Below are 72,089 nucleotides of genomic sequence, written 5' to 3' on the forward strand. Positions count from 1 at the left end.
ATTTAGTTACTCAAAGTGAGCCTGAGTGATGGAAGGTATGTCAGTCCTTCAAACGGTGGGTTACAGATGTCAGAAGAGACTGGATTTGCATATTTTAAGTGGCTTCAATGCAGCAATTGTTCCTCTTGGACATGAAGTTCTAGTAAATATGGTTTGCATGTGGCATTTAGATTGCTTGGGTATTTAGGAGCTCTCAAACCAAATCAGCGTCAGGTGCCCATTTGACTTCAGAAATTTCATCTTCAATGATGTTCTTTATGAAAGGTTGACACTTCATATATAACTGGACAACTGCACCATCAGATATAATGCTCATTCAAATATTTGACTTGTTAAACATGATGAAGGGTGTCTTTGAAGCAACGCTGAAAAATCATATGCTGAAACTTGGCTTGTGATGGTCCAATTTCTCTAGTTATTGGTAACAATCCACTCTCTGAACCACAAGACACTGGGCCATGAGTAGGAGATACTAAAACTGAAGGAACCCTAAGCCCTCTGTTGAAATGGTAACTAAGGGGCGTGAACATCATGGACATAATGAGCCATAGTCACTTCGTAGTGCAGGTGCACGTTTAATAAAATTTAGAACTTTGGCAAGGTCTGATTATTCAGCTTTGCCATCACATTAGATGTTTTCCTAAACGTTTTCACATTATTTTCCCTAGATATTTCTGTTTGGCTCAGAATTTTTGCCATTTTCCAATTTCTTAGAGTTTGCTATCATTAGCAGATTGCTATAATTCTTTCTAAACTTTGTCCTGTAGGGACATAAGCACACATGCATGTAAACACATGCACACATGTAATTTTTCTTTTCATATAAGTGGGCTCATGCTTTACACATTGTTCTGCTGTTTTCTTTTCTTACTAACATATTTGACCTCTTTCCATTTCAAAGTGTGTGCATATATAAGATTCTCTGATAGATGCATAGTGTCATACTATAGGGACAGTGCATAACACAGCACAAGATCATTGTACATGCTCTTTAAAGATCCTTTTACTGCAATTTAGAAAACACATTTTGATCTGGCTTATGCTAAAATAGCAATATGTTAAAAGGTAACATTGGTGTCCCATGTAATCAAGAACAGGAGAAGAGAGCTGTGGTCTCAAGAGTGACCTGGATTCAAGGACTTGAGTAATACCACACTCCCGGCTTCTATTCATGCACCTTTAGAATTTTTCCTCCTGCAGAATGGCTCACCTTGACTATATAGTACACAGGGCAGAAAGTATATAAAATAATAGATCTCAAATATGTACATTATAATTCAGCTGCATAGAAATTGGTTTTTTAGTGTGTGCTTCCTCTAAATTCGCAAGGAAAGCTCTGGTTTTGAGCCATATAGGTCCATCTCTGGTCCAGCCAACTTTGGTGAAGAAAGGTAGCATCATCATGCAAAATGGCTGCTAGAATTCTCTTGCTATTTATAGATTAGAGCAAAGAATAGTTCCTAGGAAATAAAAGATGGACAAACAATTCTGTGAGAGATTAATGTAAACTGTTATTTTTTCAATTAACAACTGTTTGGCATTTGGGCCCAAATATTTTCTTATTACAATGGTTCTCCCTTATCTACAAGGTGTTCTAAGATCCCTGGTAGATGCCTGAAATCCTGGATAGTACTAAACCCTACATATAATATACTGTAATTTTTTTATACATACACACCTATGATAAAGTTTAAAATGTATAAAATAAGCATGATAAGAGATTAATAATAGTAACCAATATAGTGAGAACAACTATAGTAGAACAATTATAACAATATACTATGGTAGAACTTACATGAATGTGGTCTCTTTCTCTCAGAATAACTTATTGCAGTGTATTCAACTTTCTTCTTGTGATGATATGAGAAGAAAAATGCCTACTGAATGAGCTGATGTGATGTGAATGACATCGTATTAGGCTACTACTGGCCTTCTGACTCTACCTCAGAGGAGGATCATCTGCTTCTGGACCATGGTTGACCATAGTAGTAGTTGAAACCATGGGTAAGGAAGTCTTACTATATAAATAATGCTACTATAAATATTAAAAAAAGAAAAAAACTCTGTACATTTATGTAAATCAGTATTTAGGAAAATTTTCAAAAATTGAAATAATAAGTCAATGGAATGTATATTTTAAAATTTTATAGAGACAAAATTTAAACCAGTTTATATTCCAACCCATAGTGAGTGAGTATGAATGGAGCTGTTCCTCTGTAAATTCATCAATATTGAATATTATCAATTTTTTAAGTCTTTGCCTATATAACTGGTAGACATATCTTAGCAGAGGTAAACTATACATTGCTTTAATAAAAATTTATTAGCTCTTACACATTATCAAGTTTGTTTATTGCTGGGATGAACTAGGGTTTTTCCATATCAAAGTATTTAAAGGCAACCCCTCCAGCTACTCAGATGTCCTGTTATCAGATCCCATTAGAATCTGCCTACCCTTCCTAAGACCGAATTTCCAAGAAGATTATAAATCCTAGTTTAAACGCTTACACAATAACATACAATCAGTCCTTCTTTTTCTAGTCCTCCTGCCCCCAAATTTTATTTACTGTCTTATATTTGTTGGATATCTATTTTTCTCATTAAATTGTTTGTTCCTTTTAAAACATTGTATTTCGTCATTATAATTTTCATAAACCCAGTGTCTAGCCCATTATCAGTATATATTTGTTTGTAAACTGATTGCTTATAGTCCTCAGGCTAATGGACTCCCGAGAGATCTGGGTCTATAGCCTAGCCACCCTGCCTAGCTCTATGGCAGGATCGTAGATTTCCTATATACATAATCAGAGAGTTCAAATAGGTAATTACTAAAGCTTTTTATTTATTTTTTAAACTAAGATCTATGATAATACTTTGCTTTTCAAATTACAGATGAAAAGTTTCTGTATATATTACAAAATAGCAGAATGTAATAATATGTTGTCTAATTGTAAATTTCCATCAAAACAAATCTACAGAATTTAATTTGGATGTGGCATTACTTACAAAATGGAATGTTTTACTTAGTTGTCACCTCTCTGCAGTGTGTTAGCCCCATCTAGTGAATGATTAATGAATTTTCAAAAGCTAGTAGCATAGGAACATTTTTAAAGTTACTGCTGAATCATATGTCATCTTGTTTTCGGTCTTTGACCCTATGCTATTTCAGATCTAGCCAAGATTGAAAAGGAATTTATTGTGAGATTAGTTTGGGAAATGTTTAAATGCCTTTGTAGAACAGATTCATTTTAAGAGTGGAGCAAGATGAAGAGGTATAGTCTATTTCCTAAATCTCACCTTCTCAGTTTTTATTTTTACCAAATATATAAATGCACATAGTTTAAATAGCCATACTTTCCCCCTATTTTCTTCCCCTAACAGCAAGTACACTTACAAATTATACCTGATTATTTTAATAATTACCTTTGTGTCTTCTTTTTTTTTCTAAGTATTTTATTTTTTTATTGGAGAGTAAGGGAGAGAGCACACATGATCCAGTGCGAGGGGTGGGGCAGGGAGAAGCAGGCTCCTTCCTCCCAGGACAGGAGCCTGCCATGGGGTTGATCCCAGAACCCTGAGATCATGTCCTGAGCCACCAAGGTGCCCCTATCTCCTTCTTTTTTGAGGAGGAAGCATATATGTTGAGGCAGATAATATAATGGAGACATATAAACTTGGATAACTTTCCGTTGCTGCTCACTTTTTCTCCCAGGAGTTGTCTCACTTTATCATTTGCTTGGTTTTCTATATATTTGTCACTCATTTAGCCTCAAATTCCTTGCCCATTAAAAAATCAAGGCTATGGGCACATCAGGTACTCTGTTTATTCCATCTTCCTGAAAAAGTCTTTCCCAGAGGGTTCTGATCCACTCCAACCTGATCTGGTTTTTCCTCTTTGCCTGGGATAGGGCTGTTATCCTGGATCCCCTTCCCTCATTTTCCCGTAAAAACCCCTCCCCCCCCCCCCCCCCCCCCACCCCGTTGGATCTCTTGTTTTCTCTATCATGTTTCTTCTCTGCGGCTTACGAATATTTTGACGAGATCTATGCACGGAAACCTCCAGAGAAAGAGCGCATGGGGAAGAGAGGTCTGAGATTCTGTGTGGTGCGTAGAGCGAATTGTCTTTCAGCATTAATTCCAAACTTCTTTTAGGGGGCCTGCAGACCACACAGCTGAAAACTACATTTCCCAGCCTTCCTCACAACCCCTTCCTAGGGGTTTCCTGGAAGGGCGGCAGTTTCAAAGGTGTAGGTGAGGAATACGCCAAGCATTGCTGCAAAGCCCCGCCACGCACCAGAACGGCAGTCCCCTTTTATCCGCGATTTCGCTTTGCTGGGTTTCAGTTACCTGCCATCAACCTGGGTCCGCAAGCAGATGAGCCTCCTTCTATCGAATCATCAGAAGGTCGGTTGTAGCCTAATTTGACGTCACAATGCCTGCGTCGTTACCCTCCCTTCTACGTCACAATGCCTGCGTCATTACCCTCCCTTCTACGTCACAATGCCTGCGTCATTACCCTCACTTCGTCGCCTTGCTTGGCCGTTATACGATCTCACATCATCACCGGAAACGTGAGTACAATACAATAACATTCCGAGAGAGAGAGAGAGAGAGAGAGAGAGAGAGACACCATATTAACATAACTTTTATGACAGCGTATTGTTAGAATTGTTCTATTTTATTCTTAGTTATTGTTAGTCTAGGACTGTGCCCGATTTATAAATGAAATTTTATCTTAAGTATGTACGTGTAGGAAAAAATGCACTATACACAGGGTTGGGTAGTATCCGTGGTCTTGGAACATATCGCCCACAGACGACGCGGGACGACTGCACCTCTTGCTCAGAGGAGCTCCTGAGTGTGATGGCTTTGGGATACTAGAGGAGGAGGCAGTATCCCTTTGGTGGTGTGGTTTGGCAGCAAAGCTCTCCGTCAATTCTGAAAGCTAAACCTAAAGTCGGTTTTCTGTCAGCGAGTACCCTGCAATATTGCTTAAAACTGGATACTTTTTCCTGCACTAGACCTTGCATGATAAATATTTTATGTGCTAGCTTGGTTAGATAACGGAATTCTCACTTTGAAATAATCTTTACTTCAATTTCTAGTGTCTGTCATGAAATGTAAAGCCATCTTTAGTCCCTGGTCCAATGTAGGAGACTTTTTCTCCTCCTTTGGAAACTAAGGGGAAACATTCTTTGTTTCCTGTGTTCTGAAAATTCAACATGTGCCATAGTTTGTCTGTTTCCATCCATCATGCTGTGCTCTTAGTGGGTCCTTTCAATGTAGAAACTCGTGTCCTTATTTGCTGGAAAAATCTCTTAATGGCTTTGATGGTTATTTCCTTTCTACAGTTTCCTTTGTTCCTTTATTTTGGAACTGCTGTTTCTTCGTTATTGGACTTTTGTGGACTGGTTCTGTAGTTTTATCTCTTCTCTCTTATTTTCTGTCTTTTTAAATAGGAGCTACATTAAATTTTATCTTTTAACTTATGTAGTAAGCTTTAAAAGAATTTTGCTGTGTATTTCTATTTCAAGAGCACTCCTAAAAGATAAAAGTAGAACGACCCTACAATCCAGCAATTGCACTGCTAGGTATTTAACCAGAAGGTACAAAAATATTGATTCAAAGGGATACATGCACCTGATGTTTATAGCAGCATTATCAACAGTAGCCAAATTATGGAAAGAGCCCAAATGTCCATCAGCTATTGAATGTATAAAGAAGTTATGGATATATGTGTATATGTGTGTGTGTATGTATGTATATATGAAATGAAATGATATATACGTATTTGAAATCTTGCTATTTGCAACAATGTGTATGGAGCTAGAGTGTACTATGCTAAGTGAAATAAGTCAGAGAATGACAAATGCCATATGATTTCACTCATATGTGGAATTTTAAGAAATAAGATAGATGAACATATGGGGGAAAAAGAGAGAGGCAAACCATAAAATCGACTCTTTTTTTTTTTAAAAAGATTTATTTATTTATTTATTTATTTATCAGAGAGAGAGGGAGAGAGAGCAAGCACAGGCAGACAGAATGGCAGGCAGAGGCAGAGGGAGAAGCAGGCTCCCAGCCCAGCAAGGAGCCCGATGTAGGGACTTGATCCCAGGACGCTGGGATCATGACCTGAGCCGAAGGCAGCTGCTTAACCAACTGAGCCACCCAGGCATCCCCATAAAATCGACTCAACTCTAGAGAACAGACTAGGGGGCTGCTGGAGGAGAGGTGGGTAGAGGGATGGCTTAAATGGGTGATGGGTATTAAGGATGGCTTGTACTGTGATGAGCACTGGGTGTTATATGTAAGTGATGAATTAACAAATTTTACCCCTGAAACTAATATTACATTGTATGTTAACTAACTGAAATTTAAATAAAATCTTGAAACAGAAAGGAGCACTCCTTTTCAGTGATCTTAATGTTCCATTTTGATAATATACTGTTCTAATTTTGTTATATGTCTAGTATTATATTTTTCTTTTTTTAAAAAATGCATACTATCATATATATTTTTCATTTAAAAATATATATTATGCATACTATCATAGTTTATTTTCTTTACATTGCTTGTTTTTCATATTTATTTATTTATTTATTTATTTATTTATTTTGCCATCTGATTTGGCCTTGATCTTTTAGTAGAAGCTTTCTTGAACCTGATAATCTTTATTTGCTGGTCATAAATAACAGTGAGGAACTTAAAGAACTTAAAAGAATATGATTAGGTTTGTCTACTGTGAGCTTTACCATAGGATGACCTGGTAGAAGCTACTTATTTCCCTTTTGGGATACTGGAGAAATAAGTGGGTCAGAGTCCCAGTTTCTTATCTTGTATGCATTCTGAAGTATAGGGAGTCGAGAATAGGGTGCCTACCCTGCAAGATGGCATGCATTCTCCAATACACAGGAACTCTCTTTTACTATTGCAAAGAGTAAAACTAGTTTTTGTCACTGATAGGGAGGAGACATGGATATTTGACATTTTTTTTTTTTTTAAGATTTTATTTATTTGACAGAGAGAAAGAGACAGCCAGAGAGGGAACACAAGCACAGGGGTGAGAGAACAGGGAGCCCACTGTGGAGCTCAATCCCAGGATCCTGGGATGATATGACCTGAGCCAAAAAGTAGACGCTTAAGGACTGAGCCACTGAGGCACCCCAGATTTGACAGTTTCTTAAGCAGACTTTGAGTTAACTCTCTTTCTTTTTCTTTTTTTTGGGGGGGGGGGGGGGCAGAGGGAGAGGGAGAGAGAGAGAAAATCTTAAGCAGGCTCCATGTCCAGTGCAGAGCCCAACACAGGGTTCAGTCTCACAACTTTGAGATCATGACCCAAGCCCAAACCAAGAGTTGGATGCTTAACTAATAGAGCCAGCCAGGCGCCCTTGAGTTAATTCTCTTTATTAATCTCTTCGTTTCACCCCGGTTTCCAGAAGGTCTGGAGGCTGCCAGTTGCAGAGCACTTTGGTGATTCTGCATAGTAAATAGGCTCGCTTCTTGGAGCTCCTCATTGCCGTTTTAAGATTTTAGTTTCTCAAATGCATCCACTTCCAGAAGTTTGTTGCTGTTTTGACCCTTCTCTTGTTCTCTCCTACTTGTGGATTTGTTTTTAAAAATAATTTCCTTTTTTTAGGAATTTGGGAAAGAGGAAAAATCGATGTATGTCCTCAATATTCTGTGATCAATTTGCTTTTATTTATTTTGATATGATTCTTGAGATAATACATCATTTCATAGGTGAATGTAAATGAATACATATATGTGTGTGTGTCTGCATGTACATGCATATATATATTACATATGGGTATATATTTAGGTCATCAATTTTGATTTTGATGTCAGTAAACACAGAAAAAGGAGGTAGTTTGGAGACAAGTGTTTGTAATGCTGAGTAGTGATAATGAAGTGAAAATTAGGGAACAAAAAGAAATTTACCTACTCCCTATTTTAGCTACTGTCTTTTAGGGTTTTAGGCACTTTTGGAAGACATTTGTTGTTGTTTTTAATTGTCACAATGGTGGACTTTGGTAAATTACTCTCTTAAAGTATTAAGTACCAGACCTATAAAAATTTACCGGAATAATTTACCAAATAATAGTCATTTTGAAATATAATGTAGCTTCTTAGAAATGCAGCTAGACAACAGTATGAGTCTACTGCAAAGGAACTGTATTTAGGCAGGTAAAGTGGGGAAATGGTAATTATCTATTTAAGACTGGTAATAAAAGTATTTTATTTATGTATTTTTAATTATTTTATTTATTTATTTGACCAAGAGAGACACAGCGAGAGAGGGAACACAAGCAGGGGGAGAGGGAGAGGGAGAAGCAGGCTTCCTGCTGAGCAGGGACTTGATCCCAGGACACTGGGATCATGACCTGAGCCAAAGGCAGACATTTAATGACTGAGCCACCTAGGTGCCCCAATAGAAGTATTTTCATATTAAACATGTAAATAAGAGTCTTACAGATCTAGGAAAAAAGTAGAATTAGATAAGACAAATAATGTAGCTATAGTGAGGGAAAATATTACATTTTTTCATCCCTTTGTGTATTTAACAAGTATACACAGACACACTAACCATGAGAGATGTAGCAGTGAACTACACGCTTAACTTACTTTCTAGAGGCTCACAACAAGTAAGCAAAGACTTATACAGGAAATACAGAAGTGAAGAAGGTGCATCAGGGTGGCCAGGCAAGACCTCTCTGAGTCCCTAACTGTTTTTACTCAGAAATCTAAAAGGGATGTGACAGAGAGCCCTGTGAATTTGTGTTTGGGGGATTCTGAGAAAAAGACACTTTTGTTTGTAAACCAACTGAAACTAGCTTTAGCCAAACAAAACAAACAACAAAGAAAGAAAACAAACAAACAAACAAAAACAAAAAAACAACCTCAATCCTATCCAAAACTAGGAACTCTTAAGATTAAGGGTGACAAAGAAAAAGTCGATTGATGTCATTAGACCTCTCTGTCACCCCTCGAGTTTGCTATGCTATTTTCCTTTTTGGGCAGGCCATCTCCATGTGGCAATAGGATGGTCCCTAGCAGATCAGTATGTACATTGTTCTCACTAGTTGTAGTGATGCTAGAGAAAATAACATAACCCTCCTTGGACCTGATTTTATGCCAATACCCCAAAAGGATTCTGCTTGGACTTGCTTGGGTGCCGTGCCAATCTCTGGACCAGTCATGTTGCTCACAGGGTAATGGACTCTGATTTGTCAGCTTGGGTCACACACACATTCCTGTAATGTAGAAAGCTGGGGACTCATATGATTGACAGCTAAAATTAGTTAGAATTGGTAGAGAAGCAATTCTTTTTTTTTTTTTTAAAGATTTTTTTTTTTTTATTTGACAGACAGAGATCACAAGTAGGCAGAGTGGCAGGCAGAGAGTGAGAGAGAGGAGGAAGCAGGCTCCCCGCGGAGCAGAGAGCCCCATGTGGGGCTCAATCCCAGGACCCTGGGATCATGACCTGAGCCGAAGGCAGAGGCTTTAACCCACTGAGCCACTCAGGCACTCTGGTAGGGAAGCAATTCTTAAAAGTTCCCCAAATTAAGAGATGCAAAGAAGGCTTTTAAAAATCCTACAGATAATCACATTTAAATATGGAAACTTTGAAAGGGAATTATTGGTGGGATAGCGTTTGTTTTTATATTATACATGCTTTTTAAAAATTTGTCTTCTAGCAATTAAATAGGACTGAGTGTATTATCTTCTTAGGAAATGACTTCAGTCTAAGGGGCTATGTTAGGAAAGGATTATCCTCAGAAAAATAATACAATGGAAGATTACTAGGATCTGGTTCTGGTCTTAATTGGAAGGAAATTAGGCAAAGAGATGATTATAAGACTTTTACCATGTGAAGATTACCATACTGCTTTAAGATTTGTGACAGAGGCCCTAGGAAGGAATTGAAAATGCACTTGGCTAGAACATTGTCTCAGTCAGGATAGATTATGCTGCAGTAAGGGAAAAAAAAGCCCAATTATGATTGGCTGAGACTAGGAATACTTCTTCCTTTCTCAAGCTCCATGTTCATCATAGGTCAGCTGGTGGGCCCTCCTCCTGGCGGTCACTCAGAGACTTAGGCAGACAGAGTAGCTACCATCTTGAATTTTTTCATTCACTGTGGCAGAAATTAAGATAGCTGTAAATTGTTTCATAGACATAATTATATGCTCCAACCTGAGTGGCACAGATGTCACTTTTGCTTACAACTCAATGACCATACACAGTTATGGTCCCTTCCCCAAAGGGACTAAGAGGTGCAATCCTTTTATGCTGGAAGAAGACCAGGAAGATTTTGGTGGACATCATGAATGACTAACACAAGTATTTATGGTTCTTATTCATTGGAAACCATGTCAGAGGATTAGATAATTTCAGCAGAAAGAAAGAAAAGAAAGAAGAGGAAAACTTGACATCTAGTATAGTCACTGGACTAGAACAAAAATTTGTGAAAAAGCCTAAAGGCATCATAGCAAATAAGGCACATGAATGTCTGTGTTAAAACTTTTACCTAAGAAAAATTCTAAAAATGTTTTAGAAATTATTCAGATTGGATATTAGAAGTTACTTGTACTCAGATAAATTTATAAATGTAAAATTTGGAGAAAATTTAACTATACAAATAATTTGTGATAAATAGCTCCTGAATTCTGGACTGAATCTATTGTCTAGATATCAAAAAATATATAAAATACAATTTAGAATAAAATACTTAGAATATTCTTAAACTGAATAAATATTAATTAAATGGCAATCAATTTTTTTTTATTTCATTTGCTTATAAATTAAAATGGATGAGTTGAAACAGTGTCATTTATAAGAGACTTCTGCTGGTTTCTTTCTGTGGTATCTTTGATTTTCTACTAACATTCTATTCTTATCACTTCAGATCACTATTGCCACTGACTTCAGTAGGATTACAAACAACTGAGTGGCAGGCAATTTGCTCTATGGTATGTGGCTTTGTGGTAATTTGGGATAGAGCATATCTATGTGAACACCTTATATTTGCTGAGCACAACAGATCCAGGGCGCTTCTTGAGCTCACCTTTGCAAAACTCCATTGGTTAATATGCTGGGAGCTTACCACAAGCATGAAATACAGAAAGAGTGGACAAGGATAGATTATCAGGGGATCCAGCATTAGATCTGGGTGCTTGAGGCTTCACAATTATGGTTTTATTGTCTGTATGATCATTTAAGTAATTCAGTCTAAACTATGTATTGTAGGTATGTATTATAACTAAAATCCTCAATTGGAAGAATAATTAATTAACATTTGAAGCATCCTAAACAAAATTAATCTTCTGATGTTCATCACTTGGGACTTCTAAAACACAGGCTGCTCTTAGTATCTTTTGCTGATATTCCTCTTCCTGGCCTAAAAACTTTTAGAATGCTCCAGGACTCAGTACTTGAGGTAATCTCATTTAGTGCATAACTTAAAAATAACATCCACAGGGGCACCTGGGTGGCTCAGTGGATTAAAGCCCCTGCCTTTGGCTCAGGTCATGATCCTGGGGTCCTGGGATGGAGCCCCACATCAGGTTCTCTGCTCAGCAGGGAGCCTGCTTCCCTTCTTCTCCCTCTGCCTGCCTCTCTGTCTACTTGTGATCTCTGTCTGTCAAGTAAATAAATAAAATCCTTAAAAAAAAAATAACATCCACATTGCTGCCCTGTTGTCTCTATCAATATCAGGTTGTGTATTAAATGATCTCAATGGCTGTGTGCTAGCTCCATGTGGCTGTCAAATAACTATTCAAAAATTAACATATCTAAAACAAGATTTTAATCTCTTTCTCCATCCCTCAAAACAAAGAAGTCTATCTCATTATTTAGCCCATTCCCCAAGTGCTGGGTTATCTCTGATTCTTTTTCCTCACACTCCCCACTGAGGTCTATCAGTAGACCAGCTATCCACTGGTTTTGTTTTTTCCACTGAAACTGATGTTGAAATGATGATGATGATGATGATGATGATAAAATTGATGTTAGCATCTCTATTATTGCCAACTTTGGTGAAGCCACCATCATCTCTTATCTGACTTACTGCAATAGGTCTCCTCCGTAATAGCTTCCCTGATTCCACTCTTGGAGGCCTTGAGTCTTCATCCTCATAGCAGCCAGAGAGATAATGTCACTCCTCGGCTCAAAACTAACATATTTTCATGTCATGAGTCTTGCCCACATAGATTTTGTGTAAATTAAAAAAAAAAACAAAAAACCAGTTACATACAAAATAGCATTATATGCTTTACAAGGAACAATATACCTAACACATTACAGTTTGGAAGGGGATAGGAGTGAAAAGTGGGAATGAAAGAGGAGGTGAAAAAGAAATGGGGTCTTATGTGGACCCACTGGGAAACAATTGAAGGACTGAAGAAATAGAACTCAACTTTCTAAACTGGAGATTTGGAAGAAAAAAATCAGTAAATCAGCAGCAAATCAGTAAATCAGTTAATCAGTAAATGAAGTTGTATATGTTTTTGAGTGAATAGTCTGTGACATTTAATATTTTACTTGAACATACTACAGCCAAGAAGGCAACATATGAGCTTTGGCATTATAATTTTTTTTAACCTCTTGAAATCTAATTGTTTTCATTCAAACCAAATACCTCTTGGTGGAGTAAATCACTGCGAAGTATGTATTTGGAACTCTTTTCTTTGCTAGTAAAGCTTTTGGAATCTCAAATCTTAGATATGTGTCAGATTTGGAAGCTCATCCCTTTTCCTTTCTAGTTTGCTTAAATATGAAAACATTCTAAAGGTCAGTGTGAACTTTCATCAAATTAGAGTATACAGGTAGAATATTACATTGAAAAGTAAAATTAATTACATTTGAAAGCTTGGTCATAGCTTTTTGAAGGACTTGTAAGGCACAGAATGAAACACTGGATGTTACTATGTATAAATCCTGTTCAGCTAATTCAAGTGACATAAAGACAAAATGGTATTAGAGTACCATATATATAAATAATATAATGAGCTAAATTCTTAAATTTTGCAATAAAATGTATAAAAATTTTAGCCTATATACTTAGGGTAGGAAAATATGCATTTGAGGCATTTTAAAAATGGCTAAATATTATCATCACAAAGTACTATTAAGAAATCCAATCCATTTTGTTTCAGAGTAGATGTGAATGGAGCTGTTGGCTTCAAGGGGACATTAAATCCCTTTTCCTATCAGCAGTTTGGTATCTATTAAAGAGAAGTTTCTGTGTTTATAGGCACTCCCATGCCTCTCACCTTACGAGTGGAACTTTAATAAATAAAAGTTCATGAATTGAAGATGATTGCATTGACTCTTATATTTTTAAGAGAATTTTGACTCATGCACGTTTAGGCTCCTAGCTTGCTGGATGTGGCTTAGCTTAAGATGAACCTGATCTATGAGAATATTGTATTTCATTATAGGACAATCATAAGAAAAATTCAAAAGAGAAAATCACTTCTGGAAAGAAAACACTAGCTGTCACTTATTGAATACCTAGTGTGTGATAGCTGTGGTAGGTACTTTATAACAAATCCTTTAATGTTATCATCTTTTAATATTTATATTTATATCATTATTCTACAGAAGAAAAACTTATACCTTAGAGACTTTTAGTGAGTTTCTCAATTTCAAACAGAAGAAATAAGGTGAAGGTTGAACTCAGGTCTCTTTGGTGTCCCAGTAAATTACTAAATCATCTACACTTGGATATCTGGATGTTCTAATTTGCCTTTGTTGGATACATATGATTTTATTTTTGCATTAAAGTAACCACAGGATGAAAGTGAATACAAAGATCATTATCAGGACGTCAAATATTTTATTCATTTATTTTATTTTATTTTTTAAAAGATTTTATTTATTTGACAGAGAGAGATCGCAGGTAGGCAGAGAGACAGGCAGAGAGAGAGAGAGAGAGAGAGAGAGAGAAGCAGGCTCGCCGCTGACCAGAGAGTCTGATGCGGGGCTCAATCCAGGACCCTGAGATCATGACCTGAGCCACCCAGGTGCCCAGGGATGTCAAATACTTAAATAAAAGTGAAGAATTTAGCTTACCATTTGGATATTTTATCAGTATTACATATAAATATCCAGATATTTCCAAATACATTTTTAGTAGCACATGGACAAAAAATGAATAATAGACTGAATTTAGCATTTCTGTTCAGCTGTTTTTTAATCATGTTTTATAACCTAAAATATGCATTAATAAATAGTTTACTTGGATCTTAACTAAACTTATTGTGGTAATCATTTCACAATATGCACACATGTCAGATCATTATGTTGTGCACCTTAAATTTATGCAATGTTGTATGTCAATTATAGGTCAATAAAATGGGAAAAAATAGTTTTGATTCTTCACAACAAAGACTTAAATGTCTTCTTTTTCTGGACCTTGGTTGAGCAGCAGGTTACTTACATTAATCCATTTTCTGCTTTGAGCATGTGGGACCTGAAATGAGAGCAAGAGTCCAGTGTTTTAATTTTCCTGTTATATTCTGAAAGAAGGCTGTTAAGATTCAGATTTGTGGGTGAGTGCTCATGTGGTGGCTAACAGAAAAGAGTGTCCAGGTAACAACACTGGGTTGGGCACTGAGTGCTGTCCTGCTGTCACTTGCTTTTTCAGTCTTGGATCATAATGAACTGTATATGGGACTTTTTTTTTGCTCATTTGCACAATGACAGGCCTCATTTTTCATATATGTAAAAATTTAAGTATATCACAGTAAAATATAGATTCTTACAACAATCATAAGAGGTGATATAGATATTTTGCTAGCATAGGTATTTTAATCTACTGTGAGTAAAAATACCTATGCTAGGTATTTTTATAAATACCTATACTCAAATTCTAAAAATATGAAGTAACATTCCTTAACATAAGAAATATTTTAATAGCTTTTTAAGAATCAGGCCCAGAAAGATAACTTTTTATTCTTAAAGTTATGACCAAGTAAAAATTCTGGCAAACCTACCATAGAAAAAAGAGATAAGCACAGCTAAGAAAGAAATAAAAGATACTTTGAGGATGTGACATGAGGTTCTATGAAAATGAGCAAAAATCCAGAGGAATAATATATTAAAGTGTTTCTCGTATTGTCTCAGGACCACCTACATCAGATTCTTCTGGGGTTGTTGGAGGAAGAATGTGAGTCAAGCTGTTTATTCCTAGGTCCCACTTCAGAACCATTGAGTCAAGATCTCTGGGCGTGGGACTGAGGAATCTGCATTTTCACAAGACTTGGATATTATCCTATGGTCTCTAATGTTTGATTGTCAGTGCATTTGGCTTTGAATTTAATCCATCCCAATTCATTTCATATTTTAATTGCACACATTTAGAACATACAGTGAAAGAAGAAAGTTACTTTGTAAATACAGAAAAAAGTCACTCACTATCTTTTTCTTTTTTTTTTTTTAGAGAGGGAGAGCGAAAACACAAGCAGGGGTGGAGGTAAGGGGGATCGTGGCAGAGGGAAAGAGAGAATCTTAAGCAAATTCCATGCCCAGTGCAGAGCGAGACATGATATGGGGCTCCATCTCATGACCCTGAGATCATGACCTGAGCTGTAATCAAGAATTCCATACTCAACTGGCTAAGCCACCCAGGTGCCCATTAAAAAAAAAACAAAACTATCTTCTATAGTTGAATTGTAAAACTGTGTTTTGATTATAATGATATTGAAGTTTGGATACTGCTAGGACTCTTCATTCTTAAAAAAAGAATGAGGATCTTTTGTTTACCTTCTATGAAGCATTTTAATTTGATCTTGAAAGAGGTGATTACTTTATTGTTAGGTAAACGGAATTAGAATAACATCTCGGCTCTCCAACACTGATGTATTATGCATATATGTATTTCCCATGGAAAGAGGATGACTTTGGAGGCAGACAAAGGATTCAGAATCCTTCTTAGAGTCTTAGTTTTTTCTCCTGGAAAAATAGAACAATTAATACCAGCCTGAGGGGTTTGTAAATGTTAACCGAAATGGCATATGTAAAACTCCTAGCCTGCTGCCAACACACAGCAGACATTCTGTAATGAGAGCTACCCTTAGCCTATTATCCTTTGTATTCAGTGATGACATCATTGAAATAGCCTTATCCACAGAGAGCAGTTTTTTGTCTGCACAATGCACACAGGTGGGCCTTCTTGGATTTGTAGCTATAGTGACTGCCTGAGGATTCTGCTGCTATTTGCATCAGTTATTTGGTTTTCAATATTCCACAGATATTTAGTCTAACCTGTATATCACATGCCACTTTGTTATAAGTCTTTTCCCTACCTTGATTTCCCCATAATTCTATCCCATTCCCATTGTCAAATTGTCTGACATTATACATCAGAGCTGTATAAACCTTAGTCTCTTTTCTGCTAGAATCATCCACACCATTAAAAAAAATTATTAGGGTTATCTGATTCTATTTCTTCCTATTAGTCATTATTAAATGTTATGTCTAGGATTTCATTTTTACTGATCTTTACCTTGCTGCAATTATTAGTTGATTGGCTTAAAGGTGAATGTAATAGCAAAGCTTAGAAACAATGATATGTTTATAGTGTGCTGATGTCTCATACTCAATTTGTATACTGTAAAATCTCATTAATCAGAAATCAACATGTACTTATGTATATTACCATCCTAAGTCACAGACAAGGATCAAGAGAGTCTACATCTGTCCTTTTGCTCACTGCTCTTACTGAACTGAATCTCAAGTAAGGGCTAGAGCCATCCAACATTTAAATCTGGTTTTTCAACAACAAAGAATTAAGCAAAAAAAAAAAAAAAAAAGATTTTCAAATTTATCTTTGGTCAGTAAAGAATATGTAAAACTAAATGAATTATCTTGAATCATCTTTCACATACCCCTCTGTAATTTCATTAATAGTTTTAAGAAAATTTTCAATAAATTCTTCAATGATAGATTGAAAATCTAGTTGTGCATAGCTTAAAATGTTATTCATATAAAATATCAGTCTTTAGTATATATCTGTTATTATTACCAACCATCTATCTTTCTGAAAGATTCTGGGATTAGTTCATAAAAAATCAGTTCTCACATGAAAGAATGTGATTCAGTTGTTTAACAAAAGCTGAAGTGATCCTGACTCAGGATTTGTCCTAACAATCACAGCATTTCTGAAATGTTCTAATTAGATGTTGGTCTGTATAAATCCATTTAAAGTAAGTTCATACAACTGTTATTTTTATTCTCTTTGGAGATGCAAAGGGTTTTAATTGGAGTGCCAATTTTCTGCATCCTTAGCTTCCTTAGAATTGTAGCTTTGTTGTTAAAATGTGTCTCATTGATAAAAGACTCTGGAGTTTGTGGGGGGAAAAAAGCCTGTTCTATTGTTTGGAAACATTAACAGATATTTTCCAATTTAAAGAAATTGACTTTTTGAGCCTAATTCAGGCAAAATATAAGAATTTCAAAGTAGAATCCAATTATCTTTAACTGGTACACTTTGTTGAAAAGCTATTAAATCGGAAAATTTTGTGCTTTTTAGAAAGCATAGTTAAATTTTCTGTTGACAAGAAATGCAAAATAAAAATAATTAAAAAATGAAAACCTTGACAGAGTAATCATATTTTCTTCACAACTGAAGTTTTATGTACACACAAAACTTGGGTCTGTTCCTTACCTCATCATTTATAATATCTTAACAGTCTGTGAATTTTTTATTACCAAATGCAATCGCATTAATACAAAATTCTGCCACTAGGTGGCTCCATATAGCTTTTAAAAAAGCAGTCTTCTATGAAAATCTGTTTCGGGATATTTCTTTTTTCTTACTCCATCTCCTGTATTTTTTGCCTGTGTATTACAGCCTGTGTAGCTTAGTTGCAAACGATTAGCTGTATGAAATTAGAACCTATGTTCAACGTGCTGTCAACTCCTGTGTCTAGTCAACAAATAATGAAAGGTGACAGATGACAATTCAATAGGACTGTGATTTTTGGCTGGATGCCATTTTTCAATGCTTGGATTCTTAGCAAAATTATTTCTGACTTTATTTTTCACATCAGAACTCCATTTGAGCACCAAGTCTTATTTCCTGTAGTTAGAGAAATCCTAAAAAATTCATGGAAAGAAAGATGGCTTTCTTTTTAAGTCCCTCAGAAATTCCTGATCTGGGAGGAAAGGGGTGATGGCAGAAAATATACCCTAGATTAGGAGTTGGAGCACCAGTAATCTCGTTTGGGTTTGGCAGGTGATCAATGCAATTATTCCCCCCTAAATCTCAGCTTCTTCATCCACAAAATGAAGGGGTTAGAGTAGACGATATTTGGAATCTCTTCTAGTTTTAAATATTTTAAGATGTGTGATATGTGCAAAGGGATTCCTTAAGCAGAACTGTTCATATACACATAGATATGATTCACTTTCATATATTATACATCCCCGAGGAAAGGGAGCTGTCAAAGTTTCTCTAGCCCCAGTGCCCAAAACAGTGCCTGGCACATAGAAGAAATGCAACATACATATTTAAGGAGTAAATAAACTTGGGACTTGAAGATGGAGATCATAGGGCAATGTTGGCTCTCCAACGTCCTACTCCATCTTTCTCTCTTTTTGACTGAACCTCCAGTTTCTATTTTTAGAGTTTCAGGTGCTCAGCAATGAAGGCAAGTCATCTCATAATGCCTGTGTTCTTTCTGGAAAAGAAGCGAAAGTTTCTAAGCTTTTTCTATTTACCAAGTTTGTTGTTTAGATTAAAATCGATATGGTAGATGCTTTAGAAGGCAAAACCCATCTGCAGCAATAGACTTAAAGTCCTGGGGCATGGCAGTAACAAACTCTGAATAGAGGACCTTGCTTAAGCTGGGCAGCTCTGAAGCTGCTGGGCCCAGTGTGAAGCAGAGGTCTAGAAACATGGTCCTGAGTAAAAATGGGGTGTTGAAAAAAAAATGGGGTGTTGAGAGCGGCTTGAAGATGGGTGGAGAAGTGAAAGAATACTTTATGAATTTTAATGAAACAGTCAAATAGGGCATGGATAAATGCAAAACGCTCAGCATGTCACAGAAAAAGATAGTGTTAATATACCACATTTGTGAAGAATATAAGAATCTTGACAGCAGGCATTTATGACTAAATCTAGCCAAATATCTAATTCTGAAACTATCTGAAGGGGACTTCTTGATAACAGCAAAATCATTAGGAATCTGCAGACTCATAGTATGAGAAAAGAATAATGGACCATTCACAATAGAATTGTCTTGAAAATATATAGAAGGAATTAAAACCTATATAATGCAGTTGTTGTAAGTATTGTCTGGTTATGATCATCTCTGAGTTATTAACTATCTAGAAATGGAAATATTTATATGACATTGTAACCTTCTAGTTGATCTCTTTCTGGGCTCTTCTGTGTCCTGCTATGCTGTAGGGAGTTGGAATGGCTTTATCCTTCTTGATTTTTGTTAGGAAGAGGAAAAATCTCAGCTGGCCTCAATTCCCCATTGTGCAGATGCTTAGGAGTCTATAGCTTTTGCTGGAAAACTATTGAAATACCCCTGCTGACTACAGCAACCCTAAGAGGATTCACCATTGAATATTGCTTCCTGGAATATAGGTCACCATGGAAGTACAATAAAAGTTATTAAAATTTTTGCTAATTTTTTAATGGCAAAAAAATTCACACTTTGACAGAATTTTGGGAATTTTGCTTGGATGCTCTCAATATAAAGCATCTGAAATTTTAACACTCAAGTTTCTTCTTTTGATATTTCTTCTTGGCTTATGCCATTTTTGTATGTGTTATGACTAAAGTGTTTTGCTCTGGTTGGAAAGGGTAGAACAGAAGACACCCCCCTTCTTAATGATGAGGAATAAATATTGTTGGCCTATTTGTGAAAATGATGTTAATCTGCAGCAAAATGGAAAATATATGTACTACATAATGGTAATATAAATTATAGAGTATGAAATCTTATCTGTGATGATAGAAATAGGTAAATGTTGAATATGTCACAAGAATAGGAATCAGATGATATGGACAAATAAAATTTTTTTTTTTTTTTTTTTTGATTTTGACTGACTTTCTACTCGGACTTCTGTTGTTTCAATATTATTCTGATGATAAATATTTAAAGCCATATTCTCATCTTAAGTTTTATTGGAGCATAACAGGTGCATTAATTGATGAACGCTCCCTTATTCTCATACTATAACCCTGATCAGGGATTAAGGGTTTTTCCTATTTTCACTTTTTTTCCAAAGAGAAAAAACTTTAATCTGGCACAAGGGAAACAGCTTTTAGAGTAGACAAGTAGTGAAGCATTGGGGTAGATGAATCTCTGATCATCTTACATGATTCAGCCTGGTTCAGCCACGCAGGGAATCTTACTGGGGATCTCTCTCTCTCTTTTTTTTTCTGTTTGTTTCTCAGTCTCCCATTCATGTACATTCTCACTCATACACCAAACACACACCTTGGGAACCCAACCAGAGTGGCAGTGGCTATGAGAGTCCTTAGTCAAGGATTTGTGGATTTGAGATCCCAGCCATCTTTTACTATTACCATCCTATGGAAATGGAATCTACTTTTGCAAAATATGTTCATCATTTTAATCACTTTGTACATTATAGAACTCCCATTAATAGTGATACTTTTGACTGCAAATGAAGCTGTATTTACTATGATTATATAGCTACATTTACTTGATTATATAAAAATGTCACACATTTTACTATAAGAACTATTAGACTATTTGATTTTTATCTTAAAAAGGTTATTAACAAAGTAGCATAATGTGGAAGAAAAGCCAGTGGACTGGGAGGTGGAAAGACTGATTCTAGTCCAGTCATTGTTATAACCAGCATGACCACTTTCTCTTTAATGATGCAAGTTCTGTCATGGTCTAGTTGATCTCTAGATAGGGTGATCATACATTCTCTTTTGCTTGAGACGGTCCAGGTTTACACCTGTTATCTCAATGTAATTATTAATAGCACCCTTTCACTCTCAAAAGTGTCCTGGTTTGGATGATAAATTATATGGTTACTTTATCTCTAAAGATCTTTTCAACTTGTATATTCTTTGATGTTGCTGAGAGATGAGATGTGGAATCAATTGTCTGAGAGAAGTCATTGAAATTCTGGTCCTTTCCTTTGAGCAGTGGTGAGAGATGAAGGCATTGAGTTTGATATGGCCTGGATCGTGAAGGTCTGATATTCAAAGACTTTTAATTTTATCCTGAAGCCTATGGGGAAACATTTTAATCAGGCAAGTAACTGAGATTCACTTTGGTTACGTTTTAGAGAGTGGATTTTAAGATACTGTTACTGGAGACAGAAATCTTGCTAAGAGATTATTACAATAATTCAGATAAGAGATGATGGAGATCTTAGCTAAGGTTATGACACAAAGGAGATATTCAGGTGTTAACATCTATAGGATAGAGTGAATTTGGAGATTATAGGAGATGCTAGAGTCTAGGATAGGATCTCTCCTGATCTCATCAACTTCTTAAATGATTGAGTGGCTAGTGATAGCATTCATGGAAAGGAAGACCATCAGCTTTGGAGATCTACACTGAAGATACAATGGGCTCAATCCTAGATATGTGGAGTTTATCATATTTGTGAGACATGCAAATCTCAATATCCAGTAGAGATTTACATATAGAAAAATAATATGAAAATATTGCCTTCTGGTCTGGTGATGTGGATTTGGGAGTGATTAACACATTCAAAGATCTGGAAGAGAATCTAGGATAATATAGAGTGAGACAAAATTGAACCAAATAAAGAAACTTGGGGGCTCCTAGCATTGAAGGGAAGAGCAAATAAGGAAAAACACCTGAAATGGGAGACTGGTAAGGAGCTACTACCGAAGGAGAAAGATATCTGTGAGAGCGATGTCATATAACCACAGAAGTACTTAAATATTCCTTTTTTAGAGCATGGCATTATGCTTCAATTTAGTGGTGCTCACATTTTTTGGTCTCAGGATTCTTCACATTAAAAATTTTTGAGCATGCAAAGAATTTGCAGGTTATAGTTATTGATATTTATTATAAAAGAAATAATATTGAGAAAGTTTAAAACACTTGTTAATTCATCTTACTGTAATAGGTTGAGTCAATGTTAACAGTTATGTGACTTTTGTGAAAATGATACTTTTAAATAAATTCTGGTGAGTTGAGTGATATACTTTTATACAAATCTGTTTAATGTGCAGCTTAATAGAAGGCAGCTGAATTCTCATATCTAGTTTTGCATTTGTTCTATTGCAATATATTGTTTGGGTTCAGGTGTATGAAGAAAATCTGGCTACATATACATATTTAGTTGGAAAAAAGTGGAATATTTTCATAGCCTTTTAAGATAATTGTCAATATTGTTCTTTGATATCACACCAGAAATTGACTAGTTGTAACTTCTTGAAGGTTAGTTAGAGTGGAGAATCTAAAATCATAATGACAAACTTTTTTTGTTCTACATTACATTAAAATTCTTTGGTATATCTTGAGCTTTAAATGAATATTTAATTGATGCATGATTTTGTATCATCTCTTGTTGGCCATTTGGGAAATATTAGAAATATTAGCTCACTGAGTTATGTAGATCTTCCAAATGCTGACAGATTTCATTATATAATATTAAAATTTACATTTATCAATATCACTGCAGTTCTCATCAGAAAAGTATTTACGTATTGGGAAACTGTCAAGCTTATGGTGGCAGATACAAGTTTTCCAATATTCTAAATTTCTCTCAGAAGCTAAAATTTTATCATTGGCAAAATGTACTGTCAGTTGTTTTCATTGAAGAGATAGATGCACTACATTTGTTTCAACAAAAATACTCAAATCTGAATAACCATGGTTTACTTGTCAGTAGTTCTTTCAAGTAAAAATTGTGTTCCATGAATGAAGCAGCTAATTCAGAAGCTTAACAGTGCAATCGCATAAGCTCTTTCCTTCAGTATCCTGCTGAATTGCTTCGTTACACTTTGTTTTGTCACAAATATTAAAAACACATGTATTTGAGAGTTGAGATTTAATACCATTAATATTTTTTTACTGCTTTGTCAAACATACTATTTAGTGAAATTACTTTATTTTTTATGAACTTTGAGCATGTTGTAGTGAAGAACTGTGGTGGTTTGGGCTTCTGCCTTGATTGGTGATAATGTGCCAGCAGTTTTATCACCATTCATTTTACACAGTCAGTACAAATGTCAACATAGCAGCAAGAGCCAATAACATATTTGTGTTATTGTGAAAAAAGTTTTTGAATTTGCAGATGAACAGAAGGGGTTTTGGGACCCCAGGGATACACAGACCACATACTGAGAACCCCGGGTTTAACTAAATTTTGAGAAGTCTGTACCATCAAATGTTGCAGAAAAGTTAAAAAAAAAAAAAAAAGGCAAAACGGCCCAAGTACAACTAAAAGGTCTCCATTAGATTTTGCAACAAGGAGCTCAGGGGTAATCCTGTTTAAAAAAAATTCTGCAGTTTATGTTTTTCAGACTAATGCATCTTCATTAAGTATCTACCTATGTGAAGTGATGTAAAGGAAAAATATACTCTCTCCCACTTCAATGAATGTATTTTGTTCACCTCAAATAGAATTTGAGGAAGGGATTCATTATGGTTGTCATCAAACCTGGAAGAGCGTATCAAATTTCTATGACTAGGAACTAAATGTCTTTTCCTCTTTTGAATTCTAGATATAGCATGTAAAACAATTAGGCATGCCAATTATAGCAACCTGGGGTAAAGAGCAAATCCAAAGAGAGTTCTAGTCAGAAACCCCATACCCACTGGCTACAATGTACAGATGTCAAATGAATAGTTTAGTATTTTAAGAGCTTACTTTAAAAGGATATAAGGTTACTGTAGGACATACAGACCTTTTATAGAGGTAGTACACATATGAGGGGCAGCCAGTGTTAAGAAAGTGATGTTTATTGAACATCTTCTCTAAGCCTTTGTCTAAGTCAGATACTTATTAAGAGATGTTTTGTTGTTCTCAGGTCAGCATGTCTAGTTTTCAGAAAGCATTAGTGAATCCTATAATATTTCATCTAATCTGCACTGGTTGTATTTGGATAAGCACATCTGTATTTATCTTGCCCTCTAGTATGTGTCTGATTTACTTCTAAGTCTTATTTGGCTTCAGATTGGATATGGTGTTTTTTGTTTTTTTTCATTATGGAATATTTCCCATCAGTGTTGAATAAATATGCTTAGGGTTATATAACATCAAAATTCAATAATCCTTAGCAGCATAAACCATCTGTGAGCCTTTATCATATCTAAAAATAACCCTGTTTGCCTTTACCATGTCCAACAACAAAATTGTCATCTCAGTGTTTACATTAAACTTTTGCTTTTAGGTTCACTCTCAATTTTATTTCTTTTCCATGATTCACTGTTTCCTTGAGGTCTAATAGTTATATAATCTAAGATCACTTTCTTACATGGGACATCATAACACTGATTTCTTTTTTCAAATCCCACTTCTGACTTTTTAAATCAGGCCGACATGATTTTGAACCATGTCTATATTTCCTTTGCACATTTTCCATCCATTTACCTTATAGCTATGTCTTCTTTTATGTTTTGTATTTCAATGAGCCCATGGTCCTTTTACTTGCTCTTTTCAGGGTAGCTTACCTTTCTATGGCTAAATTTGTATCTTCAGACTGATAGCACAGCATATACTAACAAATACTTAGCATAACCTGGTGTAGAGGAACGAATTCAGTACAAAGAGAAAGTGGTTGGTATTTCAGGCAGTTTGGGTGGAGTGAAATAAAGCACAAAGACAAAAAAGGGTGGGACAGATACCAAGATTGGGAATTCATTTATGACCAAAACTAGTAAAATTATTCTAAAAGGGTTTTTTTAAAGGTTTTATTTATTTATGAGAAAGAAAAAGAGAGAGTGAGCACAACAAGGGGAGGGGAAGAAGCAGACTTCCTACTGAGCGGGGGCGTGACATGGGGTTCCATGTGGGACTTGATCTCAGGACCCTGGGATCATGACCTGAGCCAAAGGCAGATGCTGAGCCACCCAGGCACCACCAAAAAGGATCCTTTAACCCAGTTTTTCCTGTTTTTCCCCATTTGCTTATGAAATATTTACAGATAGTTATAGGGCATTTGGATCTTCAATAAAGTAGACACATAAATTTAAATAACACATTTTGATTATTTGATTATTTTACTGAAAAATGAACCCCACATATACATGCACCAGATAATTTTTTCTCAAAATATCTATCTGCCTTTCTGGAGTATATAGGAACCAGAAATGAAATGTTATGATATGAAATAGGTGGGAAAACATTAGCTATATAAAATTGCAGCAGAAAATATTTGAGAAATCAATGACGTTTATAAGCTGTGTATGATCTTGAGGGGAGTTTGCTTTATTAAGGATGAAAGGAAAATAAGGGTATTCAGCATTGTTCAGGCTCTAATTAATACCCTATTGGGAACCCTGTTAGGTCCTACAACATTCAAATATTGTACACTGTAGGACCTTAGAAGTAGTCAGTAAAAGTAATTGTAGGAAACACTTTTCAGAATAAAGGATTGCTTGATGTTAAAATAATTTCTGTAAAAGACAAGAATTAAGATAGCTAGCTTTCTATTTTGAACCATTGATGAACAGTGGTGGGTAGAAATAAAAATTTTAAATAGTGTATCTGTAGGTTTCTAATTTTTACATTTGTGGCTGTAACATTAAGTACATGAAAAGGAAACTATGACCACATGCAGTAGCCATTTGTTACAAAAGAAAATGAGAAAAAATATTTTGTATCAGGCTGCTCTTGAAAACTCCTGCTATTATAAACTTTCACTTTAAAATAAGGGACTGATTTTTAAAAATTGTAACACTTTATATTTGTAATACTTATAAAGCATTAAGACACATCAAAATGCCAGTCACCACAGATTTTCAGCTTTATCGAGACACTATTTTTATTGTGATTCAACTTATGAATCATGATACTGACCAGAGAATGTTTTAGGTGAATAATCTTGAATATTTCATTATAAAAGGAAAATGTTTTCTGTAACAAAAGAACTATATTTCCTTACTAATGTGGAAATCTTCATGAGTGATTATAGATTTGGGGCTAATAGCATTAGATAAGAACCATCAAAATTGAATTTAGCACTTCTTCATTTCATGTCCATCAAGCCTGTGCAATGTTAAAGGTAAAAAAGTTCTATAATCATTGCTCAGATGACTTAGTGTGCGGAAGAATGTTATCTAAGTAACAATAGATTGCTGAATACTTATTATGTGCTATTATGCTATATATATATGTAGACAAAATCCTGCCAGGGAGGTATTATTATCTACATTTTACATGTAAGAAAATTGAGACCCAAAGAATGTCACTATTTTGTCCACGTTAACCCAGGTAGTACCAGATAAAGCTAAGATTCATATCTAGTCCAGTCTGAATTTCATAGCTATGATTTTTATCCCCAAACCCCATACTGCCTTTCGAGGTTTACCCTGTAATCTAAAACTACTAGTATTTACAATTAAGTCTATTAAACTCTTCCGACTATATTCACAATTGGTTAAGATGTCTTTGCTTTGGAATTTAATCAATCACAAAAGGTACTCTTAATATTGGATGAGCAAGTAAAGAGGGTTATTACTTTAGCCATTATTGCCCAGAAACAACAGAGAACAACTAGATTGTAAATTTCTTAAGAATTAACAGACTGTCCTGCCTAGTATACATTTAAACAACTATTTGATACTGTGTGTGTATGTTTATGTGTCTATATATAACTAAAATGTCAAAGATTTTGTTTTATTGCTTTGCTGGTACGAAGATGAACTTAGGTATAGGTCAGAATTATATTATGGTTCCTAAGTAGGAAGCAATTATTCAGAATATACTTGGACTAACTATTGACTAACTGCATCCATAAAGAATCACATTGGGCAGGGAGTCTGAAGGGTAACTGGTGGTGGAAGGGACTTGTACTTCCTGGAGAGGGCACAATCACCCAAGTATTATGTACAGGTTCCTACTTTCCAATTTATCTTTTCTTCCTCTCTTAATTGTTGCATAACTTTCATTAGTGGTGAAGTAGAGAAATCCTGATTGAGGCAGTGTGCTACACTAACTTACAAAATGTCTGTTGAATCACTTCTTTTGGAAAATGTAGGAAAGATGATTTCTGAAATGGAGAAACAAGCTCTTACAAGGCTGATTAGAATATGTACTATGGAACTATGGGGTCAGACATGGGGAGATGTTCTTTCTGTCCTTTTTAAAACTCTGCTTTTCTGTGATGAAAAGTACAGTGGATTTGAAAAGTGAATGAAAATTCTAATTTTTCCTCACTTCAAGGTTTATTTTATTCAGTTTTGTCTTGTAGAGTTAGAGGGCAATGTGCCTGCTGTTTCGGGCCTCATTTTCAACAGAGAAGTGAATCCTTACATCATAATGAAAAGAACCACAAATTTTATGATATTTTACAAAGATCAGATATCAGCATAATCATGATAATACCAAAATTAATCAAGATTGTGATAACTGAGACAAAACAAAGAATGGAACTTCAATATCTAATAAGAATGGTGAGGGGCTTTTTAAAATAATAAACTATTTAACAAATGTCTGTGAAAGGACACCTTCACTCTTCTACTCTCTGACTTGAATGATGGTATCATTATTAACTTCTTCATTTGTTTCTAATATCAAATCAGTCATTAAGTTTTGCTGAATATTCATAACGTTTTCTTTCTTTTCCAACTATGTACTGAGGTTTAAAACAACACCGATTTATTATCTTCCAGTTATGGAGGTCAGAAGTCTGAATGAAACAGGTCTTCCCGGGTTAAGATAAAGAAGTCAGTAGCACTTCCAGAAGTCAGTACATTCCTTCCGAAAGCTCTAGAGGAGTCCATTTCCTGGCTTCTAGAGGTTGTCAGCTTTGACTCATGGCTCATTCCTCTCTCTCAGAGCCACCACCTAGGCTATTTGAAACTTTTTCTTGACCCTATACTCTTGCCTCCTTTCTCTTTAAAAAAAAAAAAAAAAAAAAAAAAAAACAACCTGTGGGCCCACCCAAATTATCCCGAAGAGTGTCCTATCTCAAGATACTTAATGTGATCACAGCTACAAAGTTCTTTTTGCCATATTTTAACACTTTTATAGGGTATGGATATCATTTAGGGCCTTTATTCTTCCTATCATTGTCCACTATCTAATCCAATGATTCACATTTTTACCACCAGCAAAATGTATTCTGTTCTAGTATTACTATATGTCTTAACTTATTACAGCATCAGCTCAAAGTTCAACATCCTGTCTAAATTCTAAATTTTACCAGCTAGAAAGTCTCAGATTGCATCTTCTAAAACATCTGAATCAGGTAGAGAGGTCCGCTTAAGATGGTTTAAGTATTCTCTAAGAAAATATGCTGTTTTTCCCTCCACACTCTCATCAATAGTTACTAACAGTCACATTTCTACTAAGAGTCTGTTCAAAGCAATCTAGGCTTTTTATTATTTATTTATTTTACTTGTTTTTAAAGATTTATTTATTTGAGGGAGAGAGCATGTGCATGAGTGTGGGGAGGGGCAGAGGGAGAGGCAGAGAGAATTCCAAGCTGACTGTGCACTTGTATGTGGAGCCTGATGTGGTGCTGGATCCCGGAATCCTGAGAGTCCACCGCCCAACCAACTGAGTCACCCAGGTTCCCCCTAGTCTAGGCGTTAAAGATTATGCTCCTCAGAATACCTCCAGCCTCTTCCCATTGCTCAGCTGCAAAGGCAGTCACATTGTAGGTATTTGTTGCAACAGCACTCCATTTCCAGGTACCAACATCAGTATGCATTTCCTAGTGTTGTCATAACAAATTGCCACTAACTTGGTGGACTCAAACAATACATCCTTATTATCTTACATCAGCACTACAACTTTACATCGAATTTTATTACTTCATTATTAAAATTTTAAAAATTATTTATTTCAGACAGAGAGAGCACGCATGCGCATGAGACCTGCTGCCTCTCGGAACAATTTGTTACTTAAACTGTAACCCCTGGAGGATTTTACTAGTTAGCAAGCACATTTAGATATGGCCTTAAGAAATACATATACTGGCAACAGGTCTTCGGGGAGAAGGACGATGTACGACCCTGAAGCTGGGCAGCTGGGGATGCCCGGCCTGCCCAGGGCGGAACGCCACCTGCTTCAGGGTCGCGGAGCACCGGGGAACACTGGATCAGCTCAGGGTGGAAGGAAAACCGCTTGCTTCCCTTATCCGTTATCGCTCCTTTCTCTTCCCAGAAGTGCTGGTTGTTAGATGAGTCCTTTGAATGTGCTTGTTTAACTATAAACTTTATCCTCCTTCTTGCTTATCTGCAAGACGGGATTAACGTTTGACCTTCATCAATCCTTCTATTGGCTATTGTTTTCTATCTAATAAGAGTGAGACTGTGGAGTTGCTGGTGGCAGCAGTCCTTTTCGACTGTTGTCCCCTGCTCCCAGTCTGATGCAGCTGACTTGTTTGTGCCTAATTCTTCTCTCATCACTGACTGGAAGTGGCACACGAGTAAGCATAGGGGAGGGGCAGAGAGAGAAGCAGGGTTCCAGATGAGCTGAGAGCCTCTATATGGGGATCCTCTATATGGGATCCCAGGACCCTGAGATCATATCCTGAGCCAAAGGCAGCAGCTTAACCCACTGAGCCACCCAGGCGCCCCATTCCCTCTGCATTTTAAAAATACCTCCAATACCACTAGCAGCAGAACAACAGCAGTAATAATAAAAACTGTTAATACTTAGTGCTTAAAATGTGCCAGACACTTTTCTAAGTGTATTATAAAGATTATCTAAGTTGTTCTTTATAATGGTCTTATATGGTAGATAATGTTCATACAGCACTTTATAGTTAAAGGGATTAAGGCAAAGAGAGATTATGTGTCCAAGTAATTTACTTGGTAGATGAACATCTAGGTCTCTGCAAAGCAATTGTTTTCAGTGTTCAGCTTTCAGTGTTCAAAATAACTCAAATATTATTATTGTTTCCTTTTAAAATGAAATCTATATTAAGCTATATTATTGGCCAAATGTTTATTATTGTATTCATTTCTAGTCATAATAATTGCTATTGTCTAAACAACCTTAATATTTACTTCCATGTTTTTGTATTTCTTACTTTGAAAGATATTCTTTCAGCTTTCTTTACCTTCAGTGTGCATTTTAACCTCCCTCTTTTTTGCATGACCTGTTCTAACAAACTATTAAGTCCCATAGTGATTAATACCTGTACTATTTACTTGGCCAATAACCATGCCTATTATGTTATGTCTTTTTTGATATAGCAAAGGCTTATTTCTCCTTTGTATTATCATGTAAATTTTATGTCTATTATTTTTCCAAGTACATTATAAATGTATTAAAGATTAACAGAGTATTCTGCCTAATAAGCATTAAGTGAGTATTTGGAGCTGGGGTGTAGGTGCGTGTGTGTGTGTGTGTGTGTGTGTGTGTATAAAAATCCAAAGACCTTGTTTTAGGAAAACAATTAAAAAATATGGCATTGTAGTTTTATAGTACTTAGTAATCTGTATATTCACTTACTGTGATCTGTTTTTTATAGATGTCACATATCGAATTGTTATAAGAATGTTGTAAATTGAAGTTGGCTGTTGCCATCCCTAGCATTATTTTCTCCATCACAGAACTGTTCTGATTATTTCTTTCATAATAGCACACAGTTCAGTCAAGCTCATAGGGTATCAACAGAAAAAAAATATCTTTTGACAATAGAGAAAATAATTTAAATTAATCTTCCATAGAACATAACATGGAATTTCATTCAATGCCCTTTAGAGCAGTGATTCTCTAATCACGGCCATGACCTTTCATTAAATGTTTTCTGCATTCACCAATAGCTGACATAATTCCATCAATGTCTGAAGGTGATTTAAGAAAGAAAATAAATTGCATATGTAAAGCCCATAAGTTGATAAATGTTAGCCTCCAAAGCAAGGGCTTGAACTTTTGTTCTTTACCTTTTATGAAAGAACAAACAGCTCAGAGTAAATTTCTTCAACTCAAAAAAACATTTAGTGGGTGCTTAATATATGGAAGACACTTATATGTGCCAGAAGACCTAAATACATAAAAGCTTTTTTCAAAGACCTTACTTTTATAGGGAAAAATAAGTGTTTACTTAACTATTTAAAACATGTTGTACATGTACACTATATCGATACAAATAAGAAAGTATTGATGTCTCAGCAGGAAAGTGGAAGGGAAAGAAAATTGGGTCATTGAAATGAGCATTTTGAAGTGTGATTTCCAGAGTTGTATGCAAGGCAAGGTAACACTGTTACTACCTTTGAGTTGAAGACACAGAGGGAAGAAATGATCATTGGGACTCAGAGGCGTTTTTTAACTTAATTTAAGAGGAGATTTTTGATTAATAAAATCAAAATCAGCAAAGGAGTTGGGGAAATAAATACTCTGACTTCTCTTCCTCTTTCCCTCTGTTCTGTCATTATTCCATGTGGGCTGATACCAGCTGGAATCCAGAGATAAAAGTGTCTAACTGCATAGCTCAGGTACATTGGCTCAAAGGAGAAGGAAGGAGAGGCGGTTTGGAGGAGCATATGCAAGATATTCAGCAAAAATTCAATAGAAAACCATAAAGGAACAAATGATTACTTGCTGATAGATGATAGGAGAAAACTCTACTAAACTGACATTAACACTGAAACTTGAGAGATGAACAGTATCATAACTGGAAGAAAAGGAAGTTACAGAATTTCATGCGAAAGTAATTACATAAGGAGAGACGTTAGAGCATACAAATTAAAGCATGGAGTATTTGGGGATTCTGAGTGTTGTGTACTATCAAATTTCAAATGTTTGTGTAAGTAACGGGATAAAAGTCTGACAGTCCAATGTGTTGTTACTTTAGGAAAGATAACACACACATTAATAACTTCAGTTCTTATGATCTTAAGGGTCTTTTCATTGATGTAAATAAGTGTTTATTTTTTTGTAAGTAATTAAGGTGAAGCAATGTTTAGATCACTTTTGTAGATTTATTTTATTCAACTCTCTTATTTTTTTTTTAAACAGTTTTTAAGTTCTCCTTAGGGCAGTCTTTTTTCATCTGTTTTTCTGCTTCACCCCCAAATCTATCTTGTTCTGGAGAATGCTGCAGGTAAAGGAAGGATGTTGGGAAGATTTCATGTAGAAAGGGATAAGACAAAAGGGATAGTGGGGATAGGGAAGGAAAAGAAAGAGGGTAGAGAAGGGGAAAGATGTAGAACAGGAGGAAGTGGAAAAGATGCCTCTGTTTTAGAGTAAAAAAATCAGGACTTCCGAGTAAGATAAATTTTTGGATCAAATCAGGAATTACCATTTGCCAGTTAAATTCCTGGAGGAATTTTCATTATAAAAATGGAAAGAAGGATAAGCAAAATCCAAGATACTATGTAAAGGAAAGTTTGTAACATGTGATAGATTTGAGCATATGAAAGTTACTTGATAGTTTTGAGGATATGAAAGTTACTTGCTAGCTTCTCTTCTTTTTTTTTTTTTTCTTTTCCTTTTTTTTTCCCCCAGCACATGGAATTAGTAATTATGAATTTAGCTTTGACCTTGCTACTGATCTGTTTTGAAACACACTGTAACATCCATGTCAATTACAAAACCTATAAAGACACCCAACATTTACAATTTAATCCAGGCTCCTTTTAATATAAAGATGTGGGAAATGAAACCCCAGTATCAGAATCAATAATCATTTGAAATAATAACCCCTAAGCTATCAGCAAGTAGTAATACTGCTGATTTAATGATAAAAATTAAATTCAAAGAAAATAGAGGTTATTATTAAAAGTACACTGTCCTATCTGAATTAAAATAGCAAAAAGAAAATTATCATTCTTCACTTTAGGAGCAGAAAGAAAAAGAAAAACTTGTGAAAGAATGATTTAAAAAGTAACAAATATTGGGTTGCTATAATAAAGACTGTTAGGGGATTGTTTGAGCATAAACAGCTCAGATCAGCAGAGACTATTTTAACACACTTAGGATCATGATCCTGGAGTTAAAAAGAAGAAAGAAAGAAAGAAAAGGCAGGGGAGAATGATTGGGTTTTGTAAAATACTTTGCACTGAAATTTACCTTCTGAAATCATAAACAATGATGAGCACACATCAGTGGGTAGATCCCTTGAGGACTCCTTAGGTGATGCATAGTTGCTTGGGAAACTGCCTTCTAAGGGCATACAGGAGAAAGCATTGTGGGCCTGTGTCCTCTCTCTTTCTTTTGAGCAGTTAGCTGAATTGTAAATAGGAAGTGTTCAGTGTGTTTTCATGATCTGTCTTTTTTGCAGTTTGCCTGACTCACCTAAGACTGATTTTCTAAAGAAAAAGTATCATTACATAAGATAATCATTACCTTTATTTTCCTAGCTAACAACAGATTTTATTCAGTAAACATTTTATAATGTAGTATTCAAAACATTAGTTAAAAATGTTTTGTGTTTTTTTTGTTTGTTTGTTTTGTAGATGAAGTGGCTCAAATTTGATGTTAATTCCATTTGGCTAGAAGCTGCACAATGCAGTGTTACTTTAAAAAATGGCTCATTATTAATTTTTGCTGTTGAATATAAAAGTACATGAATGTTTATAGTAGTTGTATTTTGCATGAATAGTGTTTTAAATATACTATCAAAAAATTTTTTTTATTTTGTATAATAGATCATTTCTACAAGTGTCCTAAATACAGTCTTCCCTTTTGAGAATTTATAGTCTTGCATTAATTAAAAATGTGGGCTCTCTGCTTTATTATTTTTTCTTTATTCAAGAAATGAACTTAAGATATTTATATCTTATGACATTTAAATAATCATTGAGAAAGTATCTTGGACCTAAAAATTACCTCCACTATATTTTCCATGACTTTATGTTGGACCTGTCCCTTCTTTTGGAGAGTGTCACAAAATACCAATTCTGCTGTCTGTGGGATCCATCTCCTGAAACAGTTTGCAGGGAGACACGATTTTAACTCTGTTTTATTGCTTTGGATTTTTAACAACATGTTTCAAATTTATGTTTTGTGTCATTTGTAGCACCTTAAACTTACTTAGTCATTTATACTTTGGGAGAATGCACTGAATACAATTTGATTTCTCAACTGCCTTTATTCTAACAAAAAGATAAAAAATATACAGTCTGTAGAGAAGGTCAGTATTGCTATTCCATGGGAAGTGTTGTTATTCTGGTCAAAGTTTTATTTTAGAAATTAAATGCTACTTTAAGCTTCACAGCTCACTGGATCTTTCTGTGAACAAAAGAGGACAATTATAAGCTGTTATTAAGGCGATGTGAGTGTCTGCATCAATACAACTTTTTAAGAATAAGTGACACAGGTCAAAGACCCTGGTGGCAAATGGATGTTAGTGGTATTGACTTCATGGTTAGTACTGTCCTAGATATGACTTGAAAGGAGTAACCCAGATGTAATAGACTATAACAAATTCTCAAGTCTCACAGATACCTCATTCCATAATTTGTGTCTGTCAACCCTGATGGTCCTTGATGTTTCTTTCATAAGGACTCTCTGATATCAATGTAGCAGATAAGCCTTTGGAGAATTAGAGTATTAGGATGTAAGCTATTCAAGACCTGGGAAGATGTGCTTGGAAGATAAAACACTTCAATTTCACAAGAATCAGAAGCTGGAACTCATAAACAGAAAGAGAACAGGTACAGATCAAGTCTAAATGAATAAATACCCAGGTAAAGAGGAAATAAGGGAAAACACAATGAGGAGGGCTGCTCTTCTTAGCAGTTTGCTGTAAAGTTTCTGAAAACTTCATATTTAATGAAGCATTTTACATTCAGTGTAATTATTTAAATTGTAATAATTATATATGGGCTTTATATTGAAAATTCAAGATGGTTCATTCCTGAAGAATGAAAAAACATATGTATGCATACTTTTGAAGACCTAAATTGAAATAGTGCCCACTTTATAAAATTCCCTACTTTAGCATTATTCTTATTCTTGATATCTCTTTATTTTCCAAAATACTTTTCAGATCCTTTTTCTGTTCTTTTTCTTCAGCTCATTCCTTGCATTTTGAGATTTTCCAAAATTTAAACTAATGCAATATCTTATTTAAAGTGGGCTATTTGTTATGAATTAATTCAGAAATACTTAAAAGCATAATGAGTAATAAAATAAGCAGGATTCACCACCATCTCCAAAATATTTTCAATATTTTGATATTTTTTAATGTGTTATGTAATATACGTTATAGTATGTGTATATAATTTTTTTTTTTAAGAGAGAGTGTGTGCACGGGTCCCTGCATGCACATGTAAGGGAGGGGCAGGAGGAGAGGGAGAGAATCTTTTCTTTGTTTTTTTTTTTTAAGATTTATTTGTTTATTTATTTGAGAGAGAGTACACGACCAGGAAAGAGGGAGGGGCTGAGGGAGAGGGGAAGCAGAATCCCTGCTGAGCAGGGAGCTCTGTGCAGGGCTGCATCTCAGGACACCAAGATCATGACCGGAGCCTAAGGCAGAGCTTAACCCACTGAGCCACCCAGGTGCCCCAGGAGAGAGAAAATCTTAAGCAGGCTCTGCACTGAGCACTGAGCCCCACCTCAGTCTCGATTTCATGGTCCTAAGGTCATGGCCTGAGCTGAAATCAAGATCTTGACGTCATTACCAGAGCTGAAATAAAAAGTCAGACTTCAGCTGACTGAGCCACCCAGGCTCCCCATTCATTGAATCATTTCGGAGTACATTATAAAAATGGTGATATTCATCCCTAAATAGTTTTGACAATTCTCAGCATAAAGTGATTCTCTTATATAGTCATAACCATTATGGTATAAAATTAAAAATGGTTTTCTAAAGTCATCTACTAAATACTCCATAGCCAAATTTCCCCCATAGTCCCACAAATGTATTTTATTTGGGGGGCGTCAGGATCCAATCAAACATTATGCCTTTCATTTGAGTATTATTACTCTTAAATAACTTTTAATCTTCCTATTTTTCCCATAAAAATGTCTTTTGGAGAGAGCAGGTCAGTTGTATGTTAGAATGTTCCCCATTCCAAATTTGTCTGATTTGTCTTCTGATGATGTCATTTAATTTATTCTACTTTGTCTTTCAGTATTATTGATCCTGTGTAATCTCTTAATTTTTTGCTTATCTTTACTATTTCTATGTTAAACTATTTTCCACAATGAAGACAAAATTTTCTTTAAGAAACATAGACCTCATTATGCCCTTTTTCCTTATGATAGCGTAATATCCAAACTCCTTAGAATCATTTCATAACTCTTCTTCATATCTGACTTTTATGTTTTCCTCCATGGACAACTTTCCTTTTCCATCTACAGCTCCCTAGAGGAGGCTCACCCACACCAAGAAGTCGTGTTAGGTCAAACAAGGATATGGGATAGAAATAACTATTTTAAACTAAAAACTGCATTTTATTTTATTTATTTTTTAAAGCTTTATTTATTTTTTTATTATGTTTAATTCACCAACATATAGTACATCATTAGTTTTGACGTGGTGTTAGTGATTCATTAGTTGTGTGTAACACCCAGTGCTCATCACCACACAGGCCCTCCTTAATACCCATCACCAAGTTACCCTATCCCCCTACCCTCTCCCTCCTGTAGCTCTCAGTCTGGTTCCCAGAGTCCTGAGTTCCTCATGATTTGTCTCCCTCTCTCATTTCTTCCCATTCAGTTTTCCCTTCCTTCCCTGGTGGTCCTCCATGCTATTCCTTATGTTCCACAAATAAGTGAAACCATATGATGATTTCTTCCTCTGCTTGACTTATTTCACTAAGCATAATTCCCTCTGGATCCAACAATGTTGATGCAAATGGTGGGTTTTCATCTTTTCTGATGGCTGAGTAATATTCCATTGCATATATGATCCCCATCTTCATTATCCATTCATCAGTCAAAGGGCATCTTGGCTCCTTCCACAGTTTATATATTGTGGACACTGCCACAATAAACATTAGAGTGCATGTGCCCCTTCTCAGTACATCTGTATCATACACAAAGATAAACTCAAAATGGATAAAATACCTAAATGTGAGACAGGAATCCATCAAAATCCTCGAGGAGAACATAAGCAATAACCTCTTCGACACTGGCCAGAGCGACCTCTTTCAAGACATGTCTCTAAAGACAAGGGAAACAAAAGCAAAAATGAACTTTTGGGACTTCATCAAGATCAAAAGCTTTTGCTCAGCAAAGGAAACAGTCAACAAAACAAAGAGGCAACCCACAGAATGGGAGAAGATATTTGCAAATGACATTACAAATAAAGGGCTAGTATCCAAATCTATAAAAACTTCTCAAATTCAACACCCAAAAAAACAAATAATCCAGTCAGTAAATGGGCAAAAGACATGAAAGACATTTCTCCAAAGAAGACATACTACAAATGGCTAATAGACACATGAAAAAATATTCAACATCGCTAGCCATCAGGGAAAAACAAATCAAAACCACAGTGAGATACCACCTCACACCAGTCAGAGTGGCTACAATTAACAAGACAGGAAACAAGTATTGATAGGTTGTGGAGAAAGGGGAGAACCCTTTTACATTGTTGGTGGGAATGCAAACTGGTACAGCCACTCTGGAAAACAGTATGGCAGTTCCTCAGGATGTTAAAAATAGAGCTGCTCTAAGCTTCCTGGATTGATCTAGGAAACTGCTCCTCCCAGGGCCTGCCCAAGATTCTCTTTTCTGTAAGATTCTCATTTCTAAGGTAGACTGACCTGTTCCTTGATGAGACTTGCTGTATTTCTTTGTTGGTTTATCTTACAGTGTATTCACTATTCATGGAAAACACTTGTTTCCAGTTCAGTCTTTGTATGTTAGGATGATAATAAGAGTAGCAACTTCACCAAGCTTGTTCCTGCTCTAAGGCCTTAAAAAGCCATTTAATATGCCTGTAATGAAAACAGGGCTGATCATGATGATAATGTTGGTGACCTTGAAACCTAACATTAAGATAGGATTTGCTATATTTAGGTACTAGTCAAAAGTCCTTTTTATAAATTAGGTTATTTAATAATCCTAACTCTCTGAAATAGGTATTTTTATTATGTTCTTTTTGTAGAGGAGGAAATTGATGAACAATGACATTAAATAGCTTATGTATAGTCACAGCTAGTATATGCTAGGAATAGTTCTCAAACATGAAAAATCTAGATATAGTATTTCTTTCCCTTTCACTATGGTTTCCCATAACTTCAGATATTCACTTTGCTGACTTTTTACCATTCAGAGCTCAGCTAAAACATCACCGACTCAGAGGGGCTTCCCATATCAACCAGTCTAAATTTTTCTGGCTGAGTACCATTCCCACTTGCATCACTGTTAATTCCATTACCTTGTTTTCTTTAAAAAAATTTTTTTAGCACTCATCATTATTTAAATTTATTTATCTATCTATTCATTCCCTGGCCCTGGGTTATAAACTCCTTGAGCAGAGAAAAATTCTCAGTCTCCTTTAGTACCCAGTTCTGGTTCTACAGCAATGACCAGCACATTAAAGTTATTAATAATTGTTCAAGAACTTATATAATTGAATAAATAATTGTTATAGTTGTAGGATTAATGGATTTTTGTGAATATTGCATACCATAAAACATTTCAGAACTATGGGATTTAGAATTAGTCCAGACTAGGTTTGAGTTTTGGCACTATCAGTGTCCAGATGTATGATCTTATACTAACTATTGAAATTTCGTAAGCTTGTTTAACGCTTTAGAATACAAATAGTAATGCCTACATTATACAGTTGATTTGAGGCTTAAATTTAATTATATTTGTAAACTTCAGTATCTCTTACATATCATTCTAATGTTTGCTTTACATGTTATGAAGAGAGTGATCTATTTGGAGTGGAAAGAGGTTAGAGCATGAAAGAATATCTAAAAAATGAGGCAGAATTAGATTGATAACAACAAAAGGAAATTTAGTACCAAACTAAGTTAGAACCAGAATTAGATGTTTACTGCATAACCACACTCTACCAATATTTGTTAGTTTCTAAAGGGCTGTTAAAGTACACCCCTTTATTCTCTTCTTGGGTTTAGTCCAATAAAGAGATACAGACTGGTGTCAGAAAGATGGTGATTACGAGTGGAGGACATGACTGAGATGGTGGTCCCAATGTTTTCCTTATGTTTCAGCTCATTGGAAATCCTATCCTGCCAGTCTGTGCCGCAGAAGTTGCTTTGCTGTGGCAGAGCCTGCTGTGGAAAATTATCATGTGAATGAGGAGACACTGTGTGCCTTCTCTAGCCTAGCAGATTTTCTAGAGAGGGAGAAAGGACCAAGTCCTGTTCCTTTTCTTTTTTTTTTAAAGATTTTATTTATTTATTTGACAGAGAGAGATCACAAGCAGGCAGAGAGGCAGGCAGAGAGAGAGGAGGAAGCAGGCTCCCTGCTGAGCAGAGAGCCCGATGCGGGGCTCGATCCCAGGACCTGGGATCATGACCTGAGCCGAAGGCAGCGGCTTAACCCACTGAGCCACCCAGGCGCCCAGTCCTGTTCCTTTTCTTAAGCTCAGGATCCCATAGATCATGTCTTCATTTAGAAGAAGGCTTGAGGTGGGAGAGGGAGAGCATAGTCTTTCCAATTCAGTATTTCCAAGTGGTAGGTAGCAATTATTTGCTGTCTTCAATATTCACGTTTTAGTTAAGTGAACTAAAAATGGTTCGTTATAAAGTGTTTAGCTGGGCTTATTCTGAACTAAGTGACTTGTTGTCTTTACAAAATATTTAAAATAAGTGAATCTGATGAGGTTTTTTTTGGTTTGTTTGTTTGTTTGTTTTTTTAGAATTTTATTTATCTAAATAAATAAAAGAGAGATCACAAGTAGGCAGAGAGGCAGGCAGAGAAAGGGAGGGAAGCAGGTTCACTGCTGAGCAGAGAGCTCGATTCAGGGCTCAATCTCAGGACCCTGAGATCATGACCTGAGCCGAAGGCAGAGGCTTAACCCACTGAGCCACCCCAGGCACCCCTGATGAGTTACTTTTAAGAAGAGAGATGTATGTGATCAAGATGAATCTCCAGTCACTATTCCATGCAGTCAGACTGGTGGATAGAGCAGTGTCCCTTACAGAAAGCTGCCTGGACAAATCTGCTCATGGGCACTTCATGTATCGCACATTTTGGAGACCAAAATGGCTGCTGAAGTAGACCAATAATGCCTGTTGAATAAATATATATTCTCAGCACAAGGAAATGGAATGACATAACTCCGTGAGATGTGCATTTTCATCATTAACAGAAAACTCACTTTTATAAACATCTCTGGAAACTTTTTTGAATTTCAACTGTTTTGAATTTTGTACTAACAGATAAGTACATTCTGCTTAAAAGCATTTTCAGCACTTTTATTGCCTTGTCATTAGAGTAAATGTGAATGGTGTGCAGTATTGTCAGCGGCCATTTACATGGAATGTTGAAGTAGTCCCTTGTCTCTTTGACTAATTAGACATGAGTTGTTAGCTCTTTTTATTATTTTTGAAACTGCTCACATTAGTATAGTAGATTTTGCATAATTTATCCAGTGCTACACATTTGAAAACTCTCTCTACTAGCCAACATATCACTCACTGCCAATTTGTTACCAGTCCATTATCATCTTAAGTTGAATTATCTTACGGAATGATCCATTTGTTTGAATAATGAATCTTTCAATGAAAAAAGATCTTTTTCATGTTTTAATTATTAATATTTATATTAAAACATATTAAATTTTAACAGATTAAAAATAAACATTATTAAAAATGTACACATTATTGGTTTTGTAAACTTGCCTCATTATTTTAAAAGCAAATTTTCTCAGAGGCTCCTACTTTTGAAGCCACCTTTTCCAAAGAATATTCCAAAGACTCAAACTATTTATTATTTCTGTTTAGTACAATTAAAGTGTATCAACATAAGATTGCAGTAGCATAATTTGCATAATGGCAGTCTTTGTTTTGCACAGTGCCATGTTGACTGACACCCTTACTTATTGGAATCATCTCTCACTTTATACAGATCCTTGATAACTGAGCTCTGCAAAGCAAGGACACAGATCCAATATGCCTCCAATACAGCAATATGTTTCAGTTAGCACTGTGCTTTGCAAAACAAAGACTGACTATAATTTTATAAGTGCAGTTATCTTCTTTAAGTCAGTAACTTGGGCACAATCAAATGTGTGCTATCATAAATCATTACAGTGTACTTTTTCATTGATGAATTCTCAAATTAGGTAAAATCTTAGATACATGCCTCTAATATTTATAGTGAATAGTTTATATGCTTTCACTAACCTTGTTTTCTGAAAGTGAAAAATGTAATCAGCACTGGCATAGTGTTATTACCTCATGTTATGATGGTCACCCTGGATTTCGAAGAGTATTTGACACTGGGGATCTTTGGTTTTTCCACTTACATGTTTCTTCTCTACAGGCCTTAAATTTGTCTTAAAAACAACTGTAGAATCTTTATCACCTCTGGTCCATTCATATTTTTTTAAAAAGTGTATCCTAATTTCAGAGGGATAAAAGAAAAAAAATTGAAGTTAAACTTAAAAATAAATCAATTATATATAAAGATAGTTTTAAATTAAATATTCTTATAATTTTAAATGTGTAACTCAACTATTTTAATTTTTACACATTGTGAATTTAATTGGTCCCATGCATTTCTCATGTTTTTACATTAGTTTTTATGTTTTAGATTTTGATAATTTCATGACTTTCTACCTTAGCCACAATTTGTTGTTAATCTGTTAACAATCTGCTCTTGCCATGAGAAAAACATTGCCAGGCTAGCCTTCTGGTCAAAGAAGCTTGGGCAGACCCGAACCCATCCAACAGCAAAAAGCTAAGCCCAGACAGACCTGTGTCTTGAAGCAAGTCCCCCATTTAAACTCAATCTAGATTAGCCACTCTTCAGACAAGCTTTTTGTTTTGCACTAGTATTGACAAGTACATTGTCAAAAGTATTTTTGGGAGTACTTTTTGCTTATGTTTAAGAATTACCACAATATTTATTTCTTAAACACAGCTGCTATATGAAGTGCTCCTTCAGTGTCTGAAAAGATAATGTCCTACAATTGCTACTCACTATGCTTAACCAAGAAAAATAAGCAGTGATATTGGAAAAACAAAACAGAACAACCCCCAAACCTTGATAAAGTAGAGAAGCAAATATAGTAGACTTCAAATAACTTTATAGTCTCATACACATTTGAAAACTCTGATTACCAACCATTCTAAGAGATAGGTCTATCATAATCTTAGGTTTAATTATTTTATGTAACAATTCAACAACTGATATAGTTCTTGAGCCCATGCTAGATATTCAGTGAATGAATTGAACTGACTTGATTCCTTTGTGTGAGCTAAACGTATTTGAGCTATTTTATTTCCAGAAAAAGGTAACTACATGAATGTGTAGGGGGGGCAACAATTTGCCACCCCAAATGTGTCCCTTTGGCATGTATATTATTTTAGGTTGCTTACTATTATTATTTAAAGATTTATTTATTTTAGAGAGAGAGAGTGTGAGAGAGAGACTGAGAGCAGGGAGGGGGCAGAAGGAGAGTGGAAGGGAGAATCCTAAGCAGACTCCCCACTGAGTGCAGAGCTGGCACAGCGCACCATCTCTCAGGCTTCATCTCATGTCCCTGAGATCATGACCTTAGCTGAAATGAAGAGTTGGGCACAACCAACTGAGCCATCCAGTTGCCCCTAGGCTGATTACTTTTAAGAAAGAGAAGACTCAAAAAGTTTTTCTGTTTTGCCTCCCTTCACTAACTAACTAAAGGAATTTAATAGAGGATGTGTTCCTGGAAGGGAGATTTCAGCACAGATAACTATAGTATAATATGAAGTAGGCAAGGTAGAAAGGGAGGAATCTAGCAAGACCTGTTCAAAGTCTTCTGTTTCATTATTTCTTCATGGCCCAGCAAGTATTTGTTTACCAAACATATACTCTTCTTTTTTTTTTTTTTTTTAAGATTTCATTTATTTGAGAGAGAGTGAGTGAGTGAGAGCATGAGAGGGGAGAGGGTCAGAGGAAGAAGCAGACTCCCCACTGAGCAGGGAACCCAATGTGGGACTCTATCCTGGAACTCCAGGATTTTGACCTGAGTCGAAGGCAGTTGCTTAACCAACTGAGCCACCCAGGCACCCCATACTCTTTTTGCTCTTCCTGTGAATTGTCTTCCTTCTAGCTAGTCTAGAATAGCACATATATCTCATTTTTCCTCACTGTCTTTGGAATCTTTTATGTTTATGTGGATTCTCTTATGTATATAATTAAGTTTGATTCTCTCCTGTTAATCTGTGCCATGTCAATTTAATTTTTAGACCAGCCAGAAGAACCTTAAAGGATAGAGTAAAATTTTTCCTCTCCAAGAAATACAAAACAATACAGTGGTGCTATTCCCAGATTTGAGATGAGTCTAATCAAATGGCACTTAGTTGTGCAAGAACAAAGGGTTATGTTCTCTGTCCATGGTTAATTGTTTCTTAGGACCTCTTTATTTTATTTATTTGTTTTTAAAATTTTGTTTGTTTTTCGGAGAGAAAGAGAGTGAGACTGCACAAACAGAGGGAGCAGCAGGCAGAGAGTGAAGCAGGCAGAGGGAGAAGCAGGGTTTCCGCTGAGCAGGGAGCCTGATGCAGGACTGCAGGACTTATCCCAGGACCCTGGGATCATGACCTGCGCTGAAGGCAGATGCTTAACTGACTGAGCCACCCAGACATCCCTCTTAGGGCCTCTTTAATAGAAAATACAGAAAGTCATATTCTCTGCTATTTTGAATTTATGTTTCGTATTACTTGTAGAATAATATCCCATGAAACAAAAATCTGCAATTGTCATTCCTTTGCTTAAAAGTCCATAGTGCCTTTATAGGCAATGATCTACAATGTAAGTCCCATTATTTAGCATGATGTGTAGAAGTATATTTTCAATCCATTTGTAATGTTTACTTGTTTTTCTACCCATCCAACCTAAATTCCTACTGTACAGAATAACTTCATGCTTAATTATATGCTATTTTCTCTGTCTGAAATGCCATTTTCTGTTTTATACACCAGGAAAATGTCTACTTATTTTTCAAAGCTCAACACAAATATTACCTTCTTAGGGATATTGACACTCCTGTCCCTTATGCAGAGATAGTCCCTCTTTTGTCTGTGTACCCGTAACAGTCCGTGCATGTTTCTATTATATCACTTCTTGTACTATGTTTCTGTTTTTTTGTAATCTCCACTAGAATTTATCTATTACTCAAAGATAATATTTTATTCTTTGTACATTTTTGGAGAATGACCAGAGTTCAGTATAAAATAATTATTTTGTAATAAACTTTGCAAAATTAAACAAGGTAAGTAAATCACATTGAGATTAGTAATTACCAAAAGACACTACTACTGTCTTTTAACTTTATAGCTATCGTGGTTTTATACAGTTGTCATTTAAAAAGATGCTGTTAAGAGTCTCAATATTTGGTGTTATGTTTTCATAGGCTCATCTACATAATCAGTCAAAATAATAGGTTCTTACTCCCCAAGGGGTTTTTGTTGAGTAATTATTAAGAATAATTCAAATAAATATTTCATTATATTACTAATACTTACTACAAACAACATAATGAATAGTGAAAAATAGAATGATTAAGAACCCCCAAAATAGCCCTGCTGAAATTTTTTTTGCATTTCATTGGTCTATGGTTTTAGTTCAAGCCTGGCACATAGAGGCTGCGCATATATTTATTAAATTCTGAATTTTTGTTTCAAACAAAATATTTAGTTTTCCTTATTATCATCACTTTAAGTATTTTTTAATTTATTATTACCAAAGTAATAAAATTTGTTACTGCAAAATGGAAAACACAAATAAAAAAAAATGGAGACTTGAAATTGCTCATCATTGCTCTATCCAAGGTAAACACACAACATTTATCATGTGTCTGTCTTTATTGATCACTATCTATTAAGCTATATTTTGGCAAAAATGAGATCTTACTATACATATGTTGAAATATTATTATTTTTTGATCATGAACATATTTCTGTATATTACATATAGTTCTATAGTCTTGCTACCGAAAGTATGACTATGGACCAACAGCATGGGCATCACCTGGTTTCTTCTTAGAAATACAGTGTCTCAGGCACCTCCCCGGTCCTTCTGAGTCAAAAATCTGCATTTCAGTAAAATCCTTGAGTGATTAAATGCAAATTAAAAATAGAAAAACCTTATGGACATTGGGGAGGGTATGTGCTATGGTGAGTGCTGTGAAGTGTGTAAACCTGGTGATTCACAGATCTGTACCCCTGGGGATAAAAATATATGTTTATAAAAAATAAAAAATTAAAAAAAAATAGAAAAACCTTACAATACAGGATCATTTTTAATTGCCACTGAGGGTGAGCAGAAGAGACCACCACAGAATATGCCATTTCGGTGTATTAATTATTTTGAATTAAAGTTAATTAAGAAAGAGCCAGTGCAAGAAGGACACTCTGGCCCCCTTGTATTCCCCTGAAAGCTGGAAATAAACTTTCCCTGTAAAAGTTAACCTCCCTCTACCAGGTGGAAGAGACATCCTTATTATCAGAGATAGGGCAGGTAGAGCTGAGAAGTCTATTTTTTTTTTAATTTTTTATAAACATATATTTTTATCTCCAGGGGTACAGGTCTGTGAATCACCAGGTTTACACACTTCACAGCACTCACCAAAGCACATACCCTCCCCAATGTCCATAATCCCACCCCCTTCTCCCAAACCCCCTCCCCCCAGCAACCCTCAGTTCGTTTTGTGAGATTAAGTCATGTATCTTGTTTCATTGATTCTGAGAAGTCTATTTAAACAAACTTTGTTTCCTCTTCACTACAAGTTTACTACCTCAAGCCCCAACAATTGTCTTGTCAGTTCTTTAAAAATTTATTGTTTCTTTATTTAAAAGGTATAAAAGTTGCCTGCTTTTAATCCCCATATCTCTGCAGTTCCCATATATACAAGATTAACATTTTTCCTCCTGTTAATCTGTTTTATGTCAATTTGATTATTAGAACAGCCAAAGAAACTAGAAGTGAAGAAAAGGAAATTTTTCCTTCTCTAACCACATGGTATTCATTTTGGTTATATCATAATGTATTTAACTACTCTCCTGATTGCTTTTCTTCACTGCTTGAAGTAAATAATATTTTCTTTTTTTATGTAATCCCATTGGGTGATCATCACATAATTTTTCTGTTCCTCTAATTCCTTATTTATAGAGAATTATTTTCCTATTTTTTTTGGATTATCATATGTAATTCTAAGAAAAACCATGTGTATATATACACCAAATTTTAGAGAAACTACAAGAAACTTGTGTAACTAGAGCCTAGGTAGAATGATAGTATAGTTAAGATGGGATAGTATGATTAAAAAAGAGGTCATGTCCAGGTTTGAGTCATTATTCTCATTATGTTAGGGAGTTGTTGAGTGGTTTTAAGCAGATTTGAATTTTAAAATTTAAAATATGAATTTTAAAATGATTAACCAGGCTTTAGTGTAGTTATGTAAATTTTAAAAGAGAGATTTGGTAACTTGGATAGGGTGATGACAATGGAAATGAAGATGAAGGACAGATAGTTGACAATTAAAATCAAGGTTTGGGCCTGGTTGGGATTTGGGGCTGAAATGGAGGTGTCATGGATGGCTCCTAGATTTATGGCTTGAGAGACTGTATGGATCATGGTACAAACTAGTAAATATTAACAATGTATTAATTTTCAATATGGAAAAAAAAGTGTTGATGAATTCACTTTATGTCATGTTGAAGTTAAAGTTCCTCGAGATGGCCAAAAGAAACTTTTCATTTTCAGTTCTTCCACTGAAATTTGAGTATTTAATAAATGTTATTATCTTTATAGTTTTTTCTTTTTTGACTTTCTTATTCTACCATCTGGTTTACTTAGAATTTGTTAAGTACTCTTATTAAAACCTTGAAATATGCTGCTAAGAATTTTCATGCCTTCCAAGCTATTATTTTATTTTTTTTTAGGATTTTATTTATTTATTTGACAGACAGAAATCACAAGTAGGCAGAGAGGCAGGCTGAGAGAGAGGGGGAGGCAGGCTCCCTGCCAAGCAGAGAGCCCAATGCAGGACTGGATCCCAGGACCCTGGGATCATGACCTGAGCCGAAGGCAGAGACTTTAACCCACTGAGCTGCCCAGGCACCCACTATTGTTATTCTTGATTAAATCTTAGTATGAATGTCTAAGTGTTTTGGTATCCTGAAGATAAAACCTTAATGGCACTTGTGTTCACTCATACAGTCTATTTAGTTGGGTCTCTGATAATAACCATTTTCCCCTCTCATCAAGGACCTTGATATTTTCTTTTAGTCACTGACTGAAACTCTGTTTCAACTCAAATAATGCGCTGGGATATATAGTGCTCCCAACTAATCAAACTGTAATTATTACTTCTGTCCTGAAACTCTCCATTCTACCTATCAGATCAGAAAGTGGTCGGAGCTTAAAGATCAATAGTATCCAGAGTTAATTGTGCTGTATTCTGGCTGTTGGGACTTTAGGTGAGGCTTGCTTTCACAAAAAATAGATGATGATAGTCCCTCTAGTCTGAGCTCACCAAGCAAGACCGCATGCTTCAGGGTGAAGTCCCCAAAATTATTACTTATTATTTAAAAACAAAAGAATATCAAAAGGGACTCTTTCTAAATTTAGTAGAGTGCTCAGTACATAGTGTGTTCTCAATGGAACTGAATGATTGAAGTCAGATAAAACTGTGCAACTAAATTATAGAATTTCACATACCTCCAGTTTAAACTAAGACTTGCAGGCATAGTTTTGAATGTGCAAAAAAGGATCATCATATTAACTTTTCTAAAACACTACAGATCAGTGATTAATTTAAATCATGGTTCAATGTTATAAACATGATGGATACAATTATTCGGGTTCTATTTAGGATCTTTCTTCAATAAGCAATTTGGACTATGAACGAATTCTTGTTTTATAGAGTGAGGAACTGTCTTTTGCCTGTTGTATGTAGGAATTCACAGTAATCAAAGCCCACATTGGATGACTTTTGTAGGAATTAGCCAGAATAGCAAATAATAGCAAGATGGTACAGATTTGACAGCCTGATTCTAGCTTTGAAAACTCTAAATAAAGAGGCATACTTTTTCATGGCCTATTATTGATGAATAATGCATTATCACTAAAAAGTGACCAACTTGGGGGCATCTGGGTAGCTCAGTTGGTTAAGCATTTGGAGTCAGTTAACAGTATGCCTTTGGCTCAGGTTATGAGCCTGGGGTCCTCGAATTGAGCCCCGCATTGGCCTCCCTGCTTGGTGAGGAGTCTGCTTTTCCCTCTCTCTCTGCCCTGCTCATGCTCTCGAGTGTACCCATGCTCTCTCTCTCTCTCTCTCTCCCACTCTTTCTCAAATAAATAAATAAAGTCTTTATTAGAAAAAAAAAAAAAGGGACTTGGGGTCCCTGGGTGGTGTCGTGGGTTGAATGTCTGACTCTTAATTTCAGCTCAGGTCATGTTCTCAGGGTCCTCGGATTGGCCCTGCATTGGGCTCCATACTTGGCATGGAGTCTGCTTGGAATTTTCTGTCTCCGCCTCTGCCCCTCCCAACCAAGTTCTCTCCCTCTCTCTCTCACATAAATAAATCTTAAAAGAAAAAAAAAAAAAGAAAAAAGGGACCAACTTAAGGTATGATCATGAAACACCCATTCCTATAAATCTCATTATGGTTATGGCATTAAAAAAGAAAAGTTTTTACCTGAACAAAATAATAAACTTATTTCTTGAGACTCACATGTAAAAAGTAACAGATTTCATAAAGTTCTAATTAAAACTCTGATTCTCAGAGGAATGTGTTTGATGTATCATACCTCTCTATAACTTTCAAGAAACACTTTTGAGAGATGTGCGAGGTACATATGCAGTATACATAACTTGAATTTATGTATTATTAAGTTGATTAAGAAATTCTTGTCAATATGCTTCAGCCTTTTTTTTTTTAAGTAAGTAAAGTTAAAATTATAATGGTTTGGACTTTTAATTAAAGGATCCTGTGTTTCAGTAATGCACATTTCAGTTTAATTATAAAATTTTGCCTACTGATGCATTTCATTATTAATGAGATACCATCCAATTACCTATAATATTCCTTTGAAAATAAGATTTAAGCTACTTTTCAAATATGTAAGAACCAGTATTCTCTGTGCTGTTTTTTTCGGCACTTGAATTGACCGTGGAGAAATATGCTTTTCTTTCTTTAATAAAGTTATCCACTTACCAACACTTTGATAAAAAAGTCAGAACACTTTTTGTCATCTTGTTTTATTAGTAGCCAAGTCAAATATGTTTTTTGATATTTAGAAAGATAATTATATTTTAGATAAAACTAACACTATTAATTTTATGGCAGAGGTCTCATACAGATACACACATATTTAGTCACAAACTTGAGTAATGGCCTCTTTTGGGAGAAGGATGAATTAATGAAGTACTGAATTTGGAATTAGAGTATCTGGTGTCCAGTCCTGATTTTATTACCATCTGGTGGTACTTTGCTAGTCTTATACAAATCACTTAATCTCTGATACTGGATTCCCGGTGTCAAATAGAGATAGTATTTGATTATCATTTATCCTTCAGCTCTGATAATATAACTGTGATAGATTTTATACATCTCTTTGTATGTATACTGACTGATACATTGTATACAATTATTGCTTGTGTATATATTTGTAAATGTAGACTTCATTAAAGAGAAATTCATTAAAGAGAAATGTCAAAAAGAAAATATAAGAAGCTCAGTGGGAAAATGGACAAAGAATATAAATAAGCAAGAAAAGGAAAAGAAAAAAAATGGATAGTTAACAAGCATATTACAAAATGAATGTCTATACTCATTACAGAGAAATACAAATGGAAAAGTAATAAGCCAAGATGAAGAAAAATAAATAGAAGCTGTTCTTTTCCATGGAGATAGAGGGCAGAGATTATGATAGTTGAAATACTACACCCCGGCTCTTGCAAATATTAGATTTGCTGGCATTTTTTTTTTTTTATCAGCCACATTATCTATTATCATTCTGAATTAGATAAAAAATAGCCCTATTTTGGGGTGTTTTGATGTCAAAATTTTCTTTCTCTTCAACTTTAAATGTTCCTTTCCTATTAGGCCAACCATTATCATCCTGTTTTCTTTAAGATGATTTGTGTCATTGGGTGTATTTCTCTTCAGAGCCTTAAGCTGAGAATTTCATCAAAGCCTAGCAAGCAGGTTAAAGAATAGAAGGAAGAGAAGACTTTCTTAGTTCACACCCTCACTCGTCACTTAATACCTGTGTCATGTTGGCACTTTCTTAATCTCTCTGTGTCTCAAATCCTTGTTTGTAAAATTAGGGTGCTAATGAAAGATAGATCTCATAAAGTTGCACTTAGAATTAAATGAGTTAAACAGGATAAGAACTAAAAAAGATGTGCTGTATAATTAAAAAGCTACTAGTAAAGAGAGTATTGCCACTGAGAACATTGTGTAAAGCTTTTTTCTTGGTGGTTCAGGGAAAAACTCTGTCCCAGGCCCTCACACAGTCACATTTCTAAACTTCACACAATTTCAGATTCAGTTATTAACTTATTTAGGACATATGCGGATATAATAACCATTATTTACCAAGAGCTGATTGTATGTCAGGTATTTTGGTATGTACTTTCGTATGTTAAATTAATTAAACAAGGAGGCAGTTAGACTGAGGTACGGCCTATGGAAGCAAACCTCAAATCTGAGTTTGTAAATGCCTCTGGGTTCTAAATGGAAACCTAAGGACAACCAGTCACAAAGAGCCACCTCTGCTTTAAGCTGTAGCCAGTCAGTAATTTCCTTGCTTTGCTTCTGCATTTTCTCTATTAAAGTCTCTTCTGAGCCTGGTTGGTGGAATGCTGCTAACTAACCTGGCACGGCCTGATTTGTTGATGTTTGCTCTAATAAACTCTTAAAATTTTTAATGTTCTTCAGCTTATCTTTTGACAGATGTTATGTCAATAATCCCTGTAATAAGTGTAATAAGTGTAGTAAGCCACCATATTGCTGGCGAAGACACCGGAGTCAGAAACATACATTATTTCACAGTATGTGGTAAATACCTCTAGTACTACTAAGAAGAATCAGGAGGAAGGTTAAAAAAAGAAAAAGAAAAGGATGAGGAAAAGCAGGAGGAAGAGGAAATGGGATGGGGACAAGGAGGAGAGGAGTTGGGTGGGAAGAATGACCAGAGGAGCACAAGGAAGTGGAGGTTGTTGAGGAAGAAGAGAAGAGCAGAGAAAAGATGATGCCTAAAGAGATGGATAAAATAGTACTAGAAGCAGATGAATGTGACGGCAAAAAACCCATACTCATGTTCGCTGGTCTCTCTTTCATTCAAAAGAAGGGGGCCCTTCGTACTGCCTAGTAATCCAGCCATATTTCTCTCGGGACAGAGTACCCTGTTTTCTCTGGTACTTTATTCCCTGTCATTTTTTTTTTTCCATTTATTTATTTTCAGCATAACAGTATCATTATTTTTTCACCACACCCCATGCTCCATGCAATCCGTGCCCTCTATAATACCTACCACCTGGTACCCCGACCTCCCACCCCCTCCCGCCACTTCAAACCCCTCAGATTGTTTTTCAGAGTCCATAGTCTCTCATGATTCACCTCCCCTTCCAATTTACCCCAGTCCCCTTCTCTCTAACTCCCCATGTCCTCCCCTGTCATTGTTACCCTTGCTCCCTGTACTCCAGCTACCCTGGCCTCTCCGCTCTTCCCCGAACAGCTTCCAACCTAATGCCTTTGCCTCTGCTGCTCCTTCTGCATGGGCCCCTCTCCCCACACATTGGCCAATGGGCTGTTCTCTCAGTTCCTTCAACACTGCTCTGACATCACCCAGGGACACAGCCTCTCTGCTCACTGTATTAAAAATTGTGCACATACACTCTAATTACACTTTATCCCCTACTAACCTCCTTCACGTTCAAAGCACTAGTTGTCATCTAATTTAATTATTTGCTATGTGATGTAAAAAAATTTGACCTGTCCCTCTTTCCACAGCGAGCTACTTGAGGGGGCTGGTTTTGTTTTATGCACTGCTTTATCTCCAGTTCTTAGACGAATTCCTTATTTATAGTAAATGTACAATTTTTTTATTTGTTATATGAACAGATGCTCTTATTTTATGCCAAGCATCACTCTAAGTGCTTTACATATATTATCTCACTTAGTTCTTCGTGAAAAAGTTATGTTAAGTGCTATTGTTATCTGCATTTTACATACGGAAAAACCAAGTTACAGAGATGTTAAGTAGTTTGCCTAATTCCCAGAGCTGTGAGTTTTGGATAAGGTGACCTCAAATCAGTCCACTGCTAGGGGACAGTGCAACACAACACATGGATCATAGGTAAGAGCTAAGCTGCAGAACCAGACTTAAATAAGTTTTACTCCAAAGCTAGTCTGACTTAGTAGTCCTTTCTAGAAGTTGCACTAGAATGCTCTCACACATTTTCTTCTTTAATGATAACAGTAACCCTAAAAATACCTATTACTGTCTCTGATTTGCAGCTCAGTCTTAGAAAAGTTTTGTCTTGAGAAATGAACTGAAATTAAAGGTGGCTTTGAAAACCACTTCTCTCTTCACTCAATTCAAGGAAATTGTGAAGTGAAACCTTTCTTATGTGAGAGGAGAACTATGATCTATGTCTTCCCTCAAGGTTTTCTTGCTTTTCTTAAAATTCAGCATCTTGGGAAATGACACTATTCTACAATAGATTAAGACAGAGACTTTTTAAAATATAGCTTTTTATTGGTCCATTTTTTTTCTGCAAATGTTTGACAAAACTCTTACCTGCCTGTAATTTAGAATGAATGTCATTTATAATAATTGCAGATACTGCTGGCTGCCATTTAGGGCAAGAAAATAGATTCTTTTTTTTTTTTTTTCTGAATTTTCCATAACATGTGAGACCAATAAATAAAATGATTTCTTAAAAATCTGCACAAAAGGAAATACCACTATATGATTTACTTAAATTGACAAAAATTAATGGAAATATTATTCTGCCTGGCACTCCACCCTTATTACAACTCATTATAGTTAGCGAGTTTAGGGAATTGAGTTATTCTATACAGTATTTCTAATATAATCCCTGGGGACATTTAAAACTAGCCCAGATGAAGTATTACAAAGTCTATTGAACAGGATAATTTTGCACAGGCAGGGAGATTTATTTAGATTCACTACATTTTTTTCTATCATTGTTTAAATTTTAAAGGATAATTGTACAAATTATAAGGTGCCTATTCTAATACCAAGTTTTTTATAGTTTTTAGGAATATGTTTTTTAGTTATTAGGCATTGCATATTTAGGGGAATGAAAGTGGAGAATGTGGAATACTTACCTCGAGAATAGACTACTTGTTTCCAAAATAAGTTCATCAGCAATTCTTAGGAGACCTTATAGTCTTGCACTTTGACCTCCTACCCAATCCATTCCAATACAGGCTAAAGGGAGGAGATACCCTCAAACTCAGGAAGTAAGGTTTGACCTTACTAAGGGTACTTAAGTGAGAGGTACAGAGGAGGGCAGACATACATAGCAGTTTCCCTTTAAAGTAGATACAGATAGTCCTCACTGTGCATAGAGCCCAGAATCACAAAAATGACTGTGTGTGTTGAAACCATGCAAACAAATCTTACTAAGAAAAAAATGACTGTTTTCTGTGAGCCATAGCAGTTAGTTGTTATAGGGCTGCCTGAGTGGCTCAGTCGACTTAGTGTCTGCCTTTGGCTCAGTATGATCCTGGGGTCCTGAGATCCAGCCCCACTGTGAGCCCCATGTCAGGCTCCCTGCTCACTGGGGATTATCTTCTCTCTCCCCCTCTGCTGCTCCTCCCTGCTTGTCCTCTTTCTCTCTCTCAAAAAAAAAATCTCATTAAAAACTTTCTTATAGTCTATTATTAATTTATAGGGGAAAAGAAAGTAGTGAAACTAGTATTTATTTAGTATACTGTATTTTAAAACATTAGAAACATTGACAGAGTATTTGTTAAAAACTTATAAGGAGTAGTTCTTATCCTTTTTTTCTTATTGAATAACATAACAACATGAAACCTGCATCCCATCTATGCCTTGGCAAATTGTCCTTTGAATGTTTGGATCAGCTTCCAAGATTTTACTATCTTTTGTTTTTTTCAATATTGTGAAATATCCCCATGAATTCTTTTAATGTGAAGGGTTGTTGTTGTTTTTGGCCAGTGTCACTTCCTCTGAGACATTTTCATTCTTTTTTTACACCCACTTTTCTCATTTACGTTGAGAAGTTCACCCTCTCTAGGTTCCTCATCTTCCTACCTGGAGTCTCAAATGGCAAGAATATTAACATTCCCAGGATTAGCTCTAACTCCATTTACTTCTTATTGATATTTTACTCTTGATAAATTTTTGTTTCTTGGCTTCACTTTTGTCTTTGTGTATCAATTCCCTTTTTTGATTATTCATTTCTACATAATATTTCGTATGTTTATCACGAGGAGGTGGTGCAACAACACGCTTCGCTGTCTTTGTGTGAACTGCATCCAGAGGGGCGGTGACCAATCACTAACATGATCTGAAAGAAGGGATGTGATTGGTTAATAATTATGGTGCACATCTATTCCTTAGTGATTTTTAGACCAAAGACATAGCAGCAAGCCTTATACTTTTTACAACTGCAGTTAGTATACCATGGTAACTAAAATTTAAACCATGTTGTTGGGAGGACTGTGTTATTTATATTTAGCTAAACAGTGGTAACTGAAATTCATGCATACTCAAATTATGCAAATCAGAGACTGGTATATTCAGCTAGCATATTACCTATGTAATAGGTACCTATCAACTTCATTTTTCCTACTGTCTTTTACTCGGCTATTATGGGCTAGCTATTCCATTTAATCCTCATGTGAAGTTCCTATGGTATTACAATATCTATTTTGCTGATAAGAAAACTGGGATATAATTACTTAAGAGACTTCTATGAGGTTCTTTAGCAAGTGGCACAGCCAGCCAGAACTAGGCCAATCTAATTTCAAAGCTGATGGTGGCTTGACTTTATTAACTCCTTTTAATTTGGCCAACCACAGTTTCCTATAAGCTAAGCTTTCTCAAATCATTTATAATTTCAAGTAGGGCTTATGAGATAATTCTTCTTGGGATAAGAACTTTCACTTATTTGTCTCCTGAGTTGTGAAGAAGAGTAATAGTACTCTTCATACTCAATATCATTTATTAAGGCCCAAATGTAATTACATTTTATTAAAGCTTGCTCTAGTGCTATTTATTCTAATCCTTCAAGCCACTGCTAACAAAGAAATGTAGATTATATCACAAAACATGTATATTATATCACAAAACATCTAACTTGAACTATAAGGGAGTGTTCAGTGACTCTAGAATTTTGAAGTCCACTGAAATGATTCGGTTCTATTCTGTGGACTGCCAATAGAGTACACAGAATAATACAGAGTAGGAAGAACACAGAACTTTGCTTTAATCAAGGTGCTGAGTCACAATGACGATTCGATGTCCTAAACAATGCTTTCTCAGGTAGGAATTTTATAGTACACTCATTAGTTAAGTTATTCTAGCCACAAAAATAGAGTATCAAAATTAATAGAACGTATCTATATCTATCTCCTACACTATTTGTCTTGTGTTAGTTCAATTTTTATGAACTATACATTTTTTTTTTTTTTAGAATTCCAAAGTAAGCTTCATTAACTAGAGTAAGCATTTTAGCAACTCACAAGATTGGTTAATTTAGGTTATTTTATTTTATTTTATTTTATTTTTTGTAAATTCTGTTTAAACTTTAACTTGCATTTGAAATGATAAGAAAATGCTAAATGTACAGTAATGTGAGACCAATCTGGAACTTTTTCTGACACCCTATTATTTAAAAATGTATTTTTCCTAAATGCTGATTGCTTTTTTCAGTGAATTAATATTTATATGATTTAATTTCACTTACTGAGGGTGTGAAGCCCCTAGAATGTAGGGGAGACCTTAAAAGGACTTTTGTTACCCAGCCAGTCGCTCAGCTCACTGAGTGTGATATGTTCCATGACAGGCCCAGAAAGAGCTGCCTCCAATTAAATTGATGGAGATGATAGATTTTGTTTTGGGGGGTCATTGTTCTTGATGAGGTTATTTTGGGGCATGAAGTGTATGAGATGAGATTTAACACAAGAGAAAATTTAAGAATACTGTTAAAACTCTCAGAATCTCTTAACTTCTTTTTTTTTTTTTTAAGGTTTTATTTATTTGACAGAGAGAAACACAGCGAGAGAGGGAACCCAAGCAAGGGGAATGAGAGAGGGAGAAGCAGGCTTCCCGCTGAGCAGGGAGCCTGATGCTGGGGCTCCATCCCAGGACCCCGGGATCATGACCTGAGCTGAAGGCAGACGCTTAACGACTGAACCACTCAGGCACCCCCAAATCTCTTAGTTTCTTAAAAGCTATCTAATTAATGTCTGGAGACTGATTATACCACTGTGTGGGAATATTTTTCCTAAAATATTCTCACTCTTGTGTTTATAGTGTTACCTGAGACTGTTTATTAACATATCTTTGGGATTTGCTGTCACAAATACTAGAAACAACAAGGTAGTTGTCTACTACCTAGTTGATGTGTTCTTTGATAATATGTTCAGACATTTTAAGGCTTCCCATATCTTATATGTTCCTGAAATAAAGGTGGTTTCTTTATTAAAATTTGTTATACCCATTTTTATTTTTATTGTACGCCACCCTATTTTGAAACAGTATCATGACAGGGAATTAAGTACTTGGGTAATTTCAGATTTTAAGTCCAAAATGGGGTCGTTTAACCTGGGCATATATACCTGGCGTTGTCTATAGTTGCACTTCAAGGCAGCTGGGATGTCCCTGTAATTGCAAACAAAAATGCATGACTTTATGCATTTTTCCAGACAAAGAGCTTTCACCTGGTTATTGAAAACTGAGAAAGATTGTTCTTACAGGGCTTAATTTTTTTCTTTACCTTATTTTGTTCTTTTTGTCTTAGCAGGGTAGCTCTCCACCATTAACCTAGTTTGCTGGTCATCCATAATCACTTCTGGTCACCAGAGTCTGCCACCCTACTGTTCCCTCAAGGGAGATTTGCAGACTCTCCTCTCCAGAAGTCCTGGCTCAATCTTGCTCGGATCTTAGTTTCCATCACTGCCTACTCCTTTGGCACATCTTTGTTTGCATCATGGCCTGCACTCACCTGGATCTAGACATTTCTGCTTTGCTACAGGTGAAAAAAAGATAGGAACACTGCTTTGTGAGCTTGAAGTTTTATATAGTTTGGTTACATTTAGTGTCTTTTTTTAAAAAGATTATTTATTTATTTATTATTTGACAGACAAAGATCACAAATAAGTAGAGAGGCAGGCGGAGAGAGAGGAGGAATCAGGCTCCCTGCTGAGCAGAGAGCCTGATGTGGGGCTTGATCCCGGGACCCTGGGATCATGACCTGAGCCGAAGGCAGAAGCTTTAATCCACTCAGTCACCCAGGCGCCCCATTTAGTGTCCTTTTTAAATTAAAAAAAAGTATATTTTGTATTTATATTGCAAAGTTCTTTGGGTCTTTAAAAGAAAATTTTAAAGAAGAAATCTAAAAAGGGAGCCAATAGGCAAAGCAGTTAGATAGCAGATCTGCCTGTTAGGAAAATAATCCATATTTATGTTACATTCTTCAGAAGAAAACTCCATTCTGAACACGATAGGCGGTTATATTCTTTTGCAACATGGAGGTATAACTGTGATTCTACCCAGGCACCCAGCTGTAGGTCTTCTGTAGTAATACTGTCTCTGCTAAAACAAGTAGTAGTGTAGGAGATGTGCGTATTAGTGGATATGTGTGTAGTAGATATGTGTGCTTTCTTCCTTAGCATCTCTCTCTCTCTCTCTTTTTTTTTTTTTCCAAAGATTTTATTTACTTATTTGACAGAGAGATCACAAGTAGGCAGAGAGGCAGGCAGAGAGAGGAGGAAGAATACTCCCTGACAAGCAGAGAGCCTGATGCGCGGCTCCATCCAGGACCCTGAGATCATGACCTGAGCCAAAGGCAGAGGCTTTATCCCACTGAGCCACCCAGGCGCCCCTTCCTCAGCATCTCTTCCTCCTTTGTCTGATGATACACCCTAAATGTCCAATTCCACGTCCTCCTCTACTCTTCATCCCCATGGTTTGAGTGAGGTTGACACTACGGCTGATTCATAAATCCATCAGTGTACCCATCCCTCTGGTCGCAGTGTGGCTCAGTTTAAGAAAAAGAGAGGCACATCCTGGACTTTTGTTTAGCTGCTGGAAGAGATAGATAAGCTTTCTCTACCCAAGTTTCTTTGTCTTTTCCCCTGGAACTGCTTCACGGGTCTTGCACCTTCAGGGGAAAACCCATCAGAGAATAAAGTCAACACATGGAGGGGAGCTGGACTGAGGGGAGAGAAACAGAATAGTTTCCTCAGAGTCCTGATACTATCTTTTGAGCCCCTGTATCAAACTGTCAAACTACACCTGAAGCTAGACTTATTCATGGATTATTTAGTTAGGTATGTTGGGCATTTCCTATTTTTCTTCGTAAGTCAATTTAACGTATAAGTTCTCCATGTACCACGGATGGAGTTCTAGATGATGTATGAGGGCTGCATTTTGGCTAAAGAGTGAATTTCAAAATATTTTCATCTTCTGGAGTCTCACTTTCCCATTCCTGCACTGCTTTTTGATGCTTTTGTCCCCATGGCACCCAGGACATCTTAGGTCACTCCCAACTACCCAGAGACCCCTATGGTGGTGATCTCATAGGTCTGCCCTTTCTGACAATGCTGAAGTATCCCGGCCTTACTAGAGCTTCTTTCCCATAACCTGGCTTATCTATTAATCAGTACCTTTATCTCACTGTCTTACTTGCTGATGAAGTCATGTGACATACTAGTTTATGCTATAGAATTAATAGTGGACAATATGTTGGTATAAATTCTTATTAAAAATCATGTACTCTTTTTGAGGAAGCTCAGTGTCTTAACCCAAAATAGGTGAGCTTTTTAGTCTTTATGATAAACATACAAGGGAGAAATCTTATTGATTTAGAAAGTTTGATGGTTTTCATCAGTCTACTTATAGGAATAACATGATCAAAATATCTTTGAATTAATATTCTTAAAAGACCTCTGAGAACTTACCTCGCTGGATTGTGGGGAGGCAGTCTAAGATAAAGAGAACCAGAGCCGGAAGGTTTATAACTGTAGTGCAATTGCAGTTTCTATTTTATCCTTTTCTCAGAGCTAGTGTTGGGCTGTGATGGAAACCAAGGCATAAACATGGAGGAAAGGACCTGCTTGTCTGCTGAGCATAGCCTGGGCTATTCCAGAGGTCTCTGCCACGAATGCTGCTTTGTAGAATGTGAGGGAACATCAGTGAGCTGCTCTGCTCATTCTACTTTCTTGCCACATGAATAAAACTGATCCTTTCTTCTGTTGAACAGGAAGGAAATCAAGGTATAAGTTAGTGAGGGAGTTCATGAGAGAGATTAAATTTTTGTTTAAATGCTTCTTTCTGAAACTAAAGCCTCCTAGAACTGATGAGAACTCTTCACTCCATTTCCTCCCGTGGTGGTAGCTTTATTTTCAGAGTGCTGGGATATTTTCTCCAACCACTTTCCTTAAGTGTGTTGCATATTTGAAATCTCAGGCTACAGACGTTCAAAAATGTTATCCCCACTGAGTTGCTCGTTGGATAACCACCTATTCCTTCTCATTTTGAAGATTCAGATTGTTTTTCAGCAAAATTGGTCAAATTGAAGTGATTTCAGTTTGCTAAATTACTGTTGTTGATTAGCTCCTTATTTCAGCACAGGTTCCTATTCCTGTGGAAACAATAGGCTCTACTTGAGTCCTTGTTCGATGGAGCTGCCCACCCCAAAACTGCTGTATTCCTCTGGATAACCAATCAGTCGGATTTCACTGTTGTGAGCTAGCAGGGGAAATCAGTTGATCTATTCTGCCCTTTTCATTTTACCAATTCATGAAATATTTGCAAGGGTCAAATAAATTAATTTCTCTAGTTCAAACAAAAAATTTCAAAGCTACCTTGTTAAGAAATAATAGAAGGTATTTTAAAATGTCATTTTCAAGCCCATCAAAATATAGATGGTGTTTTGTCAGACATTATTCAGAACAGATTAATAGCAGTTTTCTACAACTTAAAAACTCACTGGCAGATCTGTTTTTAACATAAGGCATTCATCTTGGTTTTTATTCTACTACTGTGATCTATCTGTGCTTTTGAAGATGTTGATTCATCTCGGTGTTCCAGCTATTTTAAAATCTAAATGTTCTGTTTGATTATGTAGAAAAGAAAGGCATTCCTCCCTTTCAATGCCAACTTTTTAATTCTTTTATAGTTTTAAAATTAATTGGGGGAATATTATTTTATGATTAAAAATACCATAATATTTGTGCTAGAATTTTGTGTAATACAGAATTTTGAGAAATCAACTAGAAACATGATACTGAAAATTTTGCTTAGTAATTTTTCTTGATGAAAGCTAAATTATCCTAATGGCTACCATTTTATTTATAGCCAAAGAATAATATATAAGAATTTTGTTTTTATTTAAAGTTTTTCTACTTGCCACAAAGAACTGTTAAGCCATATCACCCAGCCAGCTTTAACATGGGGAAAAGCAGGAGAGATACAGAATAGGAATCTCCTGTTTTAACAGTATATTTTAAGTATATTTTAACAGTATATTTTAAGAATATATTATATTATTATATTTAATATAATGCCACTTTAAGAAGGTACAAAAACAAGAAACATAAAATAGTTGGTAAGCCAATATTTTTAGCAAGGGAAATAAACACAAATTTCAGGTTAGCAATGATTTCTCAAAAAAGTGAATGATGGCAGGAACTCCAGAATTAGTTTTTGAGAGAGAGATAAAGATAAAAAGATCTTACTGTTTTTAATGCCAGGTGATAAAATAATGGCATAATCAAATGTAAGTAATGGTGGTATAAGAAAAGTTCATGTTTCAAGTTAAACTCAGTGGGTCAGAATGGGAAATTTTAGATGTTGGAAAAATTCATAAAATGATTGATAAAATCTGCCCCCTTTTCTTCTTGAAAATAATCCTGTCCATTGTTTTAGAGTTCATTAATTTTGATTTGTAATAAATTTACATATTTGCCTATTACTGATCCAAATAACAGATATACTGCATCTTTAAAAGTGTTTTTTTCCGGAGAACTTAATAATAATACCAAGTGTTAAGATCAATGAGTCTATGAATAATTCCTTGTGTGCAGTACTATATGGAGCTCCAAACCTCTTGCCAAGCATTGCTGCTGCTACTGTAAGGTAGAAGCAAGTGAAATAATTTTCTTCTTTAAATATTTTCAAGATACAACCTTTTAAAAAATGGAATCATTTTTCTTTCTACAGCCAACGTTCATCTCATTTTTACCAGCCAAAAGAAATGAGACTAATGATATTTCAAAACCTATAAAAAGAAACAAGTTTTTCTAAGAAACTCATTATCTTGCCATCATTAAAAAAAAAAATCAAAACCCAAAGATTTTTCTATAGGTGTAAAACAAAACAAAAAAAGTACTTTTTTCTCTTTTGGGATATAATGTTAATTGATTCTTGTTAATCTATAAACTGGCTCAGGAAGTGTGGATCTCTAAATTTTAGTATTCATGTACTTCTGGTATTTTATAGGTACCTGAAACTTTCATGTATCATTTATAAAGGAATTTTTTCTATATTTAAAATTTTCACAGAGACCAAGCATATTTTACTATACTGCTTGAGAAGAAAAGAATATAGGGCCTCTATATTTGGAATGTACTATAAACCGAGGAAAACTAGTTAATTTTAATACATTGAAATGAAAGCTGCCTTTGGTTTTCATTTTATCCTAATGCCTTTGTCTCATTGGTATAATCTGTGTTGCTCCAGGTTTGCTAATGTTCCAAATAGCTCCACTTTAATGGTTATAATTTCATGGGAAAAAGCTAGCCTTTGGCAGTTTTATTTTCTATTTGTAATATGGTCAAGTATTTTAAAGGTGTATTAATGTACTGAAGGCAATTTAGGAAATGATTGCACTTCAAAGTGTTGAAACATGTGTCTTCTTGAAAATTTCCCTTATGCCGATAAAACTGTGTTTCTTCCTATATTCCTAACATATGCCAAATATAATAAAAGACAGTAGAAAAATGTGGAGGGCCATCAGTACCATATTTACTGAAATGTAAATACTTTGAGTCTACCAGTTTTATGGACCATGATGGAGGATGAATGTCTTTGTGTCAAAATGCAATCGTGTATTGAGAATAAGAATCTCATAATTTTTAGAAGTGATTTTTATGCGTGTTTGTATATTTGGTCATGCTTGCTTGATTGTAGGAGGGGCTCCAAACAGACAGCTAATGAATTCAGTGAAAGTATTGGTCACATTATTTATTTGGAACTTTTAAACATGCTATTTGCTAAATTGACTGAGTTTATTTTCCATCCAGGTGCCATTATATAGAAAGTACATTTATAGTGATATGTAAATATCATTATTTACTCAAATGAATTATTTGATTTATTTCCAAAGGAGTTTACTGAACATGGCGCTACTTCTTTGCCTGAAAAATAATTTTAAGCACTCACTAGGTAATACGTTTGATACAGTGTGTTAAAACTTAAATCATTTTGTAGTATCAGTGTTTTCTTCACATATGTTAAATCTTATAATCATTTTTTATCATTTACCTTAAAAAATTAATATTTACTGTGAAGTATAATGCCAGCTCTATTAATTTAAATGTTTATGTAACTGTTTATGGAAAATTATGTAATGTGAATCAAACAAATTGCATTTTTAAATGATCAACTTATGTATTTGGTAATGTTTGAATTTGGTAATTTTTTGAAAATTAGGTAATTGGTAATGTAAATGATAATATTTGAAAATGTATTTAGGGTAGTAGACTAGCAGTTCTAAAAAACAAAGCTTTTATTTATTATTAGAAAATAAATAAGACCTTCCAGGGAGTCTGGAACTTTCCATCAAGTTCTCTCTGAGGTCACTGAGGTGAGACTAATAGGCATAGGAAGCCATACCTTCATTTGGGATAATTTTGAAAAATTTATACAAATCTCTGCTTTGTGATTTAGAAACCCAGTCCTACCTGAATCTAGTTGGACTCCGGCAATGGAATGCCAGCTAGTAAATATGAGACACCTAGTTTGCAATTCATTTTTCTTATATAAGAAAGAAGACTATTAATTGTTAGAATGGATGGAATACTTATTCTAATATTTTCAAGGCATAAAACTTATGATTTTATAAAATATTGAAATAGTTTACTTTTAATGAAAATAACTTATATGAATTCACATTTATAGTTACTTGATTTTTACTTCCCATTTAAATGTGATTTCTTGAAAATGTCAAGATTCTCTGCTATTTATTTTAATTGAAGAGGAAGCATAAAAAAAAGGTAAACATAATTCTGTTCCTGAAAATGATTTTTTTTTTTTTAATGTGGGTTGAGTGAGATTTAAGAGTACAGTGCTGTAAACAGTGGGAATGTTGGTTTTACAAAGCTGTTTTTAGGGACTTTTATGATTAGGTTATTTCCAGTGGTGCTATAGATGAGATGATCTGCTATCACAGACCATTAGAGTGGGTGGGTATGTCTCTAGAAAGTGTTTTACCTAGAATTAGAAATTGACCATAAGGATGTAAGGGGAATATATAACCTTTTAAAAAACAGCTGTAGTTACTCTTGATACATATGTACACTGCTCCCTAGACTCATTTATCTATACAGTTTGGTTAGTGGTTATAGGTTTTCTAAGGTGGGCAATATAGATAGTTAACCCTTACCTGCATCTCTTTTGTTTTTCTGCTTATCGTCTTTGGTTTTGGTAGTGTTAAGTGTTTTTACTTTGTGCCTACTGTTGGTGTTTCTCAAATTCATTAATGACTCAGGGACGAAGGCTTTATCTTTCTTTTTTTCTTCATTCCTTTATTGCCTAGAATAGTGATTACTCAATACGTGCTTTGTGAATAAAAGGGAAAAAATAGTTTAAAAATTTCTTAATATGCCATCTGTAGTAAATGAATACAAATCCATGGTCAGTGAAGAAAATGCTTTATTTATATAAATATCCACTTTTATATGCTTGATTTATGTAAAGTAATTTTGAGTCTACCATAGGTAAAAGGAATATTATGACAAGTAGCCCCACTGTGTTTTATGGAATACATAGATATACAGTCTTTCTGTGCATCAGTGTAACTTAATTAAGGCTTATAGTGAACGCTCTCCAAATCAGCATATCTTGACATACAACCAAATGGCATAGATTCAAAACAATATAGGGAAAGAGAGATACTAAATATTAGTCAGATAGAGTACTTGTATCAGATGAGAAGAGGATATTAATATCACCTGATTAGATCTGTAGCCTATATCTCAGAATTATATAGAGAGGAAATTTGAAAATCATTTGACATATTTTTATAGAAAAAAGAAACTAAGTTTAAGTGCTTGCCAGTATCAAATTACTAATTTGTGGCAAATTTGTGACTGATACTCTAGACCTCTTGTCTAGACTAAAAAAAAGGTCTAGACAGAAGGTCTTATCTAGTTATCTGTTTACCATTTCCCGCAGTAGATATTTTTTGATGTAGCTGTGCTTATAAATGTTTAGAGCAAACACATGTTGCCACACATTATGAAGGGAAATGCCTCTCTGTGTGTGTGTGTGTGTGTGTGTGTGTGTATGGATGTGGGGGAATGTAGTGATATTACTGTATTGTCAATAAAAGAGTTTGTATAAGTTCTTGTAGTCATATATTCTGTTTTTCCACTCAAGTTTTCTTACTGAGTACTCAATATAACCAAGAGTTAATTTGCAAAAGGGTTGGCCAGAATTTGGAATGGATTCCCTGTTTACATCACAAACTAATTCATCTGGCCCATAAAGTGAGGGAGCAAACAACATTGGAGTCATTTGCACCAGATTGTTACCAGGTAAATTTACCAAGTTTAGAAATGCCAGAAAAAGAAAGCTCTAGTGGATTTAAACTTTTGCGTTTCAGATGGTTTTGTAGCTATGACTCTTATAACTCAGATGGGGTAAAGGGAGGGGGAGGGGGAAAAGTTACTGCAGCTTTGCTACTTAACATAAATACATACATTAAGGTTTTGAAAAGGACACGTTATTCAAATATGTAACATCTGTCAGAATTAAAGGGAAATATGCATAATGAAGGACAGAATTTGTTTCTAATTGTACAAATTATATAGAAGCCTGGTGTAATTTTGCATAATTTAGAAAGTTGATGAGGAAAATATCCATTAGGGTACCTCATCAATTCACCTAATGGTATGGGATTATTTCCTAAGGCACATTCTTGAATGTTTTAATAAGTTTAATTTTCCACCAACCAAATGGCTATTTTTCTACTGCTTTTTATATATGGCAGTGTTAAAATCACACTGAAAATTACTCCATCTTTCTTTCCATTTTTGGCTTCTTTGTAGTTCATGTCCTCTGACACTCAACAGCTACAATTAAAGTGAAGTTAGAGGTTTCTTAGAGTCCTCTTCAGCTCACCATTGTTATCTGCCTTCATTTAAAGTCCTGTTACTTACCTATTACGAGGTTGAAATGAGGACAGAAAAATGGCCTCCTTTTCAAGCTGTGAGAGCAAGGGTATTGCTTCTTTTTACTTCAGTTTGTTACATTTTTGACCATCACCTTTGGAGAGTATGACTTGATCATAGTCTATGTCATATATATTTCAAGTAACTTCCGCATACAGATCAAACACGAGAGAGAAGATCCATGGATAAGTAATCAAGAGCTGAGACTTGACTGTTATACAATGCTCTATGTCAGAAAACCAGCGTTGGTCACCAGGGTATCTGGTGGAGGTTTCATTAGATGAAAAAAAAGTTAGTTTAATTAAGGCTGAAGTATCTTAAGAAATTACACTCCATGGAACATCAAACTGAAAACATTTGGAAGAATAGATCAATGAAAAGTACCTTCCAACACGATTCTGCATTAACCGTGAAAGTTAATTACTTTAAGTGAAACTCAATCTTAAAATATCCTCTATCACAGACAATATAAAATCATTGTTTTAGTATTTTTCTAGTCGTTTAAATCTAGAATTTGATCATTCTAAGTGTTAATTATATTAACTTGACCCTCCCTTATATATTTTCAATACATATTAAGTTTCATACAGTGGCTCTACCTCAACGAAATAAATAAGTATAAAGTCATTTTTAAAATGACATTACCCAATATTAATTTAAACAAGTGTTAAGTTTCAATGTAAAATCAATAATCTCATCGTAGTCTGTGTCTAACGCTGGGAAGGACCTTAGGAAGATAAGATGGTATAGTACTATTCCAATTTTGTGCATGGAGAATATGTTTATAGATGTGAAAATGCCTTTTCTTCTACTTAGTAGCTAAGTATTAGGAAAATTGGAACTCTTATTAATTTTTTTCTTATTTTAATCCTATCTATACTTCATAATTCTGCAACTTCAGCATAGAAGTGGATTTTCTTCAGATTTAAAAGGATGAATCTTTTTTGTTTCTTTTAAATGTCCACTATTTTGGATTTTTTTTTAAACTAAATCTTATAATCACATAATTTAAAAATATGTTCTAGGGCACCTGGGTGGCTCAGTAGACTAAGTGTTCTTAGCTCTTGATTTTGGCTCAGGTCATGACCTCAGGGTTATTAGACCAAACCCCATGTTGTGTTCCATGCTGGCCATGGAGGCTGCTTAAGATTCTCTCTCTTTAGGATGCAGAGAAAGGGGAACCTTTCTGCACTTTTGGTGGGAATGCAAGCTGGTACAGCAACTCTGGAAAACAGCATGGAGGTTCCTCAAAAAGTTGAAAATAGAGCTACCCTATGACCCAGCAATCGCACTACTGGGTATTTACCCTAAAGATACAAATGTAGTTATCCGAAGGGGTACGTGCACCTGAATGTTTATAGCAGCATTATCCACAATAGCCAAACTCTGGAAAGAACCTAGATGTCCATCAACAGATGAATGGATAAAGAAGATGTGGTATGTGTGTATATATGTGTACATATATACATATGTATATGCGTGTGTGTGTGTGTGTGTGTGTGTATAGGAATACTATGCATCCATCAAAAGAAATGAAATTTTGCCATTTGCAATGACATGGATGGAACTAGAGGGTATTATGCTTAGCGAAGTAAGTCAATCAGAGAAAGACAATTGTCATATGATCTCCCCCATATGAGGAATTCGAGAAGCAGAGTGGGAACTTTGGGGGGTAGGGAAGGAAAAAAATGAAACAAGATGGGATCGGGAGGCAGACAAACCATAAGAGACTCTTCTTAATCTCACAAAACAAACTGAGGGTTGCCGGGGGTAGAGAGGTTAAGGAGAGAGTGGTTGGGTTATGGACATTGGGGAGGGTATGTGCTGTGGTGAGTGCTGTGGACTGTGTAAACCTCATGATTCACAGACCTGTACCCCTGGGGCAAATAATGCATTATATGTTATATAATATATATGTTATATATTATATGTTATGTGGAATATATATGTTATATATTATATGTCATATGTTATATAATATTATATATTATATAATAATATATTACATATAATATATGTAATGATAATATAATATATAATATTATATATAATATAATATATTTTTTCTAGTTGATTTTTGTCAATTTTGATCCTTTTTAAAAATCTTTTATTAACATAATATATAACATATAATATAATATTAGATTCTCTTTCTTCCCCTCCCTCTGCCCCTTCCACCCCCCCCCACAAAATGTTGTAATGGTATCTTTCTACATCTTTAACTCTTCAAATGAATACACCATAATATCATTGATATTCACATGTGAAGAATTTCTACAGCTTCATGCATTTTTGTAAAACTTGTCATAGAAGCTCTGGAACTACAACTGAGTGGAGCCCAAATATTTAACATATCGGACACAGAGCCATTGTTTGTTTAGTTTGGCTTTCTACTATTTTCCTCCATTAGCATAAACATCTGCCATGTAAAAATTTCTAAAATAAATAAACAAATAAAAATCCATAAATTCTCACTGTTTCATGTTGAGAAATGATAAATTTCCTCTATTTGAAGAATCACATTGAAATGCCTTCCATTAATTTCAGGAAACTACAATTAGGTCATCACATAGAATACTGAAGAAGGGATGCCTAGATGGCTCACTTGTTTAAGGTTAAAGTCCGCCTTCAGCTCAGGTCATAATCCTAGGGTTCTGGGATTGAGCCTTGCATTGGGCTCCTTGCTCAACAAGGAGTCTGCTTCTCCTTCTACCTTTGCTCCCCCTGCTTGTGCACGTTCTCTCTCTCTGACAAATAAATAAATAATAATATTAAAAAAAAACACTGAATAAAGAAAAGATAGAAATGCTATTTGTCATTTCAGTAGTTCTGCCCTCTGTTCTTTCCTTAAGGGTGGGTAATGTCACTCTATTAGTAAACAGACATTAAAATATAGGTTGGAGTTAAGACAGGAACTGTGAAGGTTCTGAGACTTCAGTCTTCCTTACAAGACAACAAGTTAGTTGGCTACAGTTGGCTACAGTTTTATAAAAAAGGCCTTTGGACCAGAGAAAAAGAACGTACTTCATTATTCAAAGGGCTCATGGTAAAAGCAGCATCCAGAATGTTGTCTTGCATTGTTTCTCTGACTCTCAATTTAGATAGGGTTATTTGGTGAGAGCTTATGATAACTGCATATAAAGTGCAGTATAGAGGAAGAAATTTTTAAAAATTTTACAGAAATTAAAAAAGACAAAAACCAAAAAGCAACTCCGATCTTACATGAGATTTTGGTAAACCTGCCTATCTTTTCTCCGGAAAGAGAGAAACCTTGTTTTTACTTTGGAATATAATCAAATTGACTCTGGAGATGAGCAGAAGAGGTCTTTTCTCTTCACTAACTTGGACCATCCCTGGGGAGGAAGATGTCTCTAAGATTTATTTTCATGGAATATCTCCTGAAACAAATGTTCCTAAATTGACAGTAAATGCCTTTGTTTAGAGGACAGGAACTGCAGAAATGCATTTTTTTCCTAAAGATTTTATTTATTTATTTGTCAGAGAGAGAGTGAGGAGAGAGAGAGCACAGGCAAGCAGTGGGAGAAGCAGGCAGAGGGAGAAGCAGGCTTCCCGTCAAGCAAAGGAGCCCAGTGTCACACTGGATCCCAGGACCCTGGGATCATGAGCTGAGCTGAAGGCAGATGCTTAACTTTCTGAGCCACCCGGTGTCCCAGAGGTGTAATATATTGATGGAAATTTGTCTGCATCTCCCAATAGTTGATCTTGGGTTTTTTTTTTAAGTTCTACATCAGTGTGTTCAGTGAGGTGGTACCTGTGTTACAGGGTCCTGTAGCCTGGCCTGCAGATTAAATCCTGCTCTTTGCTAGCTTCCCTTTCCAACCATTTGGTTCTGGAGACTTTTCAGAATTTTTCTCTCCCTTCTTTCCAGTGTCACTCATTTTGTGTTTAGCTCTTTTACTGTAACTCCACTGTTAGGTAACTGTTATCTCCCTTTCCAGGTCAGCTGAGAGTCCTTAACTTCAAATCTCTCCTTTTTTTAATTAACAAGTGAATGAATTCTGTGGATCCAAAGCCAATGTTTTTGATTCATTCATTTCTTTTAGTAGCAATCACTGTATAGCCATTGAATATGGGAAGATAAGGACATTACGCTATTGCCTAAGGAGGTTATCGTCTAGTAGGGAAAAGCAAACATGCAAAGTAATTGCAATGTGATACAAATACATGCTTGAAATCTGTAGAGTTTGAATCAAGTGAAATAGATTCAGTTCTGAAACATGGGTCAGAAAGTCTTCAAAGGGGACATGAACCTTGAAAGGGGAAAGATGTTGGCTTCTTGTGAGGCAGGTGGAAATTATGAAGGGAAGGGTATTCCAGGAAGAATAGCAGTTATGTTAAAAAAAAAAAATGGAGGCAGAGCTACCTGTGACGTTTGGAGAAGCATGAATAACTTCGTAGGAAGGGAGGATTTGTAGAGAAGTTAGAGAAGAAGCAGTGACATAACTCTGTGTCCAATCTTAAGGGCCTTCGGTAGCATACTCAGGAATTTCTTATTCTTCCTCAGAAGGAAATTAAGTCTTCAGTGGAAATGTCTCAATAAAATTTAAAAACACTGCTAGAGTTAATAATATGCTTAAAGTGGTAGTGCTAGCATTTTAAAAAAGAGAGTAGCCTTAGAGTGGAAGGCATATTGAATGAGTACAAATATGGAGGGAGAGATGCTTGGGCTATATCAAGTAAGAAATAGTTAACATAATTAGCAAACACATGGCATTATTATGTGATTGATAACTGTTATTGTTATGATGATGGTGTTGTTACACTCAAGTAGAAATCTACAGTTGGTCAATGAAAGACCTATGTGTGGAACTTGGAAGAAAGATTTTGTCTGGTTGTAAAGAAAGAAGAATAATCTGCATTTGGTGGACATAACTGGATCATACTGTGTCTTATTTTGAATTCCCATAACAATTACTTCTCTAAGTTACTTATCTTGAACTATCTGTTAGCAATGGTTGTGGCTAACTCATTTGTGTTCTTCAATGTGGTGTGAATATATTGCACATTCAAAAAGAAAGTAGAAAATACCTTGGGGTAGTTTGTTGAGGGGTGGAGAATCGGTAAGGACATGGCATGGGTGTGGTGCAAAAGAGCTCACAGCCAGCATAAATATGGGTAGATTCTAACGCAGGTTGGTCACTAACTGGCAGATAATGGCTACAGAATGGCTATATAGATGTTCATTGCTTTCTTAACTTCTTCTGGGGCTGAAGTTTTCTCATTTGCAAGATTAGGTGGGCAAAGCATATCATTTCTAAGTTTCCTAACATGGCAATCTCAAAAAAATCATAGTAGAAGGATGACTCTCTCTGTAAATTGAAGCATGTAAGGGTAATGGTTCAAGGGTGAATGAAATGATGGGTGGGATGTGAGAGTTGTAGATGAAATGAGCTGGTTACAACAGGCTCAAGCAAGGACATGGTGGGCTCTTTGGTAGCAGTTATCTTAAGAGCAGACACTAAAGTTGAAACTGATACAAGGAAAATTAAGTTGACAAGGTGCAGAACCCTCCCAGAATTTAGGGCAGGAACTAGGCTTTCTTTCACTTTGAGGGAAAACCAAGACTTGTCAGAATGGGTTTGTAGGATTTTCAGGTATTTTCTCAAGACTCTTAAGAAAACAGAAGACTTTGAAACACCTTGTTCTTGGTAAGTAATTTTTTTCCTTCGAATCTGAGAATTAGCCAGGTTATTTATAGTAGTGAAGATTACACTCTTCAGTGTCTCTAATGCTGTGATTTGATAAATAAAGGGAAGAGCTAGGATAAAGACATGACTTGATATACTGAAAATGGAATAGGAAACATCAACCATATGTTTTTGGAAAACAAAAATAAAACACATTGCCAAAGAACCTTTTATTTGCTCATCTCCTTTTCTGTAGGAGATACAGATTGAAGTAAATACTTAACTCTCTTGAAAAGACTGATTAAAGAAAGTAGTTATTGTTATGTAAACAAACTAATCTAGAGTCACGCTAATTTTTTTTGACTTTTATAATGGAACCAGAATGATTTTTTGGTTTTAATTTAGAATCTCCTCTTTGGTTTGTTATGCCCAAATTAACCCTATTAATGGGTTGCCTTCAGATTTGAGATGCAAATCGGAAAGTGTCCCAGTCTCCAGCTTCAAAGCATCACATGGCATTTGATTTCAGGGAGCACTTAAAGACGAACACATGAGGTTATTTTAATCTGGCA

The sequence above is a fragment of the Mustela nigripes genome, chromosome 3 (assembly GCF_022355385.1).
Source record: "Mustela nigripes isolate SB6536 chromosome 3, MUSNIG.SB6536, whole genome shotgun sequence".
In the NCBI taxonomy this organism is placed as follows: Eukaryota; Metazoa; Chordata; class Mammalia; order Carnivora; family Mustelidae; genus Mustela; species Mustela nigripes.